Consider the following 52,734-nt stretch of genomic DNA (forward strand, 5'->3'; position numbering starts at 1 on the left):
TAAGTATAACAATTATATGACTATATGAGTTACATATCAATATGACAATAGCATATGACTATAACCGAATTATAAGTATGACATATGAGTAGAATAATAATATAAGAGTATATGAGTATAGTTATAATATAAAAGTATGACAATAGAATGTGGCTATAATATATGAAAGTTAGATGTTTCAATTTGAATTAATTTTTAACATAATTAATTAACTTAACGGTTTGATAACACATAAATTTGTTATATACATTTACTATATTTACACATTTATTATACTTTTTATTTACTATTTTTTTTTTAAGTCTATTTTTAGAATTTTTTACGAAAATTGTAGAAATAGTATTTTTTTTTTTTTTTTTCTAATCTAATTAGAGAAGTGTTTTTAGTTGTTTATTGTTTATTGAGAATATATTCGTATTTCTAATGCAGTAAATTAAACGTATATAATTTTGACAAACATGTACAGAAAAGTAATATTTAATTTAATATATTACAATATTAAAATTTTAAATATCACGCACAGCTGAGTCAAGTTTTCTCATGATTCGCTTTACAATTTCTGTTTCACATTCAAGAAATGATTTTCAATCAGTTTGAAATATAGATATTAATGTTTTGCATATAGTCAATGTTATCGAATATTAATAGAGTCTTGGATTGCTTAAAACAAAAGTCCTGCTATTCAATTTCTATATTTATTTATTTTTCGTGACATATTTTGGACTCCGGGATACACCTAAATTATTTGATGGCATCGACTGCTCCTAGTCAATGCCAGCTGAATGAAAACGTCGCACTTAACGTAAAGTCCAAAAATAGACACCCTATATCAATTTGAGTATATCGAAGTGAAATGATTTGTCTCTCGGTTTACCCATTCCTGTTCATGTTGCGATTCGCATTCATATCCATGTTCGGATTCGCATTGGGATTCAGGTTCGCGTTTCGGTTCGCGTTCGCATTCCAGTTGTTGAGCAACTCGGCGACATTCTCCATGTTGATCACGAACAGATCGTCGTCGTTGAAGATCATCTGGTGGTAGTCGTACTCCTCGTCGCTGAGGAAGCCCTCGTTGACCATGTAGCGATCGTGGTCCGGGTCGACCTCATCCTCGGAGCCGAAGCTGTCGTAGTCGTCCGAGTAGAAGTCGAACTCCAGCAGATTCGACATGCGCACCAGGCACAGGTCGGACGAGGAGGGCGGGGTCAGGCAGGCGTCGACGATGTCCTTGGCGGCAACGTCCGCGTGCTGCAGACTGAACTCGCTTATCTTGCTGCCGTAGACGTGCATGCGGATGGGCAGGTGGCGCTGGTTGGTCCTGTCGCGCAGCTGGAGGCGCAGCTTGAAGATGATGTCGTGCAGCAGCTTCTCGGTGAGGCGCGGGCACTCCTCCAGGTGCAGCTCGTGCAGCTTGGGGCAGGCGAGCAGGAGCCGCAGCACCGCCGCGTTGCTCAAGTTCGGCCAATACTTGAGGTTGATCTGCTCCAGCTGCGGCAGCTGGAACGACTCCAGCTCTCGGTCGCCCACGGCATTGTTGTGCGGCAGGCAGAGCGTGTGCAGCGCCTGCAGCTGCCCGATCTGCGCGAGCATTTCCGCATTGATCGAGTTCTGGCCGCGCGCCTCGAAGTGCAGCAGCTGCTGCGCCTTGTGCTCCACCAGCCAGGTGAGCAGCTCCGGCCGCAGCGTGGTGCCCTGCTCGTAGCTGTACAGGATCAGCTTCTTCAGGGCCGGCAGCTTGGCTATGTGCTCGTACTCGTTGGCCGGGCCGCTGCTCAGCGTGAGCTCCTCCAGCGCCGGGCAGCACTTGCCGCTGACCATCTGCTGGAAGCCCGTGGTGATGGTGTAGACGGCTTTCAGGTTGAGCTCCCGCAGCCGGGTCAGGGCCTTGCAGATCTTGGGCAGGTACTTGGACTGCAGCCCGTTGCAGCTGGTCAGGCTGAGGTGCTCGATGCTCGCGGGCAGACAGTTCATGTTGACCCCGGTCAGCTGGTGGTTGTCCGACAGATCGAGGCTCTTCAGCTGCAGCAGGTGCTTGAGGGCCGGCACGCTGGAGTTGTTCAGGCCACAGGCGCGCAGCTGCAGCTCCTCCAGCTGCTCCAGCCGGGCGAAGATCTTGTGCATGTTGCGCACACTCAGCTTGCTCGCCGTGACCCGCATCGAGCGCAGATTGATGCAGTGCAGCCCGAAGAACTCGCACAGTCGCTGGCAGCGACCCGGCGGAATGATGCCCTCGATGTGCAGCACATGCCGGCCCGAGAGCACGAAGAAGTCCCGCATGTCCCACACGGTCATCGCGTCGAACACGTCGAAGCTGATGCTGCGGTTCAGCGCCGGCGACACCTGCTGATAGACGGACCGGAAGCGTGCGCAGGTCCTAGCAAAGTGAATGCGGTCGGGCACCGAGAGCAAGCGGATTATGTGCTCCAGACAATGGTCATTCAGATTCAATATATCCGATGCCCTGGCATATGCTGCAGGTGCTGCAGGTGCTGCTGCGTCTTCTTCCGGCTCCTCCGTTTGGCCGCCATAGGCATCCGGCTGATGCCAGCTGTCGTTGGCCTGCACCGACAGTCGCCGCCCGTTGATCATGTGCAGCGTCCTGCGCAGGGCCTTGGCCGCGTCGCGCGGATCGCTGAAGTGGACGTAGCCCGTTTTGGTTCTGCGGCAGAGCTCGCGCGGCTTCTGCTTGCGCTGCGTTCGACTGGTGAACAGCTGCAGCCGCAGCACGCGGCCAAAGCCCTCGAAGTACGCCAGCAGCTCCCGCTGCAGCAGCTGCAAGGAGAACGAACGGCTCAAGTCACAAACTATATTAAGCATAAGCAAACGCCACACCCACTTGCCTCGGCTGCCACATTGTAGAGGAACAGCTTCCTCACCACAATGTGATCCTCGGTGTAGGCGATGCTCCTCTTGAAGTAGTAGTTCTGCTGCGAGGGATTGTTTATAAAATTTGCCATTTTTCGGGACACCAGTCCCGATCCACAGATCCACGCCTTTGCCCAGTTTCTATATTCCGGGCGTACAGCTCGATGTTAGTTAATGCTCGGCATGCTCTACACGAATCTATTTCCCTTCCCTCCCAACTCAGCAGCACAACAGGAGCTGTCAGATGTTGTTTATTTATCTATAATACAAATATTTGTTGCTTTACATTTTTATTTTATTTTATTTTTATACATTAATTTTTTTTTTAAAGTAAAATAAATATATATTTTTAAATATTATTTTAAAAATGTTGTAATACAATATTATTATTTTTTTATACTTTAATTTTTATTTATTATTATTTTGACTTCTTTTATTTTGTAATTTTAGTATTAAGCAAAGTTTCAAAAAATTAAATTTTTAATATTTTTTTAATATTAAAATTTTTTTTTTAATATAAAAAATATTATACATATTAAGGATTGATTTCTTATTATTATTTCTTATTATATTATAAATAAATTTAGTATTAAATTTTTATGTTTTTGTTTTCTTAAATATTTTTTGGTTTTTCTCTCTTTCCATAAAATTCTTCAATATGAGTCTTTTTGCTTTATAGTAGTGCTCAACCAATTGTGTATACAATGTGAGCTGTTCGATGTCTTCCATTCTCTACCGATTCGCACACACTTTTGCCGCAAGTCTCGGCGAACGTAATTCCAGTGCTTCCTATGAGCCGGAAAGCGTATTAAAAATCTGTCACAAGTGCAGGCAACCAGGAGATCTAGGTGCCCAGATATGCGTGTGAAAGAGAGAGTGAGAACAGAGAGAGGGAACAGAGAGTGGAACAGAGGATGCGAGTGCTTGGGCGACAGCAGACGAAAAAAAATTGCATGTGCTGCAGAAATTAGTAGGGACGCGTCTCTTGTTACGCTGCAATGCCTGCGCCGATGCTTTTGCTGCGTTAAGCAATAACGCACACACACACACACATACACACACGTGCACATACGCACTTGAAGAGCTGCACTTACATAAACCCAGCCCCAGCAGCACGAGAATGTGGCCAGAGCAAACTCATCCAGTTACCTACAGCACACATTAAAGGGCACGAAATGAGCTTGAAAATGGAAAAATGCGGTTAGAGGATTATGCAGTCGATCGTGGGCATAAATTGGAGTGTGTGGAAAAAAAAATGTGCTAGAGAAGAGTGATGTTATATATGTCTGATGTCATATATAATCAAAAAAGTAGAAAATAACAAAATTGGCAGTAGAGTAAAAGGTTAAAATGAAATAAATATTTACTATATAACAAACTGAGTAATAGTTCAGGATGCAAAATACATAGCTTTTACTATTAAACTGAGCAAAAAAAAAAAAAAAAAAAAAAAAACGAAAAAAATAAATAAATATTTGGAAAATGAATTTTTCCAAGTTCATTATAAAATTTAAAAAATTAATTATAAAAAATTATTATCTATCTAAAATATCAGGAAAGAATCATAATCATTCCGTTTACCCCAAGCAGAAAATTCTGTGTTTAAGATTATTACTGAAGATTAGATTATTATACTGAATATTTTAAATTGATTTTTAATGAAGTAAAAAATCTACTTTTCAAAAATTTGTTTATTGTCTGATATATTTTTCAGTATTAATTGCTTCTTCAGCATTGCAGAAATAAAAGAAATCAGCAAATTCTTCAGAAGTCAATGAAGAACTTAAAATGAAATATATTTCTCAATCCAAATACCAACTCGTATATCAACATGTTATTCCACATGATTGCTGCATTCCGTTATCTGCACTTTTGGCATGCATTCAAGTACGACTGGGTGCATACGTATATCACTCAGTGTTGTAGTTATCAGCATAGTTGCTGCCTTGTTGCATTGCTGTTGCTGCTGCTTCCGTTCTCCGTTTGCCTCCGTTTCCCCAGACACTTGAAACTGCTAACAACGCACGCTGGCGTTAACATTCTGAATTGTTGTTGTTGTTGTTGCTGCTGCTGTTGTTGCTGCTGCTGTTGTTAGTTGGCATCCATAAATTCTTGCATTAATGGCAATGCGCTGCCTGTTAGAGAAGAAGGGGCGTGGCTGCATTTGATGCTTCCTCTTTCATGTAAATGTCACCAAGGCAAAACTTTGCAATGATTGCAACAGGACAACAACAACAACAACAACAACAATAACTGAATCAACCTTGCCTTCCAGCATCTAGCACAAAATCCCAGCTATCAGCTCTGGCAGCGGGTTTTGATTGCGGTTGCAGCTGTCAACAGAGGAAAATAAAAATAAAAAAAATAAAAAATCAGAATGAACGAATTTTGTCAACATATTTTTTACAAAATATATTTTTATATATATTCACTATTGCCACGCATTTGCCTGGCAACAAGTCTTTCTCGATCTCATTCTATTTCTATATATAGTAGTTGGAATAGCTTTTTTTCGTCAGACAGAATCCAATTCGAGCGCCGGCCAGGTTGAGGAGGATGAGTTTATTTTAAGTAGTTTTTCGGGCGAATTCCCTCAAGCAGCTCCTGCCGATAGCTGCGGGGCCGGGCGTGGGCGTAATAGGGCAAAAGGATGGTCGCACAATTCCAGCATTAAAATTCAATACACAGTCAAACATAAATTCGATAAGTTTGAATTCGGGCAGCAGAGCGAAAGAATGAGAGAGGAAAGTGTGGAAGAGAAGGGGGAGAGAAAGAGAGCTCAACATGTTTTATTTGGCCAAGCGACGTGCGTACAAAAAAATACATAGTGTGAATGCATTTGTGTGTGTCTGAATGTGTGTGTGTGCGTGTGTGTGTAGTGGAAAGCATAAATTCAATAGTCGCCAACATGCGACTGCCGTTGTCAAAGCCCCTCTCTGGGCCCCTCCCCTGCCCCATGGCGCTAGCAAATAAAATAAAACTTTATTGACACAAACATAAAACTCCCAAATGGACATTGTCTGTCTCCTTCTCTCGCTCTCCCTCTCTCTATCTCTCCCAGTGACTCTTTTGTGTGTGTAGACAAATTTATGCATGCGCAAATATTGTCGGCATTTGATAAAACATATTGACAAACATTCGCATTGAACTTTAAACAAATCTCTGTTACACATAAAAAAGAAAAACTTTTTCGTGTGGGCGAAAAGAAACTAATGTTGACAATGGTCAAAAGTTGCTCAAGAACTCTGAGCTCACAAGTGCCAATCACTTGAGCACAGTCGCTGCTTTCAGAGCGAAAATAACGCACACAGTGACAGTCGCCAGTATGCAGACCAGAGTTACGAGGCGAGAGAGAAAATCCGTTTGTGCGCCAAACGAACTAGAAGAAATTATAATCACATCACACACCAAACTATCAACTTTATACTAGAGAATGTAATATCTGTATACTGTAGCTCGATTATCAAGCGTACTGGATCCAACAACAGAGAAGAAGCTGAGGTGAAGCTTGGCTCCATCGGGGTAGCAACAATAGAGTTTAGCTTAGAGCTCTGCAAGGAACGGATCACTAATAAATAAAACTCATCGCGAGGCGGATTGTTTTCAGCATAAAGAAAAGTAAGATAAATATACTATAAATATCTATACTTCGATCTGAAAATATTTTTGATAAGGGAAACCAGTTAGGTTGAAAATTTCATAATATTTACAATTAGATTGGCATAATTTTTAATAGTTTTTGTAATATTCAATATTTTTTTCAATTTTATAATTACATTTTAATTTAATTTTACTTTGATAATTTTGGGAATATTTCATATTCATTTTTAAAATTTTCAATTAAATTTTAATTTAGTTTAACTTTGATTTTAAATATTAAAATTATATATAAGCATTATTAATATTTTTTGATACATATACATATATGTATTTATTATAATGTATACAAATGTATGTATACTTTTTTCAATATTACTTCATATAACGAAGCGCTACTTGAGTCTGTTTACCCGAATCAAATTAACCCGCTTTTCTCACTTTTTGAATAAAGTTTGGTTTAAGGCCAAATAAAAGTCATTTTTATTCGGTTTCATTTCGAGTCTTAAGCCCTTCATATCTGCACCAATAAAAGAACATGCAGAACTTTTTATACGCCAACTTTTAATACTTAAGCCCTTTTTGCCTGTATACCCATTGAATATAAGACGAGGCGCAAGGTTGTTCGGTTACTTGAATTTTGAAAATTTAAGTTTATATAAATTGCTAAAATGAATACAATCTAATGAATGAGCTTGAAGTCGCCAGACGAATATTATCTACTATTATATATTGAACAACAAAAATTCACGTCAGACAGGATATTTACTAGTCGAGCATTGCCTACAGCCTTACATGTTTTTTTTTCTGCAGCTGCTGTTGCTGTTGTTTGGCTCATTTAACGAAACGAAACAATTAAAACGGCTTTTGCACTAAACTGGCAAAAAACAGTTAAGCGGCAGTTATGTAAGAGTGTGTGTGCGCGAGTGTGTGTGTATGAGTGTGTGTGACAGCTTAAAATGCGAAGCAAAGTATTTTGCATTTGCCGCCTAATAGAACTTTAATTGTTTTTACTTGCCAAGGGCTGCATTAAAATGCCTTTCAGCTGCGAGACTTGAACTATGAGGGAACGAGAGAGGGAGAGAGAAAGAGAACTAGAGTGAGAGAGTGCCAGCTATTGAAGTTCGGCATATGCAAGTTGATATGCTGAAAAACAAGAGCTCGAAGCGAGATTGAGATTGAGTCCTGCAGCAAGTTTGCCAGACTTATGGCCAAAAAGTTGCACAACTTGATATTGGCTCGATAAGGCGCACAGGCACGAACCGGGCTAAAGGACGTGGCAGCGGCAGCGGCAGTGGCAGCGGCAGAGGGGCGCCAAGTGCAGGCAGAACGTGCGAAATTCTTTAGGCAAATTTCCACAGTTTTTGACATGTGCGACATTAGATTGAACGGCAGCAACATAACGGATATGTGAGTGTGCTCATGTGCATATTTGTGTGTGTGAGCGTGTGTGTGTGTCTGTGTGTGTGGGTGACTTTCATTATGCTTAGCGCTAGCTATAGCCGCCACTAATAAAAGCTTTATGGCAGTCTACACACACACACACACACACACACACACACACACACACACACACACACACACACACACACACACGATGCAGCCAAGGACCTGGCGCTTAGGTAGTTGTGCCTGCAGACCCGTTGCGGCTGCCATTCAACTTATTGCCTCCAGCTCGCCCCCCTTCGCCCCTCATCAACCCTCTGTATATAGGCCCGCTCTGTTCCTGTTGCCTGTATCGTGGGCCCGTTTACTCCCGTATTTTGTGTGTCTGCGAAAATATTTTCAAAGTCTTAACCTCACTGGCTGAGCAATCATAAATCAAATGCCGCCGCTCTACCTTTTGTTGCTTGAGTGCTCACACACTCGCACACAGACACACATTCAAATACTCCCGCACTCACACACACACACTCACACACACACATATGAGCTGTTGTCGTCATCGTGTAGCTTAAATTTTATTTATGGCTCAAACTGCTCCTTTTACTAGTAGCTGTGTGCGTGTGTGTGTGTGTGTATGTGTGTGTGCGTGTCTGTGCGCCTGTGTCTAACATGCGAAAATGCCGACACACGCGTTCAGGAGAAATCGAGTTTAAAAGCCTTGGGCTGAGCATGCCAGACTGTGTGATATGCTGTTTATATATTCAACAATTCACTCCATCAATATTTAAAGTAGATGGTTTGCATAGCCCACAAGCAAATTTTGCTGGAATTTTATATCTAAAACTGAGTTGAATCATTTTAAATTGTTAGTCAATTAGTTTTATATGTATTTTAGTTTAACGAAATCAATACTATTTTGAGCAACATATGAAATCATTTTATAAATTATTTTCTTTTTCTTAGTATCTATTATTATTATTATTTAGTTCATTGAGCAATTCAATAAAGTTTTATTTTCAATTTTTAATATATTTAATAAACTAAAAATTGGAATTTTTGTATGATATATTATTTTTAACGAATAATTTTTATATGAATATTTATTGATATGAATTTCTTACTGAGTAGTAGCGAAATTCTTAGGATTTTCAATGCTCAGATACATATCCCCATTTTTTTACAGGATATTATTCTCGGCATTCCTCGCACAGAGGGCCACAAAGCGTTGGCAGTGAATAAAGTTTTGTGTCTATCATGCAGCGCATCGAACCCAAGCGCTGAGGCTTTCCTTTCCCCTTGTTGTTGCTGTTGTTGTTGCCTACTTATATATATATTTTTTTGTGTGCAAAGGAATTGGGAAATTGTGAAACAGCTTGCGACAAAATAGTTGATCAAAAGTTTAAATTATATGAAAAAAGAAGAGCTCAAAATAAATATGAAATGTGCGGCATTAATCAAAAGTTCCATAAATAGCAGAGCTGCAATCCATTGATGAGACAGAAAGGGAGAGAGTTATAGAGAGAGTGGGAGGGATAGAGAGAGCATTTCAATGTTGTTTCTATTTTTGGTTGCGTTTTGCATTTCATTTTTTGGCAAAGTGAAGCAAAAAACGTGACCAATAAATATGAAAGAAATAAAAACAAAAACAGAAACAGAGAGCAGTAAAAGAGAGCTGAGGATAAATTTATCGGCGCAATTGTTGCGCTGCGAACACGGGGCGGATGAGCGACGTTGTCGACAAGCTGACAGCACAGCTGATTGAAGCTGACATTTAGCCATAGAATGTGCGGAGGGGCCTAGTGTAGAGGCAGAGAGACAAAGAGTGAGAGAGAGAGAGCGAGGGGGCGTGGCTGGCTGACTGACTCAAAAAATGGCCAAAAAGCGGACAACGTTTAGCTATTGCAACGCTTCACTGCCTGCCTGTCTGTCTGTCTGTCTGTCTGTCCAACTGTCTGCCAGTTATATTCATAATATTGTGGCACGTGTCTATGTGTGTGTGTGTGTGTGTGTTTGCTGGTCAATGATTTGTGCATATTTGAAATTTTTTAGCTGCAGCCGCTAACCGAAACCGAAAGAGGCGCCAAAATGTGTCACGTTCCAATGGGCAGCCATGCGGCTTTAACGCAATTAGCCACAACAAATGGCCGGCATGATGCAACATCATCATCGCCGTCGTTGTGATTAACATGATCATTATCTCGTGTCGCGGCACGTGCAACACGCGTTGGTTACACGCATCGCTTCCAGCTGCTCGGACGCTCAATCTGCCTACAATCCCTCTCGGTATCCCTCTCTCTCTCCCTCTCTCTCTCTCTCTCTCTCTCTGCCTCGCTCTCTCTGTCTCTCCTTGCCGCATTGTGGCACAATGAACTGACAAGTGTAATTATGTTGCTGTGTTGCGAGTGCGAGTGGCTCTGCCTCGCTCAACATAACCGCCGATTGCAAGTTTATATCCGCGCAGTTCATGTTGAACGCGGCTCTTGCCACTTGCCCCGGCTTCCACTTGATGTTGGTGCAGCAAAAGAATCTTGAAGTATGATAGGGCTAAGATACCCTTTATTTACGAGAATCGGAATACCTAGTGTCACTCCAATAATTAGAGTCCCATAAAATGATGTGTGGAATGGTCTATTGAGGCGTTTCTCTGTTAATGTTAATTTGTTAACAGAGCAACTCTTAATTCTATTACCTCTGTTACTTTTATTATGTTATGCTAAATTATATTATATGAGCCCTGTCTAATATATATGAGGGTTATGGTATTAGCTCACTGTGCCATTCAACCCCTTTAGTAGAAACTTTAACTGCAGGGTATTTTTAACGCAAAAGGGAACTTTATGTACATATATATGCAGAGTAAGCTATAGCATACTAAAGTAAACGAGTATCCACTAATTGGCTGCGTATGTGAGCCGCTCTGAATGTATCTTCCTTCCCGTTTTTTTTTTTTTTTTTTTTTTTTTTTTTTTATGCAGCTGGCAGTTAGCATTGGGAAAAGTTTTTCGGCTGTGTTTATGCGGTGATTAGTTGCGGATTTTTATGTGCCAAGGATGGGCTTGAATGGTAGGTTAGTTAAGTAGTTGCCAGTTACCAGATGCCAACCGTCCAAGAACTTAATGAAAATTAGCAACATCAAGTGGAGCCAACACGGAGACACGCGCAGGTGAAACTATACTAATTAGTGAAGGGAAAATAGTGTGAAATTACGATTAAATATTCGGTAACTAGGTAATTGGTTGGGTGGAAGGCGTTGAATTAAAGATGTTGAGAATGACATAATGTAGTGTTATGTAATGTAATGTAGGAATGTAGGAAGGATGACAATGACAATTACAATGAAAATGACAATGACAATGACAATGGCAATGGCAATGGCAATGGCAATGGCAATGGCAATGACAATGACAATGACAATGACAATGACAATGACAATGACAATGACAATGACAATGACAATGACAATGACAATGACAATGACAATGACAATGACAATGACAATGACAATGACAATGACAATGACAATGACAATGACAATGACAATGACAATGACAATGACAATGACAATGACAATGACAATGACAGACAATGACAATGACAATGACAATGACAATGACAATGACAATGACAATGACAATGACAATGACAATGACAATGACAATGACAATGACAATGACAATGACAATGACAATGACAATGACAATGACAATGACAATGACAATGACAACTGACAATGACAATGACAATGACAATGACAATGACAATGACAATGACAATGACCAATGACAATGACAATGACAATGACAATGACAATGACAATGACAATGACAATGACAATGACAATGACAATGACAATGACAATGACAATGACAATGACAATGACAATGACAATGACAATGACAATGACAATGACAATGACAATGACAAATTGACAATGACAATGACAATTGACAATGACAATGACAATGACAATGACAATGACAATGACAATGACAATGACAATGACAATGACAATGACAATGACAATAACAATAACAATGACAATGACATTCATAATAAAAGAGATGTTATGCACCTATATTACTATTTACCTTACCTAAATTTCTGTATGAAAATCTGCAACACAGAATATACAATTTAGCTTGAAAGCAGAAATTTTCTTTGTAGATGTTGTTGATGTTGATGTTTCAAGACTTAAAAGAAGGAAAATAAATTGAAAAATCTATTTGGCCTAAATATTTTGGTTATTTTGGGTAAACAATTGCATTGTTCGGGCACTTTTCTGCCTTTGGCATTTTTGTCTGTGGCCCGGCATAGTGAATAGTGCAATAAATATTGCACAAAAATGTGTTGCACAACTGGCAAAAGAATAAACAAAAAAGCAGAGGGGTAAAATAAATAAAAATAATTTAGTGGTCAAAAAAGTTGAAGCAACACATTTTCATTTTCATCACAATTCATAATTTAGCAAGCCGCAAAATGCAGCAACGGCCGCAAAAAGGCAAATAGCCGGCCAGAGGGGTTGGTGTTGGGATCGGGGTGGGGGTTAGGGGTGCACAGCAGGCATTTAGATTAGTTGAGGGGCCGACAAGGAGACAAAGGGGCACTTTAAGTGAAACTAAACAGCGATGCAAGTGACGTTGTCGGATTGCGGCTGCAGCAGGAGCGGAACCCTCTCTCTCTCGCTCTCCTCTCACTTTATGTCTCTCTGTGTGTGAATTGGCCAAGTGTCCTGGGTGTCCTTGCTGCAACTGGCAGTTGGCGTGCCTGCCTGCCTGCCTGCTTGCTTGATGGCCATGTTGTCGGCTCGGGCTATACAAATTAAAATTAATGATGCACTCACAACAAGCCACAGGAGACACACTCCGTTGCCCGCCCGCCCACCTGGGTGTAAAAAAAGGCGGACGGCGGCTGTTGTCACATAAAAACTACTTTACATGCGGGCTGCATGTAACGACACTGAGCTAAGCTCTTGCACCTGGCCGGCACAGCCGGCTGGAGCACGTTGCCCACATTGCCGGAGAGCCACCTAATTTAATGCTAAAACGGCATCAACAGCACCTCTTGCGCCCTCTTACCCGCCCCGCCCCACCACCAGCCTACTCGGCTCTCTTTGTGGCCATAGTGTTGGGCTTTTTATTTTAGTGTTGGAAATAATGTTGCATACGTTAAGGCGCTGCTTGCTAAATGTTTCATACCCACACACACATACACCCTCACACACACAGGAACAGCGACAGGCAGTCAGGCAAAAGGTGCCCACAAAGATACACAACTCGCCGACTGAGTGGCTAAAATATGTTTATGTAGGTCGACTGGGGGGAAACCACTTCAATTTATTTTTGACCAACATATGGCAAAGGGGGGAATGCCCCAAAAACCGGGGGCCACTTTTTCTGTTGCCTTGCTGCCTGCCTGCTCGCCTGTGTAGCAAGCCCTAAAGAGGCTGCATGGGTGTCTGCTTTGGTTAGTTAGCTGCCGTTTCGTGGTGCTACAACAACAACAACAACACCAAACGCAGTAAGCACACGCTAACAAAACAAAAGCTTTTCGGCACAGGTGCGAAAGCTCAACCGGAAGGTTACCTGTAAAAATTGTAATTATTGTGCTAAGATAAAGAATATGTATATAAATCATCAATTAAAATCTAAGAAGAAGAAAAATAATTTATATATCTATTTTAAATATCTGTAATCACTTATTTCTCGATAACATTCATTATACATATAATGATTAAATTTATACTTATTTCTTTCATTATTGAATACATTTATAGATAGTTCGTTTACTGTTTTCTCTAAGTAGCAAAGCCCTGAACTCTGCTCAATTTATAGTTTGACCAAGTAAAAGCTGTAATTTATTATCACTTATCGATACTATATTGTATTTCTTTCAAGCTCAATCATAGCCAAAATCTAGCTTGATAAATATATATTGATCAATAAAGATTTCATTTTGAGAGTTCTTTGTAAAGGTAAGTCTCTCTTCTATTATTTCGCACATTCTAGCTCTAGTTTTGGCTGTTCGCTTGGCATACCCGATCAGCTCAACTGCATGTGTACAGGTTAGCAGCAAAAACACGGGCAACATTGTTTCCGCTCAGCCGTTGTTTGGCTTTGTTTTGTTTAGTTTCAGTTTCCGTTTCAGTTTCGCTTCGCCTCGCTTTTTATCAGCACATGGTTAAGTGCTACTGCGAGTATGTGTATGGGTCTGTGTGTGTATTAGTGTGTACATTGCTTTGGCAAACGCTTTATTGTTATTTCACTTTTCATTATTGTTTTTGAAAACACAGCCATTTTCTTTTCATCAGCATTTCAATTAGGTTCGATGCGGCATGCACCATTTGGCTCGTCGCCCTAATGGGGCGGCAAAGCAAGCGTAAACGATGGGCGTGGCATGGCCACAGAAACCTTTTACACGCTCCGCTGCCTGAGCGCTGGCTGCCATACAGCTGCCACATAGCTGCCACACAGCTTCAGGCTGCTTTGCCAGCGGCGACAAAGTAAATTAATCCATTAAGAGGCAAGCGATTGCCTTCCCCCTCTCTCTTCACTCTCCGCTCTACTCAGCATCTTTCTTCTTACTTGCTTTTAGCTTTTTTCTTGCTCTCCTCATGACGCTGACGTGACTTGGCATTGGCTTCGCTTGGCCTGCAGTTGGGCTACGCCGGCGGGCGCTTGAAGATTGGGTCCGTTGCAGTTTTCAACTTCAATGGCTTACACTTCAATTAAGTTTGCATTGCCACACCCCCAGCCCCACTGACTGCCACCCACTCGCTTGACCAGAGTCCGTGGCATTTCTTGGCTGCTTGGCCATTTGCCCAGGCTGCAATTTGGCAGCAATTATTGCAGCTGGCCAATGCCAAGAGTCAAGAGTGACAGGGCTGGGAACATAGCTCTTAGCCATATAAATAAATTGAGGTTAATGACAACAGCAGCAGCAACAACAACAAAACAACAAACTCGAGAAAAGTTGAAAGTTGCTAGAAGAGGGGAGCATAAGAGAGAGAGGGACGGAAAGCGAGGGGGCCTCATGTTCATTAATGCCGCCCATTGCCATAAATAAAGTATCCATATCCTCGACAGTAAGTATATCAAGTGTATATACTATATGCATGTAGGTGTGCGTATGCGTGTGCATGTGTGTGTGTGTGTGAGTGCATGTGGAGCACTTAATAACCATGTCGCTTGGCGGGGAACAATTTAAGGCTAATTTTGTTTCCCCAGTGAAATATGCCGTCGCTTGCATATTAAATATGACGCTTCCAGTTGAGCACAGTGGGCTCAAATCAATTAATTTGTAAGCAAAAAAAAAAAAAAAAAATTATAAGTTAGAGTAAGGATAGTATTCAAAACTATAGACATTTATTCAAAGAGAAATATTATTGTTAGAAATTAATTTTTAATTTAATTATTATATTCATTTGAGCTATATATTGTCCCACACACTTATCCAGCTTTCTCTGCTTTCAATACTGAATCATGGTCCTCTTTACATAAGTCAGAAATGAAATAATATTATAAATTAGCTCGCTTTAAACTAAAATATATTCATTTATATCTGATAAGAGCAACTGAAGGCGAGAGCTAAAAAGACAACGGTATATGTTGCAAGACTCCAGCGAATTTCTTTTGTGATGGTGATTGACTTGAATATCTTTTTTAAAATTTACTTTCTATAGATATAAGATCTACTATCATTCTTAAATTGATTTTTCAATTGAATTTCCAATTTCCAAAATATTCAATAATACTTTTTCTATAACTGCCAGCATGTTTGTTTCAGAAAGTCTAGTATCAAATCTAGCTTCAATCTGTAAGTTTTCCTTCAAAGATGAACATTTTTGTTTTACGAAAAAAAAAATAAAAAATACTAAACTTATGCACAGTTTTTTTCTCTTTTTCAATCCTAAGTACACGCAGCTTATAAATATTTGAAATACTGAATCAAATTTGTATTCTATTTAGCTTTAAATTCTATGCATTTCCCAAATGAGATTCTGGGAAATTCAATCAAGAATTTTTCTCTGCATATATTTCCACATATTTCTTGTATTAACTTCATATTGAGATGTTGTTTCTCTTATATCTATAAATAAGTATTTCCAAGAATTTCCCATCAGACAGAGTCCTTTGTATTTATTTAATGAACCGCCCGAGTTCTTGGCACATAAACGGCTCTTGCATATTTTATTGAATGCCTCAAGAGTTTCGTGCCCATTGTCTGGCTTTCGAAATGCGTATTATATATGCATAAATAATACAATATATAAATATGAACCAAGCTCAGCCGAAGAGCGATGCTGTGAGCGTGTTGACAGCTCAGTTTCTTAGCATTTCTCTCTTTGAATACACTAAATAGCGGTAGTTGGAGTTAGTGATGAAGCAGGAGCGGAATTCGTATTTAAATTGAGTTAAACATGAAGAAGAGATGTTAGGCAACAGCTAAAAGAAATGTTCGCCTCCAATAAATAAATAATATAAAATAGTATGAGACAAATAAGATAATAATAATAAGATATTTCAATATTTCTAGTGTTTGATGATTTAAAATTAAAAAATTAAATACAAAATAAATAATGAATACAAAAAAAAAACAAATATTTCTTTATATAATCTTAACCTACATTTTTAAATATTTACATATAACTAGACAAATTCATATTTAATCCCAGAGAAAGAGAAAGAAAGAGCACACACTCTAGGGTTAAAGTATTTAGCTATTCGATATTGTAAAATCGAAATTGTATAAGCTTTTGTTTTTGGTTTTTATGCCAGCCTCTTGTCAAGTACAAAGAAATATCCCGATGTCTGAGTGGGGTTTACACGCGAGCAGTTAAAGTGTTCATGTGTATGTGTGCGTGTGTGTGTGTGCGAGCGTCTGGCAAGGCACATTATGTAAATTATTTGCACGAGTTTTCAATTTTGGTAAAACGCTTTGGGGCTTTATTAGGCCACAAAGGCGAAAGTTGGGTATATCAAGAAATATGATTAAAATGACATTTGATGCCGCCAACAAAACTTGAACCGGGCTCAGCTCGACTTAAGCTAAAGCAAATTAAGTTACAAAGAGAGAGAGAGAGAGAGAGAGAGAGAGAGAGAGAGAGGGAGAGAGAGTGAGAGAGAGAGAGAGAGTCAAAGGGAGCCTGGGCATAAATAGAAGCATGAGTTTAGTTTTAGAGCAAATATGCTTAGACATGGCCAGAGATTCCGTTGGCATGTGAACTGCCATTAGAGGCGACCCCAGCATACTTGCCACATGTGTTGTTTTAACAACAGCAACAACAGCAACAACAGCAACAGCAACAATTGTTGTCTTGCAGTTTTAAGTAAACACAGCATAAATTCCACAGGCAACAACTTATTCACTTTTGTTTTGATAGTCCGCAAAATGCCCCAAAAATAAACTGGCTAACGGATGTGCTATGCTGCCTCTGTCTCTTTTTCTCTCCCTCTCTCTCCCTCTCTCTCTCGCTCTGCATGCTGGCGCATGTGTGTCTTTGGTCCCTTGTTGCTTGCGCTATCTCCCAACAGTCTCAACCAAATGAGAACTGACAGCATACCAAGAAATTTCTTTCTTTTCAGCTTTTGGACTGCTGCTGCTGCTGTTTGTTGCGAGTTGCTGCAAGCTTAGATAAATTTGCCAACACCACAAAAATAACAAAATTGTGCGGTTAGCTGCAAGGATTTGGTCATTTTTTGCGGACAATGCTGCAGCTCCAACTCCAGCAGTTGGCCATTTGTAAATAATTAGAAACCAGAAACTTTTTTGGCCAGCTAAAGCAGCTAACTGGACATGCCAACTGCCAAGCTGGCAACTGGCAACTGGCAACTGGCAACTGCACCATTGCCCTGGTCTGTTGCTCAAATATGCGTTTCCCACAATTCATGGTTAACTCGGGAACTTGCTGAAATCTTGGCTCTTCCTAGAGCTGAAATCATACCTGAATGGCGAATAAAGAGCTGCTCGGAGCAAATGATTTTATACAATATTCGATCTATTGTTGAATAGTAAATAAATATTAATATTAATTTATGTAATACCAAATATATCAAATATAAATATATTTTCATAATTTAATTAGATATTGTAAGGCTAAATATTCTACAACATTGACAGCTTTTTAATACCCATAGACGCTTCAGTAATTATATAAGTACTCTACGACATTTTAGATGCCCATAGAAGCTTTAGTAATTATAGCAGAAATACATCATAATTTTGCTGCTGCTCAATTGGAGCTTTTATCTAAGGTTTCAGTTAAGTGCAATTACTGTGGAGGCGAGAGCTTAATTAACATAAAGATAAACCATCAAAAATACCTGCCAGTCGTCTGCAGAGGCCTTTCAGCGTGCTTCTGTTAATTGAGCATGCAACAGCAGCATCAACAGCATCAACAGCAGCAGCAGCAGCAGCAACATCATCTCTTGCTACAACAATGATGCGTGCTATAAACGAGCAAATTACGTAAAAGCGATAGCCATAACCACGTAAGCGATGCTCACGTGTCACGTTATGTGTGAGAGAGAGAGATGAAGAGGGAGAGGAAGACGGAAAGGGAGCTAAAGGCATTCAATGGATGTGGGTGGGCGTGTGGGTGTGGCTGTGGCTGTGGCTGTGGGTGGGTTGGCCGAGTCGCTTTCAACTTGAATGTGGAACAAAAATTAATATGCTCGGCATATGGCAAGGCCATTTTAATGGCCAGCAACACGAGCAACAACAACAAGCAGCAGGAGCAGCAGCAGCAGCAGCAGGTGCCAAACAATAGAGAGAAGACACAACAGACAGAGAGACAGATGGACAGACGGACACACAGACAGAGGGACATATAGACAGGTAGCAGCTGCTGTTACTGCTGCCGTTCTAATGCCATGCCGCCCACTGCCACGCCCACAGCCATACTCACACAAACACACACACGCACACATACTCATAGCTATGCACAATGTACTTAAAGCCTAAGTACTGTTAGCTAACGGAGCATTTCATAATGGCATGTACCGAATTCCATTTAATAACATTTAATCAGCTAACAAAATAACATTTGATGGCACGTTAAAGAAGATTGGAAACAAATTGATTGTGTGGATGGTATACAGACTTAGGAACAAGTCAACAACAAGAAGAAGAACATAACAGGACAAAGTCTATAGACATGAAGGCTTCATATGGAAATCTATAAAAAATCTGAAATCTTCTGAATTTAAATATAATATAATATAATAAATATAATCTAATAAGAATGAATATAGGAAATAATAATAATAAATAAATTACAGTAATCGACTATATCTATCTCAACTGTCTTCTATTACTGGGTGTACTCTTGCCTACACTCCAAATTAAAAAAAATAAAAATAAATTTTATATCCACAGAGAACCTCTAAATTTCCAATGTCATAAATAAATCCGCCTTATGTCAGCGTTCATTAAATTCGTTTGCTTTAGACATCGAATGAGATAAACGTGCCGAATTTGCCATTCCTCTTCGAATTAACAGCAATGATTTTTTGGGCTGTTCCTAAAATCGTTTGCAATCAATTTTTAAAAAGATAAAAATAAAATATAAAAATTTGGTTGACTAAAAATTTAAATAAATAAATAATGTATAATGTGGTTTATATTGTATTCTCACATTTGTATGTGATTTACAAATATTATTTTTCATGCATTTGGTATTATTTCCCTGAAAGTTTTCTAAAAAAAAAGAGGAAGAAGATGGATAATGTTTGTTGAAAACTGTTTGAAAGTGAATGTGAGAACTCGCTGTTATCTGGTATCTGTTACAGCGACTGCTGCTTCGTCTGCTGTTTCTGCTGCTGCTGCTGCTCCTGCTGGTCGTGCTACTCCTGCTGGCATGTCCCAAAGGACTAAATGGCTGTTCACTTATCTTGGTTTGGTGGCGCTGGTGTGGCTGCGGCTATTGCGACTGCTGCCACGCGTTGCACATACGCCGCGCTGTCGACCGATTCATTTCCTGCTATCGAATTTCCCGAATTTCCCCCGACAGCATCAAAAGGCTTTGTTGCCAAGACAGCTGGCCGCGGCACATCCTCGAGCTGATTGCACAAAGCCCCAGGCATTTCTCCGCAGAAACAAATTAATGTACAACGAACAAAAAAATGAGATGGAAATAAAAAGGAACTTGGGCAATGATTCACATTCTCAAACTCAAATCCAGCAACGTTGCCGTCGTCGTCGTCGCCGTCTCTTGATTATATGCCGATAAGTTTCTTGTGGTTTTTCGCGTGCCACGTGATAAGCAAACAACAGCGGCGAGAACTTTGAGTGAGATTTTCTTTTTTATTTTCCGAATTGTATTTCCTTGGGTTTTCCATGCAGCCGTACGCTCAAATTGCCGGATATTTGTTTGAGCTTTAAATAACAAATCATTATCGATGCGCATTATAAATGTTGCACTCTGGACGCCAGCCAGGCCTGAATGTGCCGCAGGGCCATTAGGACGAGAGCAAAGGACCGGGATAGGCATAGACTAGGCATAAGGCAAGGCAAGGCGAGGCGAGGCGAGTCGAGGCAATTTCCTAATGACAAGGACACTTGTAAAATCACATTGAATAATATTGCATTTGTAGTCGGCGAGCAGATTAATTTCCGGCATTTAGACTTAATTCCCAAGTTGGCAAAATGTTGAGCAGCGGATGGGACAAGCGGCGGGACTGGGAGCCAAATGTGAGCATAGACTCGTTGTCGGCGATGTAACAGCAATCGATGCAATCGGCTAAGGACCAATTTACCAACATGTCAACGGCCAAGCACAAGCACATCGAAGCAGCTAGTCGGCAGAGGGAGTGGGAGTGGGAGTGGGAGTCGGAGTAGGAGCAGGAGCTCAGCTTGGATAGGTTAGATTTGCACACATTACCACTCAATCTTCATATATGTGATATGCAGGGCTTAGCCACATGCCTCTAGCTATGTATGTGTGTGTGTGTGTGAGTGGTCTCTGTGGTTGGAACTAGGATATGGCCAAGCCTTTTGGCCTCCACATGCACATAATGTCCACATGACCGCAAAGATTTATTTACAATTGTGTTGAGACATAATTCCTTTTGATCGATTGCGGCCAGCAGACACAGTGCTCCACTCTAACTCTCAATCTATCTCCCTCTCTCTCTCTTTCCCTCTCCCTGGATTGGCTAGCATTGCGGTCAGCTGCAAGTGACGATTCTTTTGGCTTTGCCTCTGTCTTCAGCTGCACTCGCCGTTCGCTGCAATCGTGAGGGCAGCTGCTCGGAGAGCGAGCAGGCTCTCAGTGCTGAATTATTTGTGCAATTTATGTGGCTTTGATTTCATTGGCAAAGATGTACGGCAAGTAAGCAGCCGAGCGACGTTCTCTGTGCAATTTACGACAGCAATTCGATAATTTGTGCTGCTCAAAACCAAACGGAAATCGAAATGGGTTGGCGGGGGAGGGGGTAGGGGAACGGCTGCACAACTAGTCTGGCTCCGTGTGACAATGACTTTAGCTCGTGTGGTTGTGGTTAATTCTCAACAAGTTTAGGCGACATTCATCGCCTATGAAGATTGGAACTGGCCTGTTAACATTTGGCTGAACTCTATAGAATACCATGAATTAAAAATAATATTTTAGTGTGAAATCGAGCAGAGGATACTCAAGTTATTATCAGACCAAGTGCTTAGCATAGTTGGGTCTTAAAGCTGGTGAAAATTCGTGAGATAGAGCCAGGCGATGTTTAACAAGGTATTTTTGTGGCATCAAGAGAATATTTTAAAAATTAAAAAATATTAAATTCATAGTGTGGTAAATACAAATATTTAATGCCACTTTATAATTAAAAAGTTATCTAAAAATGGGATAAAAGAAAAAAAAATATATTCTCAATTGAAATACTGTGATAGTATATATATTATTTTATACTCTACATTCTATGTTATACTTCACCTGTCATGCCACAATTTCTAGTCAAATATGTAAAAAATTCTGATAAATTTGCTAAACATTTATAAATGGATTGTTGGAATGCATTTTAATAAGGAATATGCCAAGGAATATATAAGGATTTTTCATGCGAATATAGTGCATAGCATAGCCAAGTTACTCTCATTTCATGCATAGCTCAATCAATATTTACTCTGTCTTAGGCATTGGCAAATAGAGCTGTATAAATAGTCTTAGATGCTGTGATTGCATTCAGAGTCTATTATTAGAGTCTATTATGACCATAAATATGCATAACTGTAGCTCAATCTGAATCACAACCCTTTGAATTGCCAAACGTCCTTTGTGTCCATTCAAGAGAAATGCGCACTTAACGCATTCTGATGGCAACTGCTGCTGAGCATTGTGGCATTTAATGCTGCCCCATGCTAGTAGCCAACACACACACACAGACACACACACACACACTCGCATAAGCTGAGACTCGCATAAATCCTTAGAGTGCGCACTTAACTCCTTTTTACGCTACGACAAAGTACATTTACTAATGACCAAGTCAAACAATGGCGTCGCCTCACCGAGCCAACTTCCCTCTGAAGTGAAAATTGTGCAGCTGGAAGTAGAAGAAGAATAGCGGAGGGAGGAAGGGAGGGGAGGGCAGACGAGTTGAGAGAGGAGACGAGGCTTGCTGCCCCCGCGAAGTAGCAATTTACGCGCTAAAGCAGGCGGCGGCCAACTGCAAGATGGTGACAAAGCACGCAGCAGCAGCAGGAGTCGGCGACATCGTCATGGTTGCTGCTAGATTTAGCTTCAAGTGTTGGCAGCAGGAGCAGCAGGAGGAGCAGGAGCAGGAGCAACTGTCGCAGCAGCACAAGCAACAGCAGCAGCATGTTAATTGCAGCAGCGACAGCAGCAACAACTGCAGCAAACAGTGGGAATCGTGTTTAAATAGCGTGAATGCTCACTCACACAAACACACACACACAGGCGCACACACCTACACACTACACATGTACACTTCCAGCTTGCATTCTACTATATTCTTTTTATTGTATTAAAATTGAAAATAAGTAAGAAGGCAACAACGTGGAATATTACGAGTTAATGGCACTTTAGATACCCTGTAAAAGGCACAAGGTGCGATCAACTCACAATTGTAAGCATTGAAAATATTTAATTATTGTTAAAAGACTTTGTATTGCAGGAACTTGCAATCGAGATACCCTGTAGATTAGGAAAACTTTCAGAAAATGTCAGACTACCAGCAGTCTGTAGACTGTTAATGGAAATAGACCTTTAAATATCTTCTAAAAATCTAGAATTTTTAATAGTCAGTAAATAAAAGGGCGCTGTTGATATATACCCTGTAAAATACTTGAAAATATGCAGTAGCAATAACTGATTTTATTAAAAGTTTGCTGTTGTAAATAGAGAGAGAAATGCCGTATAAAAAGAGACGCGGGAGTATGAGGTTGGCACTTTCCATACCCTGTAAATAACATACAATTTTATGCAATACGATAGAGAAGTGCGAAAGCCCATATTTGTATACCCTGCAATCTAAAAAAAGGGGAAACTTTAATGACTTATAAATGCGAATATCGATATTATTGTATAAATTTAGTTTTCTATATAGTCACTAGTTCTTAGAGCTTATTTTTTAGTACGCTCCAGTTACCCTTTTCCCTAAAGAACCTTAAAGTATTTGATTTACATACTCTTTTGACACCTTGCAGCTTTGTACATACCCATTAATACCTTTTAGCGAAACTGAATAATATAGTGAAAAGTTGTTAACTGCAAAGAAAAGAAAATGAAAAATTGCATATGCCGCACGGCTTTAAATGTTGATGAAGTAATTAGTTGCATATGGGCAGGCAAAATGCGTGTTTAAATATGTATGTGTGTGTGAGAGAGATGGAGAGAGAGAGAGAGAGCTGTCGTCAGTCTGCGTCGCACATAGAAAACTGTAATTGAAAATATGCAGAACTTTTGGCGAGGCATTGTAAACTTTTTCCATTTATTAAATTTGCATCACGAGCGAATCACTGAGAGTGTATGTAAGTGTGTGTGCATTTAATTATTTTTATATGCGGTATACACAATATCGTATGGAAAGTTTGCCTTTCAGCAATGATTTTGCTGTCAGCTTTTGGGGAATATTATATTTTGGCTTTTGAGTTGAGCTTTTCATAATTTTCATATTTTGCTTTTTGTTCTTTTCGCTTGTTGCTCATTGATTAATTTAGCCGGAGGTCGGGCAGAGTTCGAGAAGATGACACTGCTGAACTATGGCTCGTACGAGGAGTACCTGGACCACTTCATCGACATCAACGATGTTCGCTATATACGCAACTGGAACGTCAGCAGGCAATTCATTCAGACTGCCTGTGGCAAGAGCTGCATGGGTCCCCTGCTGAGCCGTTCCGAGTTCGCCGAGCAGCGCAAGAAGCTCGAATTCATGTGGAATCCCCGCGGCAAGGGCGGCTCCGTGCTCTTCGGCGCCAGCTACAAGGGCGACGATGAAGTGTTGAAGCAGTTCGCCCTACGCGAACTGAAGCTGATCAATAAACAGATTGCGGTGAGTTGAAGTAGTTAAGCTCAATGAATCTCTCAAAATAGTTTGTATAGATCGTATTCAATTGACATTCGCAGACCATTGTCTTCCTGATAATGCGCTCGCAGAAGGGCTTCGACATCTCGGGCTACATCGACCTGGAGCAGAGCCTGCGCGAGTCGAGCTGCAGGAACTCCGAGCACTATGTCAACTGGCAAGCCATATTCGAGGGCAAGGCGAAGCTGGTGCCAGGGCCCCACGACCTGAGCTACTTCGACTGGTACTCGAACAAGGTGCGCTTCAACGACAGCGCCAACTTTCGCGTCATCCCGAACGGGGCCCACAGCCTCCTGATGATGCATCGCGGCGATCTCAAGGTAGTCTGCGTGAATGCCGGCTGCAACTGCAGCGACAGTCGCAACGCCATCCGCAATGTCTACAGGTCGAGCATCTATGGGGACTGCATGTTCTTCGATCACATCATACGGCGCATCCATTAGTCAGTCGCCGCTCAAAGGCAGCGACAGCCAGCGGAACCTATGAGTGACACGCCGATTATATGCCAAATACCCACACAAATAAATATGTTATAGAACGCATATGATACGAGCTTGATAATTTAATTCCACTGCTTCGGCATGCCCTCGATGACCACGCCCCCGCCCCCGCCCCCACTCTGCTGCCGTTCTCTGCCAAAGGGAATTTGTCGTTGACAGTTTACGTAAATTGCTTTTCATATCTTATCAGTTTTTGCCACAGTTATGCCTGCTGACGTTTTGATGGACATTTTGAGGCCTCCAACACAGTCTATCTCTCTCTCTCTCTCTCTATTTCATCATAGTGAACGGAAATTACCCGAGCTTTATAATATTTTATGTTTGCTCAACAGTTTTCCATGTTGCGAGCCATAAATCTATTAGCAGCAGTCGCAGTTCCTGCTGCTGTCGAGCGCTCACAGTCTCTGGCTATTGGCCTGTTATTTCGTTTGTCACTTTCCATTATCCTTGCAGCTAGCTAGCTAGCCGAGGCTGTCCTTGCAGTTTATTTTGTGCACTGCATTTGACAGTTAGCCTCATGTCCATCGCTCAGCAAATTAATTAAGTCCTTGCCAGCAAAATATACTTAGAGCTAAGCTTAGGCTAGGTATTGGTTGAGTTTAGGTTAATTTTCTTTAATTGTGAATAAATGATTAGGAATGCGAGCATGTGAATGCATTTGAAGGCAATGTGTGGTGATTATATTGCCCGAGATGAATTTATGTTTATGCCTCAAAGCAATTTCAGATTGGTTCTCTAAATATTTAGTATATACCATAAATTGTTTAATTTAAAAAAAACTAATTTAATGTATTATTGATTTTATTAGTATTATATAACAAAATAAATATACAAAAAATTATTCAAAAATAAAAGCAATATTTTATTGAAAAAGAATCTAAAATTAAAAAAATTATAAATACCATTACACATTTTAAATTATATCAATATTTTCAAATATTGTTTTTGTAGTGGAAATATTAGTTTTATCATTAGAATTTAATGTAAGTACATTTTGGTAATTCCTGTGTATACCAAAATTTCTCACTATATTAAATTGAATTTATATGAAAATTCTTCAACACATTTTGCTCTCTCTAACATGATTTTGCTTTTCAACTAATTTAATATAGCAAATACTCCACTCGAGCACATGCATTATGCAGCAAATATAATATGGGAGAGGTCAGTTGCAATAAATAACGAATGGATTTAAATTATGATTTAAATGTCATTCGCTGTGGCATATAAAATTTAATTTGCATACGCAATTGCGACTAGCTGCTAATTTATGCGACACACACATCTCCCGTTCGTTCCCTTTCTCTTTGTCTATCTGTCTCTGTCTCTCTGCCCTTAATTTACCAGATGCAGGCAAGTCGAGGTGCTCTGGTTACTTCTAGTTACTGTTAACCTTGGGGCCTGTCCTTGCTGGCAATTAAAATAAACATTAGGTCCTGCATTGGAGATGCTGAGACGCATGTCCTCCGCTTAGGCTGGGGTGCCTTAAGAGCAGTCAGCAGACACAAAAATGCAAATAAAAAGAGCGAGAGCGACAGAGATAGAGAGAGGTTACTCAGTGCACACACACTATATAAACCTTTCCCTATCTGCCTTTACATTCAGTTATGTTAAATTTTGTCATAATGAATTGTCCTTCCGCCTTAGTTGGCAAATAAATTTTGAGAAAATCAACTTGCAACTGCCAGAAATTTGTTTGCCACACATAAACGAATTGCCGCTCTCGCTTCAACTGCCTCTCTATGCGCTTCACAAAAGCAATCAACCTCGTTTTTGGTTTGCCTTCAGCTATGACAAATTCTTTTCCTTTTGGCTTATTTATAAATTTATTCATGAACATTTATTCAAGTGGCCTACACTTAATATTGTTAAATGCATAATTTATTGATAGTTTATGATATCGATTCAATTTGGTTGTTGTTGTTGCCGTCACTTTAATTGGCAACATGTGTAAATAATGAGGTCAATGAATAATTAAATTGTTTGTCAGCAAAAGACATATGAAGTAGGTCTGGGTGAGACTAGTTTTTTCCTTTTCTGGCCAGACATTCCAGCATTTGATTTGGTCCGAGTTTTGAGATTTGCGAGAAAAATGAATGAAATACAACAAAATATTTTCAATTTCATTTGATTTTCTGAATATATAAGTTTAGATTCTTATGAGAAATTCCAAGACGAAATTTCGCCTAAATATCTCCACCACTTCAGTTGTCTTTCACTAATACAAAGCCAACTTTTATTAATCGGGAAAACAGTTTTGGGAACATTCTTTTTTTGTGAATATTTTGCTGACATTCTGATTGGATTCAGGGGTCAGCCGGAGCGCTCATAATTTATGTGTTAGACCCTTGGCGGCATATGCCATATGCTGGGGCACAAAAATCATAATAATATTACTCAAAGCCTGTCCCAAAATACGTCAAATAAATAATTTAAGCGCTCAGCGGCAGGAAAGAAAGAGAGAGGTAGTCTAGGGCGACTGCGACGGAAAACCCTTTCAAGCCAAATAAACACATAAAGCGGCACAATAAGAAATGGCAGAGCCATAGCCACAGCCACAGCCAGAGCCAAGGCCATAGCCAGGGCTAGAGTCAGAGCCAGGGCCAGAGCTATAGCCAGGGCGTCAAGGTACTCGTCGCACATAAAACTGAGAGCTGAAGCCGAGTAAAGGGCATATTAAATTATGTTGCATGCCACAAATGCCAGTCGAGTCGGCATTGAGGTTGAGTGTGCGACTACAGAAAGAGAACAATCATAAAATGTGACCAATAATGAAAATAATGAACAAAACAAATGGCAGCAATTAAATACCCTGTAAAGGGCAGATCAAAAAGTGGCTGGAGAATTTAGATTAAATTTATCTAGAAATTTTTAAAAATTGATATAAATAAAATCTGTCCTAGGGCCCAAAATTTGCAGCTAATTTCATTTAAATTCTTTATGAATAGATGATTATATGATAGTTCGATTTTATAGGTTTCATAGGAATTTAAATATACATTTTAAATAGTTGTAGGTATATAGTTTGAATGAGAAGCTTAAATAAGACCGCTCTGAAGTATATGCAGGGTATGCAGATAGCTGGTGTTGCCTGCCTTAAAAGCCTTGCACTTAAGCAGCATTCATTCGTTGCTCTTTAGGCCTCATGTGCATACAGTTTATGCCCATGTTATAGCAAATAAACAGGGTAACTTGGCTACCAATATGCTCACCTCCAGCTTAGCCACAATTCTACAATATTAGCAGCAGCTGTGAGCTGTGAGCGCCTCGGTTGGGCTTGATTGAATCGGTTCTGGGTTACCCTTCGCCGGCCTCACCCCCTCACCGCCTGACTGCCTGCGTAGCTGTCGCAAATGGCCCGAACGAGACTCGTCTATAAAGCGTAAATTGGCAATCCTCAAAAGGTGGCTTCGTACTAAGGGTCAAGTGTGCGGCGTGCTGCAACGAGGAAAGAGGCATGCGGCATTCCATAAGCCACAACTTCAGCTTGGTCAAAGTTTCTGCTGTGTCTGTGACAAATGGCAGCCATACTGCCAAATGGTAAATTCAATTTGATCAAAATATAACAAATTGCAATTAAATTCGATTTAATTACATTGCATGTTACGTATACGCGACGTGGTTCGTTTCTCTGGTACGTTGCATATTACACATACGCAGCGTAAAACCCCATTTTATGTATCCTTTCATATTTCAATAAGCAGTGCAATATATTTTTCTTTGTTGACCCCATATCAGTGACCATTAAGCCAAACAGCTGCACACACACAGCCACACACACACACACACACACACATATGCAAAAATAGCCACAATCTATAAGCTAAATTTATGAGCCAGACAAAAGCTTGTAAACCACAAATCAAACTGCAATACAAAAGCGCCAAAACAGCAACAACAACAACAACAACAACGACAATTAGAATAATAACAACAACAACAGTAACAATTATTTATCAAGTAAAAGCAATTGTAAATTTTCTAACTGAAGTCATTTTGTCTATATATCATGTGTCTGTCTCTCACAGCGTATCTATATGTGTTTCTGTTTTGGCGGATGCCATAAATAAAATTCAAGCAAAAGATAGACAGGCACACACACACACACAGAGACACACATACACACTCGCTCGCTCGCTCGCACACACAGTCTTGAGTTTTCGTGCAGCCGGAAATTGTTTCGCAACGTGGGAAATGTTTGATTTATGTCTGTCAGTGGCTCCAGCACGTCCTTGCCTAGTCGCCCGCTCCCCACAGCCAGCCAGACAGTCAGTCAGAAGTTGTAAAATGTGTAATTGATGATGTGGCAAGCGCACATAAAAAACAGAAACAGATACACACACGCACACACATAAACACAGACGGATATCTATGGCTAATGTGTGTCTGCGTTCGCATTTTGTTGACATTTTCGACAAAACGGCTACAAAATAGCCAACAACAATTGCCAACTGGGCCAAGATAAGTGCAGCTAAAGTGCAGGACGAGCGCGTGACGACATGCAAAACATGAGACCATGAGAGGCGCCACGGAAGTCAAGTGGCAGCCGAACGGAAACGGAAACTGCCACTGCTGCATGCAGCACAAAAACAGCCAGCCCCAGCGGAGTGGGCGGCGTGGGCGGGGCTGCTCGAACGAGTTTAAGCGCATAAAATGCTTTGATCATTTGGCAAGCAACAAGAAAAGTCATTTTGCTGCAACACCCAACGGACAGCGAACAGCAGGACAACGGAACAACAAGACAACAGGACGACAGTCACCTGCTTGTTATCCTTGCAAATAGTTTTTGTCAGTCAGTGGAGCGGGAGACAAGACTATAAGCATGTCCCTCTGCCAGCGATTCCTCTACTAGATTAACAAATTGATTTTCTTCCTGTCAACTTTCTTGCCAGTCGAAGAATGCAGTGTGTATCTGTATCTGTATCTGTATCTGTATCTGTATCTGTATCTGTATCTGTATCTGTATCTGTATCTGTATCTGTATCTGTATCTGTATCTGTATCTGTATCTGTATCTGTATCTGTATCTGTATCTGTATCTGTATCTGTATCTGTATCTGTATCTGTATCTGTATCTGTATCTGTATCTGTATCTGTATCTGTATCTGTATCTGTATCTGTATCTGTATCTGTATCTGTATCTGTATCTGTATCTGTATCTGTATCTGTATCTGTATCTGTATCTGTATCTGTATCTGTATCTGTATCTGTATCTGTATCTGTATCTGTATCTGTATCTGTATCTGTATCTGTATCTGTATCTGTATCTGTATCTGTATCTGTATCTGTATCTGTATCTGTATCTGTATCTGTATCTGTATCTGTATCTGTATCTGTATCTGTATCTGTATCTGTATCTGTATCTGTATCTGTATCTGTATCTGTATCTGTATCTGTATCTGTATCTGTATCTGTATCTGTATCTGTATCTGTATCTGTATCTGTATCTGATCTGTATCTGTATCTGTATCTGTATCTGTATCTGTATCTGTATCTGTATCTATATCTATATCTATATCTATATCTATATCTATATCTATATCTATATCTGTATCTGTATCTGTATCTGTATCTGTATCTGTATCTGTATCTGTATCTGTATCTGTATCTGTATCTGTATCTGTATCTGTATCTGTATCTGTATCTGTATCTGTATCTGTATCTGTATCTGTATCTGTATCTGTATCTGTATCTGTATCTGTATCTGTATCTGTATCTGTATCTGTATCTGTATCTGTATCTGTATCTGTATTTGTATTTGTATTTGTATTTGTATTTGTATTTGTATTTGTATTTGTATTTGTATTTGTATTTGTATTTGTATTTGTATTTGTATTTGTATTTGTATTTGTATTTGTATTTGTATTTGTATTTGTATCTGTATCTGTATCTGTATCTGTATCTGTATCTGTATCTGTATCTGTATCTGTATCTGTATCTGTATCTGTATCTGCATCTGTATCTGTAAATATATACATATGAATGTATCTGCATGTATAGATATGTATCTATATCATTTGTTGCATGATATTTGCCCATTGCGCTTTTGTTGCACACGACAACAATATCTTTAAGTGATGTATGCATTTGCGTGAACGCCTGTGTGTGTGCCTAATGCAGTGGAAAGCAGTTTATGCCACAAGGCGTCATTCCCTCGACACAGACATACACAGCACACAGGCAGGCAGCTTGGAAATTTCCGCTGTTGTTTGGCTCATATTTTTGAGGCATAAATAAATTTTCATTAATTTATGCGACTGCGACGCTGAAAATGCCTTAGCGCCGGCGAAAAAGCAGCATAAGTTTCGCCTGGCGCTGCGCAGCTTTGGCGCAAGCGAACAAAATGAAGATGAAGTGAAAGCGGAAGCCAGATAAAGTGCGCAAGAAAGACAGGGCGGGCGTGTCGACGGGGCAGGCTGAAGGAAGTCAGCCAAAAAGCGCAGCCGAACATTATGGCTGCATTTTGTGGCTGCAGTCCTTGACGATGATGAATCCCGCTTGATATACTTGCCGCAAGTTATGAATGGCTAATGAAGCGCGTATTGAACAACGAATAGCTGCATATTAAGCATACGCCGCGTGTGCTGAGTTGACCTAATTGAAATAGAATGAGCTCGCACACATCGTTATCGTTATCGTATCGTTATTCATTTACGCCATGATTCATATGCGCACGAAAACATCCATCAATATTAGCTGAGGCAAAAATTTTTTAAATATCAAGCAAAATTATAAATTATGTTGTATGAAAAAATAGTTAAATACTTAATTTTTTATTGGACATATCATTCATTCTGATGTGGGCTCGGAAAAACTCTTTGGTATGTTAAATATTTGACCTTTGAAGCAAGTTTCAGGCGGATTCATTTGGGTTTTGGCTGGAGCTGTTGCAACGCGGCGTATGCGTAATATATTTGAGGCTTATTTCACAGAGCTCGTACGTAGAGCGAAATGTATGCAAATAAACGGACAGAGCTCATACGCCCCGCAGCACTGTAAATACACAGACACACGTGCAGCTGAACAGCTGACATGGATAGGCAAACAGTTGCTGTTCCCGTGCATGTGTGTGCGTGTGTGTGTGCGAATTTTATTTGCGTTTGCCCAAAGGTTTAGCGGTAACGGCATTTTTGATACGACTACAACAACTAAAGCCAAACACGAGCAACAACAACCGAAAGGTAAAGGCTAATACTCTTAAATGTTGGACTGGAAGATATCCCGCAAACATATCTCAGAGTATATATTGAGGCTATTTTGTAAGTAAATTTAATATATATTATATGATTGTTCACAGGAGCCACACATCTGTCCGCATGCATATTTTAGCAACTGTAGCTTTTGCAGAATCCATAGCAATGTAACGATTGTTTCGCTGGTCGGTTCATGCCTTTTAGCCTCGCCGATGCCCTAGGCTCACCACAATTTGTATGCCTGCAGCACGGGCCAGAAAAAAAACAAGCCCAGGCGAGGTCAGATCTTAAAGCGCTTAGTGTCAAAAGTTTGTTTATTTGTTTGTTTATGTTCTATGTTTTATGTATTTTTTTACGTATTTTTTGTGTGTTTGCCTAAGGGCGAACTGCTGTCATTTTACGGCTTTATCAAAACTAATAAAAAATACGCCCTAAAGCGTCAGCTTTAGCTGAAACACGTTGCGTGTGCCACGCGCTCCTCAGCAATCAGAGGCAGTGTTAATACGGTTAATGCCGCTGCGGCTGTGCCACATGGTCAGCAGCTTGCAGCAGATAGCGTCAGCTTGTTGTTTTTTTTTTTAACTTGTATTATTTTTAAATGCATTTATTTACTTAAAGCGTGTAAACAATTTATCAATGCAAATGTTGTCGTTGTTGCTGTTTTTCATTTAAGTGCATAAACAAACGTGCGTGAAATATTCAATTAAAACCTGTTAAATGAAACAATTACAAAGCGATGGCCAGGACAAAGAGCCCGACGCACCGCACACAAAGTGCAAATGAAGCAATGTCAACAGTGGTCAATGGCTGCACCACACCCAGACTCACACACACAGATGTGTGTAGGCGTGGCACACTTAATTGTGCCACAAAGTGAGTTATGCCTGCAATCGATGAGCCACACATACATACATGCATACACATAGCTATATATGTATCTGTGTATATCTATATATAAACTTTATTTTTATTTTAATTCAGTTTTTGTTTTTTTAATTGCTGTTGGAATTTTGCTGATTGCCGTCAGTTGTTTGTCTGCCCGGAAGTTCACACAAACAGATTGTGCTTAATGCTCAACAATGAAAAAGCACAATTTATAATATCGTTCCATACACAGTATGTACATGTTTGCTTCCCAGAGGCAAAGGCCAAAGTAAAGCCAATGAAAAATACAAATTGTAATTTGATTTTAAATTTACAAATATTAAATAAATATCATAAAATAAATATGGATTCGCTTCGATAGCAGCAAATATAAACACAAAATATGCTTAAGGCATGAAGCCTGTATAATCTTTATATTGTATATATTTTATGTGGCAAATGTGCTACAACAACATCCGAATAGTCGTAACTGCCTATATCGGCCATTGCTTGCTTAGTACAGTTATTTTCAGGTAAGGCTCAGCTGCTGATAAGGGGCCGCTGTACATTTGAGCTGCAGCCTCATTAATGATCATCATTGTCCGTCAAGATCAAAATTTGAATGGAAATCATGGCAATGTACCAGGCAAACAGAAACGAAGAGTAGGGTGGCAAATATATTAACAATGTTTTATTGTGTGTTTACAGTGTTATGTTAACTAACAGTAGTATGTGATCGCACTGCTAACTAACATTTTTGACCCTACAATTCATTTCTGTGCGCCTAATACTTCCGAAACTTAAATATATATGTTGGCGAAGCACCAGGCGCACAGAAATGAGTTGTAGGGTGAAATATGTAAGTTAACAGTTGAGTAACAGCGTACTGTTAGTGTTACTGTTAACTAACAGCAAGTTAACAGAAGCATGTTTATTAACAGTTGGGTTAACATAATACTGTTAACTAACATAATTCTGTTAATATACTTTTAACTAACATTTTTCACTCTGCTTCCCATTGCTGTGCGCCTGGTGCTTCTGAAAAGTTCCCGCTCAATTTTGAGCCTCAACAGTGAGTTAACACAATTCTGTTAACAACTGTAGGTTAACATAAATCGGCTTAATTCACTGTTAACAAAAATTTCCGCTCTGCTTCTTACTTCTATTCGCCTGGTGCTTCTGAAACCTCCCGTTCAAATCTAAGCCTCAACGGCCACATCAACAGCCCCCTAAGTTATGCAACAATACTTTGCAAAGTGCCCATTTCTGGCAGTTGACTTTTGAAAAGAAATTGCCAACAAAGAATCCCTGTTAAATGAAAAGACAGTTGATTTATTTATTGACTCAAACTATTTATTGATATTCAAATGTGTACAATTTATGCTAAATTAAATCTATATTATCTACACATACATCTTAAATATAGAGCATTTACAGTAAACGGCTAATGCTATACTGGTTAATTGTGTCTTTACATGTCTATATCTCTGCTAAATAATATTTTATTGTGGAAGATGACGTCATTGGACACTCTGAGCTGCATACGTGCTAAAATCTGAAAATATAAATATAAATAGAATATATTGAACCGCAAGAGAGGTGGATGGGCTGATTGGCACTTACCTCTGTTAAATTATAAGCCCTCTTTTCTTTAGCTGCGAGCTAAAGATTTCTCTTCCAGATGAAAAAACATGGCATTGTAATTAGCAATATTAGGGCTTCCCTTAGTTGCAGCTCTACCAGAATATATAAATATAATTATTTTCATATCATAATATATTTTCCGTAAATCAAAATTATAAATATTTAGGATATTTATCTATATGAAATCTATTGTATAATTATCTATGCATAGTGATCCAAGCAATAGATGATTATCTAACAAACTGTTCAGATTTTAAGAAACTTCGAAAACTTTTAAATTTTAAGCGCTTAAATAAAAGAAATACTTTGATAACTAAAAAGAAAACTTTTTTGGCAAATGCCGAAATGTAAAACCTCAAAAAACTTTCCATTCGATTTTTTCTTATTTCGTCAAAATAAACCATACACATATTTAATTCCTGCTGGTTTTCACCACTTCGTGGCCAAGTTTACAAATGTTTTAAAAAAAAAAAAAAAAAAAAAATCATAATGAAATGGGAAAAATACCACAAAGTCACCTTCATTTGAAATTTTTGCAAAAGCTGTCAACTTGAGCGCCCATTGCAGGATAATATGAGGCTTTGGCTCGCCAGCATAGCTCTGTGTGTATGTGTGGGGAGTGAGGTGTGTGTGTGTGGGTGTCGGTGTACTACATATGTACACCTGCTGCAGTGACATTTTACGGCTTTCTCTTTGTTAATTTCATTTGAAGCATTTAAAATGTGCGACGTGGCTGACGCTGACAACTAAATATACACACACAGGCGCACGCACACAAGCATACATACACACACACGCACACAGACACATGGGATACTCACTCTTCATGCAGCAAAGTTTGTCTGCGTGTTTGGGTGTGTGTGTGTGTGTGGCAAAGTCTTTGGTAACTTTTTTAATGACTTCGCCTCAGAGCTCGCATAGACACAGAGAGCGGGAGAATGGGAGAGGGAGAGTGAGATAGAGAGAGAGGAATAGGGAGGGTGGCCAAAGCGACTTTTCGCGTGCCAGAATATTTAACCACAAACGACGAGACGTCAAAATTAATTAGAAATAAAATTAGTTTTTAATGCCAAAGTGACTGTGTGCGTGTGCGTATGTGTATGTGTGGGTGTGCATGCGTGTATGTGTGCTGTAAAATATACTTTGACAAAAGCAAAAGAAAAGCTGCGGCAAAAGAACCAAAATGCGTGCGTCAAAACTTTCTGCAAAAAGTTGCGCTTGTTGAAGCTGTGCTGAGTTTCACAGGAAATGATTTAATTTCAACAAGTTTTACGAACGCAACCAACAACAACAACCAAAGAAAATGGAATGGAATGGTAAAGAACAGAAAGGTGTTGTCTACATGTTGGGGCGCATTAAAAAGCGGTTTACCTGGAAAGGCGGCAAAGCGATTAAGATTTTGGAACTTGAAATATTTAGGCCTCGCTTGAAGACAACACTCAAAATATGTTGCAAATGTGCTAGAGAAATTAAGATTCTAATTTACAAGATTTTTGAAAGCCAGAAAATTCACTTTGACAATGGGAAGAGAGAAAAGTGCAGAGAAAAAATGGCAGAGCATTTAAAGGCAAGCCATAACAGCAGTCAAGGCTGTGAAGATTATAGCATATGGATGCAAGGGAATCTAAAAAAATCCAAAGATTGTGCAGTACGCCCATTAAAAGCCTTTTTATTATCAGCAATCAAAAATTGCAGTGGGAGATGACTAAAATGTAACATCTTCTAAAATTCTAAATTCTTTTAGTATAATATTATACTGTGCGAATATTCGTAATAAATAGTTAAAATCATTTTTAAAATGATTTACTATAAATATTCTCCTTATTTATATATTTTATTTTATTTTCTTTAAATATATTAAGGTTAAGAAAATAATATTTATATTTTTCAGAAAAGCGACGTTAGCATGGAGGACGCCCATATTTTATTAGGAATTTTACAAACCTGCTGCACTTAAAGCAGCCAAGAGTCAAGTGGACAAAGTTCGACTTTAACTTGAAGGCAACATTGCTATGGTTCCCAAGCTGAAAATCTTGGATTGCATCTGCTGCTTGATTTCTGCTTTTTCTTCTTCTGCTGCATTTTTGAGAGCAGCAACTGCAACAAACTAACAACCAGTTGCATGGCATAGCCATAAAAAGCAAATCGTTTTGAATGCGTTTATATTGTAAGCAAGCGCTGCCAGCAGCTGAGACCCAAAGGTCTGCTCGGTAAGGCAAAACAACAATATGGCCAAGACAAACAGTTAAGCAGACACTGGCTGACAAGCCTGAGCAACTGTTGTCACAGACAGACGGATAGACAGACAATGAGAGAGAAATTACACACATAGAGGTAGAGATGGATAGAGAGAGAGGGGGGAAAGAGAGAGAGAGAGAGAGAGACCCTAACGCACACATAAATCACAAGCCAAATCCTCAAATGTGCACTTCAGTAGTAGTAGTAGTAGTTCTTGTTGTTGTTGTTGTTGCTGTTGTTGGCTGCCAAGCCAAAGACGCTGATGACGTCGTGTTTTATGAACAGAATGATGGCAACTGAAGCTACAACAGCAGCAACAACAACAACGAATGCAAATAGAAAAGGGCAAACGCATTGAAAAGTTCATGCATTTTTTTTTAGAATGTTGTAGTGGAAGTATGACTGACTACTCAATACCCTGCTAGCCTAGAGAGAACTACACTTGGAGAAAAGGTAGTTAAATCTTGACTGGAATTCAGATAGTTGATTACTTCACTGTTCCCATGAAGAGAAACCTATATACCCTACCTAAAACACTCACCATGCAGAGCATTCAAAAACCCAGAGTCTCAGCTGCTGAAGTTGCTGCCACTTTAGATGCAAGTCCTGCCACGAAAATGAGAAAAAAGCGTAAAGGAAGTTGCTGTAGTGGCTGCTCGGCTATTGAAAGGTGAACAACTTCAGCGAGCAAACTACAACAACAACAACATCGAGAACGACAACGGAAATGACTTACGCAGCCTACAGTCAAGAGAGGTTGACGGTTACTGGCGGGGGCGGGGAGGCGTGGCAGCTTGAGTACTGCTGACACAAAAATCAACGCATGGAAAGTAGGACAAGTGTCAAAATCACTTAAGTGCGAATGCCTCGCCAAATAGAAAGAAAGCGAAGCCAGCGAGCGAGCGAGTGAGCGAGCGAGCGACAGACAGCAAGACGAATTGATGGCAGTGGAGATGCAGTGGACGAACGGAATGGAACGGAAAGGAACGGAACGGACAGACATTACCACCTACAAGTATGACGAGGACGTCGCGCTGAAAGGCAAAGCTGAAATGAAAGACAAGCAGCTGAGGAAACGGATTTAAGTAGTGGCTGTGCCACTGCCAGAGAACAATAGCGAATTGCGCCAAGGGTTTGTAATGGACGGCAGACAGGCAGGCAGGCAGACAGACAGACAGACAGACAGACAGACAGACAGATGGTGGGTGCTGGCAGCGCACTGCTAACGGGAGTGTGGCTATCTCTGTGTCTGTGTCTGTGTGTGAGCATTGCACCACACTGGCTGGTTTCATGCTACTTAGTTATAACTGCAATTCAGGCAAAGTGCTCAATGAAAACATTTTTTTTTTCGCTGCAGCTAAACTGAAATGTTAATGCCCTTACTATATGCTGGGGAGGAATTAGATTTAGAAATACATTCAATTTTGACAATAATTTAGTATATATAACAATAGATACATGAATACGCTGTAGATCTTAAGTTGATACAACCATTTTATTTTCTATTTACTTATTGTTATTTACAAATAATAAATTGCATGCGAAAAAATTGTAAGCCTAAATAAATTTTTGCTAAGCTAATTAAATGAAAAAAAAAAAAAAAAAAATAAATAAATAAATAAAAAAAAAATAAAAATAAATAAATAAATAAATAAATAAAAATAAAAATAAAAATAGAGTTAAAACTTATTTTGTATATATCATATCATTTATTTATTTCATTTTATTATTTTATTAAAAAGAGTAATTAAAATAAATTTTCCTTGTAATAAAAAAAAATTTTTTTTTAACGCTCAAACTGACTTTTAAAAATTAAAAAAAAAAATAAATAAATAAATAAATAAAAAATAAAATACAAATAAAATCATTTTGTTCATTGCTTTTATGATATTTAATTTAATAAATTAAACAAATTTTTTTTAACTTTTATCTTAATCAATTTTGAAATTTTGCATGCCAATTTAATAATAAAAAAATATTTCAGTTCGCAAGCTTTCAATATTTAATATTTATTTGTCTTAAATACAAAAAAAAAAATAAATAAATAAATAAATATATAAATAAATAAATATTTCAATATTATTGACACCAAAACCAAGTGAATGTGACAACGTTTAACGTTGTCCTTTATCTATTGTGCATGTTCTGTGTTAGGGTATTAAATAAGTTAAATAATTTATGATACACAACACAATAAAATGCCAGCCACATAGTTGAGAGTATGTATATGTCTATGTACGTATATATATATATTTATTTAGTTTTTTTTTTCTGCGCTAGCCATGTAATTACGAGCGCATTCTTTTCACAGTCATTAAAAATGACAAATTCCGGGCGCAACAGCAAAGTAGGACGAGACAGAGACAGCAACAAGCAGTGGGAGAGAGCGACAGAGAGTGAGAGAGAGAGGGTTGATGCGAAGCGAGAAGCAAGTGAAATATGCTTTCGTGCAGTTCACGCGCTTAATCGCATTCATAAAACTCAGTTTTACGACTTTTCAGGAATAACACATAAAAAAAACACAAAAAAAAAAATGGAAAAAGATGAGAGAAAAGGTTTTTAATGCGTAACTTTTGGTCGGTCGCGCCTTGAGCTCTCTCTCTCTCTCTCTCTCTCTCTGTGCGCGGGGGCGTGGCCCACAAGGGCGTTGGCAGTCAAAGGGTTACGCGTCAGACGATTTAATGTGCAAAAGATTTCATAAGGCGAAATTAATGTGCGAAAAGGGGCGTGGCAAAATGGGAAACGCAAACTGGCAGCCTTGCAGGCATTTCACAATACACAGTTGGATTTCCGGTATTCGCTGTTTCCCACTCGCTCTCACACTCACACGCCCACTCCCACTACCCCTCCCACTCGCACTTGCTTTTTAATTGGGAGTGACAGGCGCGCTCAGTGAAATGAAAGCATTAATGAAATAACAAAGTGTGATTATTGCCCCGCAGGTGAAGCATATAAATTGAGCGCGCAGTGGGAATACGTGAATGTCCTTCCCAGGAAGTTTCGCATCTACAAGCGTTCTCCTGGGCTGCAATTGTGCGGCACATAATTCGTAATTTATTTAAGATTTACAAGAGATACAACTCAGAGAAGCAAAGAGATGTTTCAATTTAGATTACTTTCGGCTATTTGGTTGAAGTAATCCTTAAGACAATATTACGAATTTTATATAAAATTTTATATATAATTTTTAATATCTTTAAAGCAGTTTATTAATCTGTTTGCCTAGAAATTAAACATGAACTGACAAAAAAAAAAAAAAAAAAAAAAAACAAAAAACAAATTCAAGCAAAATTAAGTTTTCCACATTTTAATAATCTTTTATCCCAAATATTTTGTACTGTGCTTTAAGTGGCTTCGATTTGCCATGATTTGAACACATTTCCAACTGACAACAACTCTGCATATTTCTAAGCAGCAGCAAATAGCTTTCAGAATAGAATTGAAATATCTGCCCGCTGGCCATAAATATTTGCCAAACGCAGAATTTTTATGTAAGGGAACAAAAAATCGGGGAGAAAAATCGATGTGATCAATGGAAGTCTGGCAATTAGACAGACTATGGCCAATAGTCCAGGAACAATGCACAGCAGGTGGAAGATGGCAGGTGGCAGGTGGCAAGCAGCAAGCAGCAAGCAGCAGGCAGCAGGCAGCAGGCAGCAGGTGGCTGGTAAAAGGTAGAAAGCAAAATGGCAAAAAGGCATCTGCCAAAGTTGGCCAAGTTAACACTAAGCAAACGTGGCCCATTGTTTTCAACTCTCTGCACAGCACAATGCACGCGTACTTCAAGCTTGTTTAGCTGGCTAAACACACAGACGCAGACACACACACACACACATAGGTACAATCATGCAGTATGAGATATGAATAAACATCGTTCTTTGGGCTGCGTGCATTTCCATTAACTTTGCGTACTCAACGAAGCGTATGAATATGTCAAAATGCACTCACGAAAATATGCTCCATGGCAATGTGCAAATATGCAGCTTACTCGACTTGCACTAGAAGAACTCTTTGGCCAGGTAACATCAGCTCTCAGCTGCTTACCTTTGCCAACTGGCAAGACTTTGTGTGTTCTTCCCAAGAAATTCAACAAGAGGAAAGATTTGTTGAAATATATTTAAAAAAGAAAAATTCTAAAACAAATTTAATAACTTCAGTTTTATTTATAGTTGAATTTACTTATAAAACAGAAAATATTTTGAAGTTATTTTATTTAATTTAAATAATTTGTATATTCTTTATAATTTATTATTTCAATATTCTTTACATTTTTTCAGTAATGCCCTACTTATATTTTATATATATAATTTTATTTATTTTTTTTTTTTATATATATATTTTATTAATATAAACTATAATGTATATTTTTATTAATAATGCATATAAATAATAATATTATTATTTTTTTTTTTATTTTTAATTTTTTTTATTTTTCTTTCCTCATATACATATACATATACATATACATATGTACACTTTTTTTAATTGACAAATATATTAAGCTAATACCGAGTTGAAACCTAAATTTTCCAAGATAGCTACGAACTTAAAACATATTTAAGTTGCATACTTAATTTTTAGAACATGTTCCATACACATGCCTCTGCCCAAGGACAACACATGGCTGTAGTTGGTGGAGCTTTGGCATAGCTGTGAGCTGCCACTTGGCAACAAAACAAAACAAAAATCATATTTCAAAGAGCGAATAGCGTAAATGAAATTGCAAAGACGAAAGTTTTACGACAGTTTGACAAGAGCAACAGCTACAAAATGGCTGTTGCAGCTGCTGCTCCCATCGCACAACATTGCTTCGCATCGCATCTCATCGGATCGCATCTCATTTCATTTGCACTTGAGCTCTTTGTTTCTCTATTGAGATTTGGGCTGCAGCTAAGCAGCGCTGGGAACAGCTTCAACTTGATTGAAAGTAAATGTTGGCGAAATCGAAGCCACGCGCCGGCAACACCAACTGTAGACTGGAAGAAATAGAGTGTGGGCATTGAGTACTACTGCCAGCTATGCTCTGCGCTCTGGCTGCCAGACAACGCTGCGTATGTGCAATATTTCAAACAGCATTAGAGACTCATGTCAAAATGGCAGACTGTTTAAGAATGGCGCTCGTTAAAAGTGCATGCAACAGCAGCAACGCAGACTGCGACTTCTGCAACTGGCAACGACATTCCTCACATCCAACGTAATCGAAGATGTGTGTGCCTGTCAGAGAGTGTAAGATCTCTATGAGGACTTGAAAGGGTATATTGGGCAATGAATTGTCATTGTCATTGTCATTGTCATTGTCATTGTCATTGTCATTGTCATTGTCATTGTCATTGTCATTGTCATTGTCATTGTCATTGTCATTGTCATTGTCATTGTCATTGTCGTTGTCATTGTCATTGTCATTGTCATTGTCATTGTCATTGTCATTGTCATTGTCATTGTCATTGTCATTGTCATTGTCATTGTCATTGTCATTGTCATTGTCATTGTCATTGTCATTGTCATTGTCATTGTCATTGTCATTGTCATTGTCATTGTCATTGTCATTGTCATTGTCATTGTCATTGTCATTGTCATTGTCATTGTCATTGTCATTGTCATTGTCATTGTCATTGTCATTGTCATTGTCATTGTCATTGTCATTGTCATTGTCATTGTCATTGTCATTGTCATTGTCATTGTCATTGTCATTGTCATTGTCATTGTCATTGTCATTGTCATTGTCATTGTCATTGTCATTGTCATTGTCATTGTCATTGTCATTGTCATTGTCATTGTCATTGTCATTGTCATTGTCATTGTCATTGTCATTGTCATTGTCATTGTCATTGTCATTGTCATTGTCATTGTCATTGTCATTGTCATTGTCATTGTCATTGTCATTGTCATTGTCATTGTCATTGTCATTGTCATTGTCATTGTCATTGTCATTGTCATTGTCATTGTCATTGTCATTGTCATTGTCATTGTCATTGTCATTGTCATTGTCATTGTCATTGTCATTGTCATTGTCATTGTCATTGTCATTGTCATTGTCATTGTCATTGTCATTGTCATTGTCATTGTCATTGTCATTGTCATTGTCATTGTCATTGTCATTGTCATTTTTGTCTTTTATTTACTATGGAGTACAGACTATCTGCAAACTTTCCTCTCTTACTTCAAACTTCTTTCCCTTTGCATTCGTTGGCAAATTAACAAATGACATTTCTATGTCAGCGCGTGAATTCTGTGATTTTTAATACCGTTGGAGAAGGGCAACGACGAACTTAACAATTTGCAATTTCTGAGAAGGAAAGAAAGAGCTGAATATTTACAGAGATATTTTGTTTCGAGTCTCTGACAAACTAGCCTCGCAATAGCAATACAATAGAATAATTGAACAAGTTTACGATTTCTTTCCAACGCTTGACCCGATTTAAAAAGCTTTCATTAAATTTTTGAGTCAAGTTTCCCTTTCGGTTTCCCGATTGCTGCTGTCATTTTGTTATTTATTGAAAGCAGGCAAAAAGTTGTGCCGTTAAGCGGCAAGGAGTCTCAGCGGTGCGTCTAAACCCTTTGCGTGTGGCAAGTTTTACGGCTGTTAACGCGGCAACTTTATCAACTCCAGGCACGTGTGGCAGGCCCCACCCAGCCTTGGGGAATAGCAACAGCAGAAAAAACAGCAGACGTTGACATTGATTTGGGTGTGCGGAGGCACAGAGTTTCGGGCGCCTCAACATTCAAGTAATCCATTTATTAACTTCGCTTGAAGTTAGCAGCGCTATTTTTGGGCTCATTTGTGTACACAATATATTTTTGGACAAGTCGGTTTGTGGGTCGCTGCACAAATGTGGCACACAGCGGCTGCTGTCAAACGGCTTAGACGACTGCAGCAGCGGATGCTACAGCGCTTAATAAGCAGCTCGCAACGTGCGGCAGTCAGTTTGTCACTCATTTTGCTTCATCATGCAGTAAGTGTGTCAATGTAGCTGTCATGCTGCACTCTCCCTCACACAGACACAGATACACCCACCAGCATACACACACACTTGCACACGACAAAGCCAACCGCCACGCCCACTGGCCGCCTTCGCTTGACAAGCCTCGCTGCTCGTCTATTTGTACTGCTGCTTAGTGCAAAACTTGTCATTTGCAATTTCAGCAGATTTTTTTTTTTCTTCCAGAATACCCTTACGATAGGTGGCAATGATTTGTCAGAGATTGCACACAGTAAATTGTAATAATAATATAAAATATGCTATAGTATAATAATAATAAAATCTCTAAAATATTTTATTCAAATATTGATAGTAAACTTACAGATTTTAATAATAGGTTCCAGCTCAGTTTGCGTATATTCATTGTAAGTTTAACATGCACTTTAACAGACAGTTTGAATTACTTGAAGTTTTATTGTTTCTCTTCTTATAAATAGTTGTTGATCCTTAACTATTTTTTGTTAAGCTCAAGCTTTACTAATCAATCAATTTAACTCTTTTTTCGATATTAGAATCAAGCAGCACAAAAACTTAGATGCAAATGAGTTTCTTAGTAGAGTTAATAGGGGCTGTTAATATCTTGGACGTTCGCTCACCTTTCACATTGCCAGAAAGTGTATTTGAGCTTCGTCCTTCTGAGTTTAGCTGTCATTGCCCGTAATATGTGTATTTTTTCGCCCTTCTCTGCAGCAACTGCTCGACAACTCGCGCATATTTTGCATGCAAATTTTCTGTTCTGCCCCACTGCCTGCCCCGTCGCTCACCCCTTCCACGGGCACTGCTTTTGCTGAGGTTATGTGTAAACTAAGTGCTTGTAAATGTTATTATACGGGTCGGCAGCATTTAATGCACAAGTTCGGCTCATATTTTATTTTAAAGTCTGGCCAAATTTTTTTAAAGTGTCAGCAAAAGCTTCGCAGCGCCGCTGCTAAAAAAAATTTCGCCTAAATAAACAAATTAATTTGCGGCCGTCGTCAGTTTTTTTCATGCACTGTTCCCTCGTTATCTGTTCCCTTATTATTTGCTTCTTTTTTGTCTTTCGTTCCAGTAAAAAGGATTATGTGCTTGAGATATTGTGTGGCTCTGTTATATTTTATCCTTCCATCCCTCCTCATTTTATTATTTTTTTTAATTAAATATTTACGTGCATTAAAGTTGATATAATTTTATATCGATTTTTTACTTGTCTTTTCTTTTTTGTTTTCTTTAGACATAAATCGGAATATTTAATTTGAAATAGCGTTTCAACTGTGATTTTTAAATTAAATGCAGGCATCGTTTGTTGGCCGATAAAAAATTTACAAAGCCATGTGAAAAGTATAAAAAAAATATGGAAAATAAAATACGGCACTAAAAAAAGAAACAAATGAAAAGGTAGAAGCCTCACAGCCAGAAAAGAACCAAGTGAAGCTCAGCCAACGAGAGCTGAACGAAGCACAACAAAAAAGCAAAAGCCTAGCAATAAATAACAGTGGCATTCCACTCTGAAAAGTGAATTAAAAATATACTTAATTTAATTTTAACAAATTTTCCTTTATTTCATTATAATTTTTTGCATAAAATAAATTAAAAAACTTTAAAAAAATGTATTCAAATAAAAATTATAAAATATTATAATCGATAAAAATCGATATATCTAAATAGTTGTATGATTAATTTTATAATTTTTTTTTTTTTATTTTATTTACTGCAGTTTCATTTTGTAAAAGAAATATAGACATTTTTTTTTTTTTAATTTATAAAAATGCAATCTTGCAATTTTAAAATCAGAATTCAATTTATTTGGCCAACCCATGATTGCCCGTATACGGTTAATGCACATGAGACTATAGTAAAAGCAAAACTTATAAATATATATGCAAAATCGATGGGATATTTTAAATATTTAAAACATTTTATTTATTTTTCATATTGTTTATTTAAAAAAAATATATTTTTAAGCTTGCCTCGGCATTGGCCGCAGCTGCGCCAATGCCAAACAGATGAAAAAAGGCGAAGCGTTTAATTTTTGATGAGCTGCTGCTGTGCCGCAGTAGGCCGCCACTCCCACCCGCTCGCAGCCGGCGGGCGTGCTTGCCCGGCAACGTTTTCAATTAAATTTTCACAATTTTCCGTTTGCTGAGGCCGTCGCCTACTCAAGAGAAATGGCTTATGCGATAAATATCATGACAAATACTTCCGCGCACAGCTTTTGGCGGCTACAAATTTGTTCTCTCTCTTTTTATGAAGCCTACTTAAGAAGGGACCTCATCAAAGGGGGTGTGCCGGGGGCTGGGTAAACGCACGACTTCCGTTTTGGGCAGAGGCAAATGCCGTTGTCGCCTGTCGCAACTGGAGCAGCCGAGCCGACGCCTGGTTGGCTTGTTGTCCTTATTGTTGCTGCTGCTCTTGTTTATTTCAATTGCTATTGCAATTGTTGTTGTTGTTGTTGTTGCTGTTGTTGTTAATGTTAGGAATTAACATGTTTTCAACACTTGCCGTCAAACAAGACACACAAACACTCACACACTCGCACACAGAGTAAAGTTGCATGACTATGCGCCTATTGCCTCAGCTAACTGGCAACTGGTCACAATGGCAATGCGCCGGGCGCCTGCAGCTTGTGGCATGCCACGGCTGCCACTTGACGCTGGACGCGTAAATTGCACGCGCACATAAATACACAAGCACACGCACACACACACACGCACACCCCGATGCCGTGACAAACAAGTAGCAGCACCAGTCAGGCAGACGGACAGACGAGTAACGGTAACGGTAGCGGAAAAGGCGCCTTGTCTGTCGCGCTGAAAAGCATGCTACAATAAACGCAACACATTGCACAGTGGAACGCATGAAGCGAAAAGGATCACTAATTTCCAAAGAGTGACTCAGGTAGAGGGAGCCTGTTTGCTTTAAATACACTTTAGCAGGAATTTATGGTATAGTAAAAATCGAAATGTTTCATTTGATTGTAAAATATCAAACAAATTTTAAATAAGAAAAATAAAAATTAAATTATAAGAAGAAAATACTAGTGTATATACTATATAGTTTGTATGTTAAAAAACTCTACAGGGGATTGTACATAAAATAGGCTTAAATTGTATGCATATAAAATTATAGTTAATATTTACTTGATATTTAATATAGAAAAAGTTTTTTAAATCCAAATTCTTTTTTATTTAATTGTATTCAATATTTTAGTAATAGATGAAATTTTATACTTGCAATAATAAATGTTTTATTTTATTGTTTTATACTGATTTTACTGATGATACATATGAAGAAGATTACTAAACTGCCTGACTAATTGGTAATTAAACATTGAATATTCATTTATAATTTATAATTTTATTCATCTACCCATTATTATTTACAACTCGGTATTTTCAGCACTTGCGCCACTGTGCGGCGGCTGCTGAAGTTTGCCAAAGTCGTTGTAGCGCGCCAGTTTGACTTTGTCATTAGCAAATGCACTTGAGGCAGTTGCAACGAGCACAAGAAGCGGAGGAAGAAGACAGAGGGAAGCAGGAGAAGGAGGAGCAGCAGAACAAGAAGTGAAACTGGAACTGGAAGAGGAAGAGGAACGAAGCCAAGTGAACACTTCAAGGATTTATGCGTCGCTGTCGTTTGGGCCATTGTCGCATTGTCCTGCCACTTCCACTTCCGCTTGATGCGGCCTCCCTCATTAAAGTTTGAGGCAGGCAGCCGCACTGTTGCACTGTTCGCAATTATTGCAGCAGCTGGCAGGCCGAGTCGAAACTTATTTAGAATTTAACTGTTGCCTATTTTAATATTGAATAAATATGCAAAAGTCGCAGCAGGAGCAGCAGCAGCAGCAGCAGCAACAGCAACAGCTGGTGAAGCACTTCGAGTCCTCAGTTAGCGCCTCAGTTTTTGGGCCTGGCTCTGACTCTGGCTCTGGCTGCTGACCAAATGCAATTGCACAATTTCCAATTGTGCACGAAATATTGTTGGCCAAAATGCGAACATAAATTGTTTTGGCAACAAGTCAAGCAGCTGGCCCAAAAGCCAACCCAGATCGGATGACAGCCGAAGCACTTCAAGCTGGCCATGCTCAACCGGAAGCAGAGCTGAAAGCCAGCCAAACCCCAACAGAGACGGCGCAGGTAATTGCAGTCGATTGACAATCTACACTGACAGAAACTGCGTCTGTCTATGTGTGTGTGTACTTAAAGCGAAGAAAAACAGAGTTTCCCTTTATGTACATACAAAGTAAATGGAAATTTTCTTCAAGTTTTCAGGCGGAAAAGTAAGAGTGAATATGAAAACTTTGGGTTAAACTGAGTAAACTTTAAGTAAATTTATAGTATAAAGAGGGGAAAGTAGAGGAACAGAGAAGGAGAGATAGAGTGATAGTGACCGAGAGAGAGGGAAAGTGAGAGGTAGAGAGAGAGAGAGTAGTTGACTTTACTATATTGAAGAGACCAGGATCGATTGATAGATACTTTTTATATCATATATAAAGACGGAAATTCAAAAAAATTAAGAAATACCATATGTAACTGTTGTCTTGATGCTATGGACTCTATATGTATACTATAAATTAAAGCGTAAGCTAAAGACACAAAACCTATTTGTAGAAAAGCTAACTGTGGTAGTAATCACCTCTAAGTCTTCATTATCGTTTTATTTCAGGTTTGATTTTTTTAGAGAGCAGAGCATGCCTAATAATTATAATGAAAAAGTACTCAAAATCACATTTAAAGAATTCAAGAATTGAACTGTTTTACTCACAGAGCATCTTAGTCTGATGATAATGGACTATAAATATTTTCTAAGTCTGCTGACATACTCTATAATTTCCACATGCTTGTATAGAAATTTATACATATATGAGAGTTGGGAAAAATCCAAACTACATTATGGTAAGAGACCATACATATGTATTTTCAAGCATATTTATCATTTGTCTTACTTTTGCTTTCTACTCGCTCTTCAATTCGTGCAACCCAATGCGCTTGAACCTTGAGCCAGATTTTTGTATTTAATTGCACAGAGTCTGATTAGTTGAGTTAGTTGGGCAGGTGGTAGGCCGTTGTCCTGGATACTTGGCCTCTGGCCGGACCCGACCCGGGCCGTGTAACAGGTTTCCTGCACATCGCACAGCAGATTAGGCAGTCAGAAGTGTAGCAGCTGCTGCTGCTAGAGTTGCCTTCACATTTTTAACCCTTCTATGCCAAGGGTCGCGTTCCCCTGGTGCTTGCTCCTCCCGCTCTCTCATCTGCTCTCTGGATGCCTTCATTTGTAAGCCATGTCAGTCGGGCGAACGAACAAGCGGACAGACGAGGGCTTAAGCTCTCGACCTGGCACAGCACTTGAGCTATCCAAAAAGGTGCAGTGCCTCTCCCACGACCCCCCCCCCCCCCCCCTCCCTCCCGCAATTTAGACGCCACTGGGCTGACTTGCCTGTGTCGCCTTCACCTAGACGCTTTTTGTATTTCGGGGAAAAAAGCAAATATTTGTATTTCAGCTTGAATGGCTCAGCGATTGAACTGAGAGCGAAATTTGAACTGTAGCAAATCACACGCGTTTGATTGATTGATGATTCGGCAGAAAAGGTTACCCAAGCCACCGCCTCCCCAGCCCCCGCCCCTACTACATTTACAGTGTGTACACATTTAATATTTATAAAAAAGAGAGAGCAGAAATAACAAAGAACAAGCACAAAGCTGAGCCCCCATTGTTAGAGCTCGCATTAATATGCATTGCCGATAAAAAGAATAAAGATGGAATCCAGCAGATGTACCAGTAGACCATCTAACTGTACCTCTGCAGTCCCCCTGTCTCTCTCTCTCTCTCCATCTCTGTCTCTGTCTGCCTGGCTGTAGCCAAATCAAACAAACGCAATAAATCAACGCAGGCGAAATGAATTTTGATTGTCATTGATTTATGTCTATTGCAGTTGAGGCCAACTAAATGTTGCCTCAGACACGCCCACACAGCTCACGCAATAATGCGATAGATAATCATGACAACAGATTTCTCTTCTTATTCTTCTTGTGGCTGTGTGCTATGCTGTATTACCTTATGGGGCACACACATATGATGGGGTACATATGAATTAAGCGTGTGTTTGCCTCAGCAGCCATGAAGTCTTCATATCGTGTTAATACCGTTATCTACTTACTGCTTATAAGTATGAATTGTTGTTCCTTTTGATAAGTAGAAAATTTTATATATAATAAATTTTAAATAAATAAAATTTAAATAATAAAATTTAAATATAATAAAAATTCATTAAATTTAAAATATTTTCTAAAATATATAAAAATATATATATATATATATATATATATATATATATGAAAATATTTTTTTTTTTTTTTTTATGTATTTTAAAAAATATTTTAAATTTAATGAATTTTTATTATATTTAAATTTTATTTTTTGTTGTCTTCTCTTTTAACAGTTACATAAATGATATGTTTACTGTATGCACATGAATATAAAATCAATGTATACTTATTATTAACTGAATACAGGGTATATCGTAGTCATTTACTATACTGCTTGCTATGGCTAGACAAAATTTGTGCTGCTCTTCTTATATTTTTAGCTGCATTAAAAATACTAACGCAATTAACTTCAATGTCACAAAAAAAAAAAAAAAAAAAAAAAAAAAAAAAAAAAAAATACAAATTTCTACGCTTAATATAGCTAATTTATTTTAAATCAACTTAGTTAAAGCAATTAAAAATACTATATAAATAGCATACCAGCATTGTAAAGCAATAACAAGAACTGGCATTTCAGCAGAGAATAGCCCACGCTCATTCCAGAAATCAATTCTCACTTTTCTAACTTTTGTTTTAAGGAATTTTCCTCATTTTCATATATTTCTTAGGTTTTTCTAATTTTAAACATTCTGTTGTTCGTACCAGCTATGCCAAATTAAAATTTCTTTTTAGCATTTTTTCGCGTCAAATTCGCGAAATTGTTTTGTTTGTTATACGAAATGATTTCAAAGCTGGAATTCGACTAGTCAGAAAAACTCTAGTTGTAATTCCAGGAATATATTTTGCCCTCTGTGCGTTCTGTTTTGCGTCGACCATTTGCGAGCTCTTAAATATAGTAATATTTCATTACAATTGCATTCCATGCGAAACGGGGTTAAAAAGAGCACAAAAAGCGAGCGCAAAGAGCGAAAAACTTGTTGCCAGCTTTTAGGCGCGGCGGCAAATGTTGTGCTCGCTGCTAATTGTTGAAACTTGCAATTACAATAAAACAAATCCTAAGGCCAAATGTCTGCGGCATTCAATTTGCCTCTGTCCGACCATCCCTCCATCCGTCTGTTCGTCTGTCCGTGTGTCAAGTTGCCAAATGAAAATTACATTTCAAACGCTGTCGGTCTGTCATCAGCATTGCTCCACTTGCTGCCGTCTGCTCAGTGCCCTACGTGGCCCGACAAAATTAATGCTAATGGGGGCGGCTCTGTACAGGCGGGGCGTGGCTGCATAAATTATCAGCCCTGAACTTTGACTGGACGTCGCAAAAAAGAGAAAATTCAAGTGTTTCAGCCTATGTGGCAGTTCTGATGATTACGCCGCGTATGAGTACTATTTATTTAACGCTGAGATACACACACACGCACACAGTTAAGCACACTCTGATTCTATATACATATGTGCATGTGTGTGTTTGTATGTATTTTTAAGTAGTTATGCAAATGTTGAGCACACAGCCGCCTTTTTGGCCTGAAAAAGTCAATACGAAAAATTCTGCACATGGCCAAGGCAAAACATTCGCACACTCACACACACACCCACACTTACATTCATGATTCTGTAGCTGCAAATACTTACACTCGTATAACAACTACAACGAATCGCTGAGCACTCACTCGAGTTATTCGCTTCCTATCTGAGCATTGCCCAACAAGCAGAGTTGAGCTCAGTTGAGCCTGAGCTGTGCCGCAGGCGACAAAACTTTCACATGTGCTATCTATTCAGATAATAAAGTATTTTTCAAAAAATAAAATATGAACAAAATTAAATGCCTTGAAGGACTGAATATATTTACATATTTATATGAATACATTTCAATAAATTTTGAGACGACAATGGCAATGGCAATATTAATGACAATGACAATGACAATGACAATGGAAATGATAATAGCAATAATAATGACAATGACAATGACAATGACAATGGAAATGACAATAGCAATGATAATGACAATGACAATGACAATGACAATGACAATGACAATGACAATGACAATGACAATGACAATGACGATGACAATGGAAATGACAATGACAATGACAATGACAATGACAATGACAATGACAATAACAATGATAATGATAATGACAATGAAAATGACAATGAAAATGACAATGGCAATATTAATGACAATGACAATGACAATAACAATGATAATGATAATGACAATGAAAATGACAATGACAATGACAATGACAATGACAATGAAAATGACAATGACAATGACAATCACAATGACAATCCCAATGACAGCATTCAGCAGTCAATAAGTCAACTTTTCGACAACGACTTTGCCACATTTGTCGCCTGTCGTCTGGTCGTCCTGACTACTGTTCAGTCTTCACTTCCAATGGCTGCCCTCATGCCAATTCGCACGCTAAGAAAATCGAATTGCGAGAGTGTAAACTTAATTAAGAGCGCTGCGAGTCGAGTTGATTTTGTTTGATTTACGCGCCAGCAGCCCTCGACGCTGTAATTACATAGCCCTCAGCGAATATACACAAGTGCACGCACATAGACATGCATACATATATAATCTATATTTATATATGTACATGGGCATGTCTGTATGTGTATCTAAGGGTCAATCGCGTCAAGTGTTGACCAGCTGTCGCTGATTACCCACCGACAAAAAAAAGAAGTGAAAGAAGGCATAAAAGGGAAATAGAATTTGGAGAAAGGACGCCGTGGCTGGCATTTCATGGC

The 52,734-nt window shown here is 39.0% G+C and overlaps 2 protein-coding genes across 3 annotated transcripts; one reads left to right on the forward strand and one right to left on the reverse strand.

Moving 5' to 3' along the window:
- Window positions 1–681: 681 nt before the first annotated feature.
- On the reverse strand, window positions 682–3,103 carry LOC108612135 (uncharacterized). Of its 2 annotated transcripts, none has more exons than XM_018005039.2 (2): window positions 2,841–3,103; window positions 682–2,772 (listed from the first exon to the last, which is right to left on the reverse strand). In XM_018005039.2, exons 1-2 carry the CDS (start codon window positions 2,955–2,957, stop codon window positions 871–873), a joined length of 2,019 nt encoding a protein of 672 aa, XP_017860528.1. In that variant the 5' UTR covers window positions 2,958–3,103; the 3' UTR covers window positions 682–870. The 2 variants fall into 2 exon arrangements, with proteins under 2 accessions (XP_017860528.1, XP_017860529.1); XM_018005040.2 differs by having other exon boundaries at window positions 2,837–3,100.
- A 20,777-nt stretch (window positions 3,104–23,880) lies between these two features.
- LOC108611680 (cilia- and flagella-associated protein 299) lies at window positions 23,881–24,924 on the forward strand. The gene is made up of 2 exons (XM_018004442.2): window positions 23,881–24,344; window positions 24,419–24,924. Exons 1-2 carry the CDS (start codon window positions 24,039–24,041, stop codon window positions 24,818–24,820), a joined length of 708 nt encoding a protein of 235 aa, XP_017859931.1. The 5' UTR covers window positions 23,881–24,038; the 3' UTR covers window positions 24,821–24,924.
- The last annotated feature ends 27,810 nt before the right edge of the window (window positions 24,925–52,734 follow it).

This window comes from Drosophila arizonae, chromosome 3 (assembly GCF_054131065.1).
Source record: "Drosophila arizonae isolate 15081-1271.41 chromosome 3, UAZ_ARI_1.0, whole genome shotgun sequence".
Taxonomy (NCBI): domain Eukaryota; kingdom Metazoa; phylum Arthropoda; class Insecta; order Diptera; family Drosophilidae; genus Drosophila; species Drosophila arizonae.

Coding starts and splice junctions, on each gene's coding strand:
- LOC108612135 (XM_018005039.2), bottom strand. CDS start 2,957: ATGGCAAATTTTATAAACAATCCCTCGCAGCAGAACTACTACTTCAAG. Junction 2,773..2,840: donor TCTACAATGTGGCAGCCGAG/GCAAGTGGGTGT, acceptor TTCTCCTTGCAG/CTGCTGCAGCGGGAGCTGCT.
- LOC108611680 (XM_018004442.2), top strand. CDS start 24,039: ATGACACTGCTGAACTATGGCTCGTACGAGGAGTACCTGGACCACTTC. Junction 24,345..24,418: donor TGATCAATAAACAGATTGCG/GTGAGTTGAAGT, acceptor TGACATTCGCAG/ACCATTGTCTTCCTGATAAT.